At 39.7% G+C, this 72,089-nt stretch overlaps 2 protein-coding genes and 2 pseudogenes across 2 annotated transcripts in view; all 4 read left to right on the top strand.

The window, feature by feature from the left end:
* Positions 1-20,852: 20,852 nt before the first annotated feature.
* On the top strand, positions 20,853-23,152 carry LOC139457662 (uncharacterized). Its single transcript, XM_071239018.1, has 3 exons — positions 20,853-21,156; positions 21,849-21,983; positions 22,893-23,152. The coding sequence occupies exons 1-3, from the start codon at positions 20,853-20,855 to the stop codon at positions 23,150-23,152; spliced, it is 699 nt and encodes a 232-aa protein (XP_071095119.1).
* A 17,661-nt stretch (positions 23,153-40,813) lies between these two features.
* LOC139457660 (uncharacterized) lies at positions 40,814-42,702 on the top strand (annotated as a pseudogene).
* Positions 42,703-57,129: 14,427 nt separating this feature from the next.
* Positions 57,130-58,933, top strand: LOC139457189 (putative nuclease HARBI1; annotated as a pseudogene).
* A 12,656-nt stretch (positions 58,934-71,589) lies between these two features.
* LOC139457188 (uncharacterized) overlaps positions 71,590-72,089 on the top strand; it is a 17,028-nt gene continuing 16,528 nt past the window's right edge. The window contains exon 1 of the mRNA XM_071238608.1: positions 71,590-71,773. Coding sequence (XP_071094709.1) covers positions 71,590-71,773 — 184 coding nt within the window. The remainder of the gene's footprint in view (positions 71,774-72,089) is intronic.

The raw sequence follows: 72,089 nt of genomic DNA, 5'->3' as shown, positions 1-72,089 counted from the left end.
GAGATTCGCTGTGCAGAGTTGCGCCCCTTCGGCACGCAAGAAACCTATGATTGTGGGTTCCAATTCCGGTTCACCCCGATTATGTTTCTAGGTTTGTCAGCACCATACCCGGGTTCGTGGGGTTCACCGAAGTGGTAAACGTCTGAGACCTGCATCACTTCGGGCTTTCCTCCCACGTTAAGCTGACACGCCGCCAATTGGAATACTGTTAAAAGCGGCGTTACACCAAACTCACTCACTCACTTTGCCGAGACGGTTCATAGATTATTTTATAGATTCGGGCAATCTATTCAAAACGTTGACATAATGGTCACAATTCATAGTTGTTCCCCAAGGTTAATAACGGATGTGTATTATGCTCTTGGTCTCATAAAAGAATTTCTTTGTGGATCTGGTTGCTTTAAACTTCTTCTTTTAACGTCGACACGAAATGTTTTTTCTTCCCGGGATTCTTCTTTAGTCTTGGAATTATACAGATGGATCCAGGTTACATTGCCTGTCACTTGCCTAAAATGAAAACCTCAGGAGATGCGATTATGGTTTGTCTGTTTTAGATTTGGAGACCCGTTTAGCCTTCTTTCCAATCCATAGCATTCTAGGAACCCATGAACACACCATTGTATTTAGAAAGTGGTCAAGTTTAACAAATGTCCTTTTGGGGATAACACTTTCTGATTAAAGTACAGATTCTCGTACTTTTTGGGGTTGCGTCCCGTCCGGGATTCGAACCCACACTGCCAGAGTGAGGCACCTAATCGCCAGTACACAAAGTCAGCAATCTGACCCACTCAGCCATCGAGGCTTCCACAAAAATGAAAGTCCGACAACTGGTAGTCAAGATCACGTACTTTGAGTACCCCTCTGGCAAGTGTAAATTGCCACGGCTCCCATGGCCAGACTCAGCCACCGACGTGTGGGTCCGGGGCGGGACTCAACCAAAAAAGTTCGAGAATCTGTACTTTACTCAGAAAGTGTTATCTCGAATATAACATTTGTTATATTCTATGAAATCATCTATAAACCAGAAGCAGGGATCCAAATGGCATCGAAAATATACTAGGCTTGTGGTCCCACGAGAGATAGAGAACCCTGTTCAACAAACAATTTATGTATCAAAGTAGTGGTAGCGTAGGTCCTTCTACACGATGTTCACACACAATGCATGAGTGTCTGTTCTTGGTAACGCTTGAGTGTTTCAGAGCTATCATGGCGGTCTATCAACCATTAAACCCAGACAAGCTAAACCAGTCATTGAGAAACATTCATCCAGGTAATGCATAGGCTTAGGATCGAATTCTTTTCAGAAATCCAATAACTGAAACAGTGGCCACAGATGCATGAAACTCAACTCATCCTGGAGGTAATACATTACCTGTGAGGTTACGACAACCACTGCCGTCGTTGTCGAATCCGATATCACAGCGACAGGAGCCTTGGTGACAGTGGGAGTCTGCAAGGGAGGCACAGTCTACATCGACGTCACAGAAAGACCCGGGCACGGACAGTGCTGAAAAACACATGGTAGAGACAATTTATATACATATGTATCACAGTAAACTACGGTTATAACGAACTCGAAAGGACTACTAATTTTAGTTCGCAATAACCGTAGTTCGTTATAAGCACATATACAGCATTTATGCAACACATGGTAGGGACTAAACAAAACGTCCGTTATATCGGTCAGTTCGTTATAAGCGTGTTCGTTATAACCGTAGTTTACTGTACATATGTTTGTGTTTGTATATCGGTACATAATCCAGCATGGAACTTATTATCCATTTATTGACATCATGAGCATCGGCACACACACAATTGGGATACGATGACATGCAATCATTCAGTTCAACTGTCAGCTAAACAGTCAACCCGGTTCATTTTGTCGCCGCGTACGACAAGCACATGCCATTAGGGACTTCTTAGCCGAAATTCCTAAGCGTCCTCGGAGGGAGTTTATTGTGATTTGATACCTCTGATTGACCAATCAAAATCGAGTAATTTCCAAAACATGGTAGAATACATGTTTAACTATATTAATAGTAATAGTATCATAGTTGATGACTAGAGTGAATGAATTAATGTCTTTTAACACTAGAGTCAGCATCATGCCAATGACATTCGACGGTTGGGCCAGACAGATCAGTGTAAGGATGAGCAACGATATAAACCTTCGAGGAATGATGCTTTGTTCATGTAAAGATCAGGTAAACATACGTGTATGAAAGTCCTACTAAACCGTGCGCATCTTAACATGTTGATAAGGCATATTCATGATAAACTAAAAAAACAAAACATGTTCATGATAAGTCCCACTATCGTCCGTACCACATTTATGCAGTCGGCACCTTGAGTGGTCATATGCATTCCTGATAGTGTAAACAAAAACTAGCGTAACGGCACTGTAGCTCACTTAAATATGTAGCCACGTAACAAATATTTTCCACATAAATACTCATGACTTTATAAAAAAACATTTAAACCCTACTGTCTTGAACAAAGTTTGATGTCATTGCAAGGAGAAACATAGATGCTACAGTTTAGCTTCTAAAGTCTGCCCATTTTAGAATGAGAGGAGACGAACATGCATTCTGAGAGAATTCAAGAGCGTTGTCAAAATGACTAAACATAAAATACTGCGAAAAACAGAATATATGTGTTGAGTGCAACTAAATAATCATTTGCCGCTTTTCACTTCTTTGTAAACAAAACTGTCTAGGTTCTGTTTATTTATTTGCTCAAATATATACTTTACCTCAAAAGAAACGTCAGCACGGATAGATATATGAGAAACCTTTTTTGTCCAAACACTGTAAACATACTTTGAGACATATTAAAAAGATGAAACTTGGCAAGACTGATCATCAAGGTTTAAATTAAAGTGTCAAATGTTCTTAAAGTGAAACACAAAACTGGTCTCTGACAAAATGGCATCACAAGTCAGTATCTCGTGTGTCCACCATGTGCATTGATTACTGCCATGCAAGGTCGATACATGGAATGGATAAGGCGGTTGATGAAGGCCATAGGCTCTTGAGCCGACACTCTGAGGAACGCCTCAAGACTTGATCCATGAAACGAGCTGCTGTGACACCATTGCCTCTCTCTGGACCGATGTTCTGGAAGACCACAGGACCGACTCTCTGTGCAAGACCAATTCCACCCCACACCATGATGCTCGGTGTCTTCACTAATGTGTCGCTGGTGTGTCCCCATGGTCTGTCGAGCAGTTTCCACAGCAGTAACAAAGCGATCTTGAAAATGATGTCGCACAATCTGACGAACCTGACGTCGGGTTGTGACCCTTGGTCTTCCATTACATGGGCGGTCGTCTGTAGTGGTCTGGCGCCGTTGCTGAAACATGTATATGGTCCGTACGTGGACTTGAAATGCATTGGCTACTTGCCGGGTGGTTTGTCCAGCTTGGCCAAGTGCTTGGTGTCGCTGATTTCATGTCAATCGTGGCATGTGGTAGCAATTCAATGACGAATTAATGTTAACCGATCTGGGTGGATTTTTATAGAGCAAGAGATGGGGGAACGCATGTATATTTCAATTTGCACGGAACTCGCGTGCATCGGGTAGCCATGGCCGTTGCCGTGATGCGTTTGGGCGATCGGTTTTATTGTCATCTGCTCTATTTTTTATCCTTAAATTTCATTTTTCCGGACAAAGTTAAATGTTAGAAACTTTGACAGAAATTACCCAGATAACTTTTCATGCAATGTTACTTGGGGTGACGTTTCTTTTGCGGTTCAGTATAACATTTACATTCGATAAATAAATATAGAACAAATTAAGACAATATATACACACGTTGTATATGTAAATTAACCTCAGGATTTAGGTTTATAAACCTTTTATTAGGACATTTGATAATGGCCATAGATCAACGATAACAGTGTCTTTCAAATACCTGCAGAAATAGAAGCAGACCCAGATGTACCATACCACCAAGCATTCCGAGTTTAATACTATTACTCTCGTGTTGACAAGATGCATGGCTACCACAAACTTATACAAAATTAAACTACCCTGCCACAAGATAACATAATGAGGAGCCTTAAGGCATTCTACTGCAATGCAACAATGTCATTTTAAGGACTTCATTTTCCTTCCAGTGGCGGTCGTGTAGCCTAGTGGTTAAAGCGTTTGCTCGTCACGCCTAAGACCCGGGTTCGATTCCCGACATGGGTACAATGTGTGAAGCCCATTTCTGGTGTCCCCCGCCGTATTATTGCTGGAATATTGTTAAAAGCGGCGAAAAACCAAACTCACTCACTCACTCATTTTCCTCCCAGGGGATACCTTTTCGGCGGATATTCGAGACGGATTATACCATGTCAGATTAGAAAATATATATGTCTAATTTATACAACTTTAATACAGACGGTCTTATGCTTCCAGCTACCGTGAGAGTAATTTCACACACTTCCGGTTGAATCATTATATGACTTGCGGCTGGGGAAAGTACTCGTCGCATGGTGTGTGACAGTTACCATACAAATGATATGAATGATATTGTATCCCTGAGATGTCCAAACATAAAGAAATTTAAAACATAGAGAAGCGGTGATGTCATATTCAGATAAAACGTTAAAGCACTCCCATTCAAAAGGGGCTGCATAATTAGATATTAAACCGGAAAGAGAGTTCAAAGGCAGGCAATAATGAACACTGGATTCGACACATCATCAACACCGTCTGAGGTTATCATGGGCTGTAAAATGTTAGCTTTACTGCGTCTGTGGTTTTTCATGATGTGGTGTTTAACTGTATTTGGGGAGCAAGGTAAGAACCCAAAGGTCAAATCAATCTCAAAACATATCATATTGCGAAAAACAGAACCAGTGTTGATTTCCAATACTAACTAAACATCCAACAAATGTCATTTCAGTGTGAACCAAAATGGCCGGTTTTTTTCAATATGGCTGCCAAGTGTACAGTGGTTTTCTTCGGTGAAAATGGGTGACAGATGACGCCCGATGTGGCTGCTTGATTTTCGATCAACATCTTCGAGTGAGTGAGTCGGATGATTCCAGTTATATCACGGTTCCAGCTTTATGTGAAAGGAAAGTCCAAAATGATGCAGGCCTCAGACGTAAACTACTTCGGTGAAATCCACGAGCAAGGGGTATATGGTGCTGATAAACCTAGAAACATAATCGGGGGGAACCGGGATTCACACCCACAATAATAGGTTGCTGGTGTGCCCAAAGTTCGCTACTTTGCACAGTAAATTGCGACGCCTTAGACAACCTGAACGTAGAACAACATATGGCGACCACGTTTCAGATCTTTTAGTTTTGAAGAAGAAGATTTTTGGGGGTAATTTTCAATCTTCCTGGCCATGTTCCAATCCCAATTTTGATGTTCAACAAATTTGAATTCCCTTGGAGTAACAAACATTTCAGATGATGGCTTCAAGCGAATTCGAAGAAGAAATCGAAAATGTAAAATGTTTACGTTCACATAAGTGCACAAGTATTTTATTAAGTTAAAATAAGAAATGACGATCGGAGTTAAACTACGAAAATGCAATTTCTTCATCACTCTGGTATTAAATCACATATCATTATTTCAAACATTTTTGTTTTCTTTGACCGTGCATTAACTAGGTGAATTTTGCGTTAATCACTTGTCAGTGATCTCATTTGTCCCTCAGATTATCTTGATAACAGAACAATTTCACAAAAAAACGTTTATTACGAAGTCCGTACCGAAGGCTAATGAATGTAGACTTCAGCCACGTCGACATTGGAAATAATGTTGAATTAACAATGACATATTTACTTACATCAAGACCACTCAATCCGTTTGCCGGACGATGAACGGATATACTTGTGATTTATTCAGTAAGTTCCATTTTGTTTGATCAGAGCTACGTTTACCCATAATAGGTCCATCAACATTTGCAAGAAATAATTAAGTGGACACGTAAAGGGAAATTTATATCGTAATGTTCAAACTACTTTCCAAAACCTGTGACGGAAGGTTCGTGCTGAACGTGCAAATTAAATCAAAGGCGAGTTCAGAAAACTCATTCATTTGAGACTGTCGACAATATGTCCACATGGCTAACGTTAGAAACCACCTTAACGACCTTAATAATAATTGACAAAATACATTTCCATAATAAATCGGTATGATTTCTGTTGGGACATAAATATATAACGCCAACGCCAGAGAAGTATCAGTCTTGATTATCCGCGGAAAATAATTTCATATAGGGGGAAAAAGCAAATAGCGGTGAAATGAATCACTGTTCGCGTAAAGGGTAAGCACATCCTGTCGCACCGGTAGCACCCGCCACTCGCACAATTGGCACTAAAAGGTTTTAACATTTTTTTCACTGTAAATGTAGATGAAAAGTGCGAAGATATAAGCTTAGCATCGATAAGTGACTGTGTCCTTGTTTTGAAAATTGTATGATACTCTTTAAAAAGAAGTTAAACACAAATATACAAAACATCGCCACATAAGGTTACTTACGTTTTTCAACTTGGAACAAGATATAACCTTCTGCATCCAGGACTTCAGAGGTCAGAAAATCCATAAGGCGTCGTCGAAACAGGATACAGCTGTTGTCAGATTGACCATAATGAAAGCTGAGGCAGAACTGCGCCTTGCTGCATTCCAAATGACAAGCTGACTTGCTGAGATTATTGTAGACTTGAAGTTCAATGTCGAATACCCTCATGTCGCTGTATGTGGGGATGAGCCGGGCATAACTTAAGGGGGAACACTCAGTTCCATCGGATGTTGAAAAAAAAGCAGAAATGAGGACAAAAAAACCGAATGACATTGTGGAGCTGGAGGTAAAGTAGAAGTATGCCACTCGTGGGATAAGTAATGACAAAATCAGATTCCTTACTGAGGATTCTTCACTTTAAGCACAGGGACTTGGTAATGAAGACGTACACGATACTGAGCCAAAAGGCCATCACATCCTCACAGCATTCACATATGACACTGAGACAAGACATGTGGTTATTCGTGTTCGTTTTGTTTGATTGCCATTAGGAACGCGTGGAATCGACATTATCATTGATTATCGTCGTATCATGTATACGATATTGACTGATAATAAGTCCACGTTGTTTGTCCGTGCATGGTGTGATTAAAGTTCTTTGTTACAACTATACTCACATGCAAAAGAAACGCAAGCGGTTTTAAGCAAATAGGTAACACACACGGAACCATAAATCTATACGAGTTTTAGCTTGTAGTGAAGCCTGATTGTGTTATCAATATTTTTGGTTGCATTTTGGAAGCCCCGAGTAAAAACGCAACATAAAAAACGAATCGCCAAAACGCACCATTTCAATGAATATGTGGGTATCATGCACCCATTTCTCGCGGAATCGAAAATGCACGAACTGTCACGAACTGTAGTGGGTATAAAACTGTGGCCGATTCTTGGATCTACCACTCCGTGGTCAACAATGCCACGCCTAACTCAAATTCAGAGAAACCAGGCTATCGGACGTTTGGAAGCTGGAGAGTCTGTCCAAGATGTTGCCCGTCATTTCAACGTTAACATAACCACAATTTACCGTCTCCTGCATCGATACAATGCTACACAGACCACAGATGACCTTCCTCGGAGCGGTCGTCTTAGGGTCACCACACCTCGAAAAGATGGGCAGATTACCCGTCAACACCAGCGACATCCGTTGCTAAGTGCATGTGAAAGTGCTCGACAGACCATAGGAACATATAATCGACACATTATCCGGGACACTGTGATCCGACGTCTCCGTTCCAACAACCTCAGCTGTCGCCGACCAGCACGTGGTCCTGTTCTCCAACCACGACATCGACAAGCAGGACTTCAGTGGGCACAGGGTCATCGCCATTGCCGTCATCGGAGGCGTGTCATCTTCTCTGATGAAAGTCGCTTTTGTGTCTCCCATGCAGACGGAAGAGTCAGAATTTGGCGGCGTCGAGGTGATCGTTTCGCTGACTGTAACGCTGTGGAAAGGGATCCATGGGGTGGACCTAGCGTCATGATATGGGCAGGGATTGGACTTAGAGCGAGACTTGGATCCATGTGCTTTCTGAATGTTGGTCAAGGTCGGGGACACGGCGTCACTGCGTCGACCAAGTTGATCACTTGGTCGACGCAGTGTTCAATTTTTTTGCACAACATCAACAACACATTTTCCAGCAGGACAACGCTCGTCCCCATGTTGCCAGAGCTACCATGGCCTTTCTGCAACAACACAACATCCGTGTTCTACCGTGGCCTGCCCTAAGCCCTGATCTGAACGTCATCGAACACTTGTGGGTAGAGGTTCAAAGGCGTCTGCACAATGTGCGCCCAGTCCTAATAACTGCCGATGAACTACGCACAGCTGCTCTGGATGTGTGCAGGAAGATCCATAGCGCCTTCACAAATCGTCTGATCCACTCAATGTACAAGAGATGTGTGGCAGTGATCAATGGTAATGGTGGTCACACCACGTATTGACTGATATTTTGGGTATTGACCCGAAACTGTGTAAGCCCTTAACATTTGAAGAATTTTGTTTTATGTCATCTGCCTTTTAATCCATTAAACTGTCTTCAATCAATTTTTTGTCAATCTTGCCTTATTAGTATTTCTTGTCTCTACTATTGAAAATAAATAACAAGTATACTGCATGCACGACTTGCGTTTCTTTTGCGTGTGAGTATAGTTTTAGAGATCTCTATTTTATCGTCTTCCGAAAGGTGAGGGAAAAAATGGCTTTAACGTCGCGTCCAAGGTTATTGGACTTATATAGCGACGTGCATGTACGTGTGCGTGTTTGTGTGGCTGCTTGTACTAGTCCGGAGTGATGCCAATTTATAGTGCAAGCTCACTGAGATACCATGCCGCAGTTTAACATGAATACCCCACTCAGACCCAGTATACTGATTCCGAGCCGACCAGTCCTTATTTTAGCCCCTTAATGCCGAGCGTCAGACAGGGTAACAACAAGTGCCATCTTTTATCGTCTTTTGGTATGACGCGGCCGGGGATCGAACTCTGGACATGTGCTCGCGTGAAATGTTTGGTTTTCTGAAGAATATTAAGGTGAAAGATTAATTTATTGGTGCGTATCAATACACTTGGACAAACCTGTAAATAGTACACAAAACGTGTGCATGTGTGGAACACAATTCTATCATTTACTACGCAATACACCGTGACGATCCGGGGTATAATAGGTGTTGAGGCTCGTTGACTTTGTTGATGCATGTCATTGTATCCCAATTACGTGGATCTATGCTCATGATGTCAATCACTGGACTGTCTGGTCCAGACTCGATTATTTACAGACCGCTGTCATATAGCTGGAATACTGCTGAGTGCGGCGTTAAACAACAAACCAAACCAAAACCAATACACTGCTGTCATCAGTTTGTGACGAGCATGCTATGGCGTTATGAGTGAGTGAGTTTGGTTTTACGCCGCTTTTAGCAATATTCCAGCAATATCACGGCGGGGGACACCAGAAATGGGCTTCACACATTTTACCCATATCGAGAATCGAACCCGGATCTTCGGCGTGACGAGCGAATGCTTTAACCACTAGGCTACACGACCGCTCTTATGGCGTTATGAATGTTGTATTGACGGACATGTTTATGCAAGCAAAGTGTATTTTCGATTGAAAAAACATACATGGAAAAATACATGACTGACGGGATGTTCATCGTTTTTTTACGTCTGTCGATACTATCGACACAGCAGAGTGATATCGACGTTTACTATTGAAAACTGAACGTTTCATCAAATTTGCCAAGGACAATTTCGTCGTAAAGACAGTTCGATCTGTAGTTTCCCATGAAACACTAATGCACTTTGCATCCCTTACAATTCTTTGTCAATAATAACTCTTCAATGTCGACAATTATAGTTTAAATAGAGGTTAAAAGCTTCGATAAGTTTACCGATATTTCCCTTCTAAACTATTAGTGATCCAGAGTGTCAGCGCGTATGAAAGCGTGCTTGATCAATTTTAATTTGAACAGCTGTTTTGCAACGCTCTTTGTCCGTGGACCTTATTTTAAATACCAGTTAATAAGGTGAGATGAGGTGAATTTATATAGCGATTTGCATGCACGTGTGTGTGTGTGTGTGTGTGTGTGTGTGTGTGTGTGTGTGTGTGTCTGCTTGTACTAGTCCGGACTGATGCCGATTTATAGTGCTAGCACACTGAGATACCATGTCGCAGTTTAACATGAATACTCCACTCAGACACAGTATACTGACTCCGAGCCGACCAGTCCTTGTTTTAACCCCTTAATGCCGAGCGCCAGACAGGGTAACGACTATAGTACCATCTTTTAACGTCTTTTGGTATGACGCGGCCGTGGATTGAACCCCGGACCTTCCGCTCTCCGGGCGGATGCTTATCAGTTAATACAAAGTACAACTAGGCATATAATAGCACACACAATTGATGAGCGGGAAATTCTAAAAGTGTTACCTATTCTATTGCAAGTTTTTTTTTCTGCCAGCTGCGTTAACCCATATGCGTGTATCATTTCAACATGGATATTTTAATGAACAATGACATACAGAGATCATTAGCTGTGTTAGCTTCCATATCGTGATAGAAATAAAAAAATGCGTTCTTACCTTTTATTCATGATATATACTAATAAGAAAAGTAGAGTATCATGACATATAAATGTTAGTAATAAAACGAAGAGTGTTGACGCAGGAACGTTTATGTCTGTATAAAATAAGACCATGACACATCCTGAGGTTTGCCCGAGCCTCAGGCAGTAGCGCCACACACGTGCGTAGGGTGTCAATCCTGATTTTGACACGTTCAAGGAAGGGTCTGCGGGCTATTGACGTGCTTGAAACTGGCAGAGGTCAGTGTGCATTGGCCCAAACGTATAACGTGACATAGTCTGTGACGAGGCATGACCTTGGCATAGGTAGCAACAAACCTAAAATGTTGACGATTGACCCTGTTCAGTGCGACGAGACTACAGGATCGATTTTGAACCAAAACCCGGCTCTGTGAAGTCGAGCTCAAATAGGGAATAAAATTGATGCAAACAGCAGCCAGACGTTGGATCAACGTTGGGCCAACGTTGTAACGACGTTGACCCAACGTTCGGACAACGATGTTCTGCCAACGTTGGCCCAACGTTGGGCCGCCGGTCAAAATGACGTTGGCCCAACGTTGGGCCGCCGGTCAAAATGACGTTGGGCCAACGTGAGATTACGTCTGTTGTATTCCTCAATACCTCCCATTCAGCCTGAAATGTTTGTACCAATCTAGTTGAGACATCAGGTAACAAGCAATACATTCTGCAAGCTGAATTTACTCTGAACTCAATCCATGAAAGAGCGGATCGGACCTTACTGCTCGATGCTCACCTTCGATGGCCACGTGTTGTGCCGCCCCTTACAAATCGTCATGTTGCCAACAGGCGTCAATGGTGTACACAACGTTAAAACTGGGACACTCGTCGGTGATCTTGTGACCTGTTTTCAGATGAGTCCCGGCTCATTTTGTCTGTCCTTGTCGTGTCTTGCAACGTCGAAATGAACGTCAAACCAATGTCAACCTGAGACTTCATGACATATTTGGCAGTGGATCTATGACTACGAATCAGCGAACCCCTCTCCATATTGTGCAATGAAGGGTCACTGGACAGTACTATAGGACAACATACTGACACCCTGTCTTGTCCCGTTTAAAAGGGTCGACGTGTGGTCTTTCATGTCGACAACGCCCGTGCCCACCCTGCACAAATTGCCAATGCTCACCTCAGTAGAACAACTTTCAGAGAATGCCATTGTCATCAATGAGTTCAGACCTTTCCCCATTGAACAATGAGACATGACAGAGAGGCGTGTGCGTCAACGTCGCCGACCACGTTGGCTACACTGCAAGTGGAATGGGACAGACTTCCTCAAATTGCCATTGGGAGACTCACATGCAGTATGCCATGTCGAGTGAACGATCTGTTTGAAATTGGTGGTGGTATTACTTACTACTGATCAACAAAACGTCAAATTTGAAATTTCCCATCTTACCCCTATGGTCCTTCAAGATTGTTAACGGCCAAAACACTTTCTGTCAAACGTCATTGAAAAGTGTTCCCAACGCGTTCATTATTAGAAACTTACCTCTCTGACAATTTTGGAAAGTTGAAGTTTTATAATGTTCTGTTCATGAGCGCATACAACCTTGAAGCTGTGGTATTAAAGATAGACTTGCGGGTATCTCCTTGGAGGCACAAGCCTCTCACTGAATATCTTCCTGTATACAACCTGTTGACAAAGCTTATTTTGTTACCTTTTTAACACCCCGAGCAGCAGTTGAGGTGATATGTAGCAATTCCTGCCAATAGCCCTGTTCAGACTGACCCACCCCCAATTAGACAGATCAATTCAAGTGAGTGAGTGAGTTGGGTTTAACGCCGCTTTTAACAGTATTCCAGTTATATCACGGCGTGTCAGCCAAACGTGGGAGGAAAGCCTGAAGTGATGCAGGACTCAGACGTTTACCACTTCGGTGAAACCCACGAGCACAGGTATGGTGCTGACAAACCTAGAAACATAATCGGGGCGAAGCGGGATTCACACCCACAATCATAGGTTTCTGGCGTGCCAAAGGGACGCAACTCTGCACAGCGAATCGCCGCGCCTAAGACGACTGGGCCACCCGTGCCCCCAGATCAGTTTGAAGAAATGGTTGGTGTATGGTAATAGCTAGACTGACGTGGAAATAAAGTTATCTTATTTAATAATATATATCTTCAAAATAGTAAATCAAAATGGAGCCCAGAAGCCCGAGGCAATCTACACTTGCCAAGTCATCCTAGAATTGAGTTGGATTATCATTTATAGAAGTCGCTGTTGCCACTGTGTTTGATAGTCCCGGGAACTACTGATCCTAGTAAATCCAGTGACAATAAGGATTTCTCCCAGTGACTGTGGTGAGGTCAATACAATTGTACATCTAAATACTTCGTGATTCTTACTGGTCTGCACGGAAGAGTTGTATAAAGCTTGGATATAATTGCATGGACATTGGGTACTAAAGTTCATCTAATGCCTGTTTTTTCCAGTACTCTGAGTATCTGAGCAGTAGCTTGTAATATCGACAGTGTGTGTCCTAAACAAGCGTTCGTCACACATTTGTCATTCTCTCGCCACACATGAAGCTCTGTAATCTTTGACATCACTGGATTGATTAAAAGCTCGATTTCTTATCGTTGTCAATTATTGATGCCTACAGTCTCTTGAACCCTGTTTACAACGATCTTTCACTTGGAATTGACGACCTTGTCTTTCTTGTGTGACATTCAGTTGAATGATTACAAATTTTGTCGGAAACGACATGTTGGCAGCGGAGCTGGAACTCGCGTCGGGTGGTTTGAGGGCGTGTTACATCAACCACGCCCACACATACGATGTTGTGACATCAACTATTAAATATGTTCTATTATGTTTATAATCCTTATGTGCTTACAAAATAGTGTGTGCGATACAGCATTACATTATTTTACCTAAATGAATGACATGTTAAAGTAATTAGATAATTCAACTCGGTAATATATTACTTGTGAGATGAGGACAAAAATAACAGACGGTGGTGATATCACAGCGACAATAGCCTTGGTTATGCAGATGGGAGCCGTGCCTGCTAGACTGCACAGGTAGATGTGTGCTCTAAGTGAGGGAGTGAGTTGGGTTTAACGCCTCTTTAACAGTAATCCAGTTATATCGCGGCGTGTCAGCCAAACGTGGGAGGAAAGCCCGAAGTGATGCAGGTCTCGGAGGTTTACCACTTCGGTGAAATCCACGAGCACAGGTATGGTGCTGACACACCTAGAAACATAATCTGGACGAACCGGGATTCGAACCAACAATCTTAGGTTTCTGGTGTGCCCAAGGGACGGAACTCTGCACAGCGAATCTCGGCGCCTTAGACGACTGGGCCACCCGTGTCTAAGAGTAATCCAAATACATGATATATAGTGAAACTAAGTAGTAATGCTATCTTTGGTGGATTCATTTGAATTGCGGGGATTCAGGTGAGTGAGCGATTGAATGTTTCTTTAAAGCTGCTGTTAAATCAAAAACAGCGAGATCAGTAACACCAGCAGGATGAGCAGCTACAAACACAATTAGCGATCTATGATTCACCGGTGAGCCTGGACACTCGACCATCTTCATTCGGCTCTTGCATGGTCAATGAAAATATGATTTTCGAGGAATTCCGGTGTCTAGATTTTGTTTGTCTGTTTGTTGTTCAAGGCCGCTATCAGCGGTATTCCGGCCATGTGACCGCGGTCGAGTCTGGACCAGACAATCCAGTGATTGACATCATGAGCATCGATCCACGCAATAGGGATACGAAGACATGCATCAACCAGGTCAGCGAGCCTGACCATATTATACCTCGGGTCATCACAGTGTATTGCGTAGTAAATGATAGAATTGTATTCCACACATGCACACGTTTTGTGTACTATTTACAGATTTGTCCAAGTGTATTGTATTACTAACGCACCAATAAATTAATCTTTCACCTTAATATTCTTCAGAAAACCAACGTGCTTAAGTTAGTCAAGTTAATGATGCCTTTATGATTTGAACATGTCTGATAATAATACCAACACGATAAGGTTTTCCTATACTTAATAAAGTCACATTTATAGTGGACCAAACCGGTGCTTATTGTATCCGTTGCTGTTGGCATTAGGTTTCCTGCAATCACCCTATTGGAACCCGGGTTAGAAAAGGCACCCATCGTTTTCTAGCGTGTCGCAAGAGGCAAGTTGAACTACATTGTTAGTCGGGTCAAGCTCAGTTGTCCGGCTCGGTGAATTGGTTAACTACCGTATTTCCTCTATTAGACGCCCGGGCTTCTATTTATTTCGGACAAGCCTTTGACCCGGCGTCAATTAGAGGACCCGGGGTCTATTGGAGGCCCGGCTTCTATTAATACCCTGGACGAGAAAAGGAGTCTTCATTATGTAATTTAGGTCCCAAAAAGGGATCATTAATTGTATCAATTGATCGACCCGGCGTCTATTAGAGGCCAGCTTCTATTTTTTGCGCTGAACAATTGACCCAGCTTCTATTAGAGGCCGGCGTCCATTAAAGGTCCGGCATCTAATAGAGGAAATACGGTACTTAACTTTTTGATATCGTGCCCCAACGTTGCTCAATAAGACGTTTATCAATCATTGGTATATGTTCCAATTTGCAGGCCGTCGTTAAGGAGCTGTAATATTCTTGCCGCTGCGCAATTAAAAACAAACACACATATTCTCCCATATCTCTGATCTTCATTGATTTTTTTGTAGATGGGCCATAGAAATGGCCGTATTGATGCTATCTGAATGCATCGGTTTACAGTCACGTATAACACGTTTCTTAAGTAAATGTGTCTGATGATCAATAAATTCATGATGAAGTGTCTTTGCCGTGTTACAATGGCGTGGTTTTTTTCAAAATACTTCAAGGGCGTTGACGCCTTGTTCATCGTGATGTTGGTAACACTGAAAGATGCCAGAAGGTTCTTAAGTTCTTTTAGATTACCTCTTTTCTATATTATTGACGAAGTTAATGTCGAACAAATATTAGAATAGATATGAGCACATCGGAAATTCATGGTTACATTCATTTAGAATATTGAATTTAACATTTAAACAAGCATCACTGTACTGTCACATTGATCGCTAGAATATTTTAAGGCATTGGTGTTTATAGAGACATTAAGGATTTTTTTATCTCAACAAGAATACGGTGCTTTTCCTTTTTCTGCACAGTTTGAAATGTACGGTTCAACGTCATTTCAGGAAAGTAAAACATAAGGATCCCGGGTAAGAATAGACGAACCCATGCTTGTCGTAATAGGAGACTAAAGGGATCGGTAGTCAGGCTCGCTAACTTGGTTGATGTATGCCATCGTATATCAAATTCGTAGATCGATGCTCATGATGTCAATGACAGTATTGTCTAGTGCAGACCCGAATTTGTCGGGATATAGCTGGAATATTGCTGCGTGTGGTTCTAAACAACAAACAAACATTTCAGGAAAGTAAACCGACCAATATTTACTGAAGCGTACGTAATGGTTCTTGTAAGAATTGGCTGTGATGGACAAAAATGCATTACCCTCTGCTTGTCATTGTGGGAAACTGTTTTATACACATGCCTGAATTCAACGTACCTTTAGAAAACTACTAAATATTTTTCGTGACTATACTCATTGATACAACACATTTCCCGCTAAACCAAAAATAAAAACACACTTTGAACAAATTGATAATTGAATGAATTTCCCATTCGAGTAACCAGAAGTCCATTTACCAAAAATGATCATCGTCAAAGAACGTGATTGATTATTGTGGTGTTGAAAGCGGCAGTGAAATGGCCTCAACATACCGCATGTGACATGTACCATGGTTTATAACGATATAAAGATGGCTTTTTGCTGACGACAACATTATAGACAGTAGGGTAGTGTTCGGTTCTTTCAAAAAGGCACCAGTTTACCACTAGGCCTGTCTTTGTGTCAAGTTTGGTGAATAAATATTCTACGGTTTTCAAGATCTGCTCTAGAAGGCAGCACTACCGCCATTTTCAGTCTAAGTCAAAGTCGTTGCTATGATAACTGGAGAGATAATCTTTTCAAAATCCCAAACTATCAAAAGGCACCAGTTTACCACTTGACCTATCCATGTTGGTTAAGATATCTCTCATGTATTTTTACTTCTGTTCGGGAAACAAAACGTGACAGGCGGAGAGCACCCGTTCCTATACCTCCTTCAACTTCGCGGCGGTGGGTAATTAAACAGGTGCAGTCATTGGTGTGTCAGGAGATAAACGGACTGTGTTTTTATTTCAGAGCAAGGTTACCTGTTCATTTATCCGTTATGAATTTAAACGTGCAGCATGAAATACTATGACAAAATTCAATGCAAACTGTTTTAGGTCCGCAAAGATACCGAGTGAAGCGGCATGGATTAAGTGCATTGTTTGAATGGGTTGTCGATTTTAAAGCAGGAAACACCACTAATAACCTTTCGTCAAACATTGGTGCTTTATGCTTGAAAGCACAGTAAACAAGCTTCGCAAGGTTTAGTTCTACTGCGCTCGTCACTATGATGACCTCACGCCGATCGTTGTGACGCGGAAAATATGGCGTCATAATCGGCTATAGAAAAACGCCAAATTTCAATTCCCTGATGTCTCTAATACCCTGTTCACATGCCAAAATATACACACTTGAGTATCTTTACATAAGGAGTAAATTTGCACATATAAGCAAAAGTAAAAATACTTTGTGTTCACATGAAGAAAGTGCTCTGTGTGCAATATATAATTTATTTGCTGATGTAAGTTTCAGAGAGGTTCAGTCTCTGCAACTCATTCACTCACTCGCTCTTAAAACCAAGATGAACAGGCTACTTTTTGTGAACAGAAGACGAGATTTTCCTATATATCTATGCACTGGTTTAGTACTGGGTCTTACTCATGATAGAAAAGTGTGGGTAAAACAGAAGTCCAGAGCCTGGTGTAATGACATCGTGAAAGGAAAGCTTGACAAAGGAAACATTTTACTTCCTTTGTCAGGAACCGCAGGAATCCCTGTCCAATGGGTCTGGACCAGTTAGGAAACGTTTGGACATTGGCCATAAAGTAGCTCACAATACTTGTGTCCGACCAGGAGATGAGGGCCCTTATGGGTGAAAATCACATTTAGATTTCCCATTATATTTTGAAAAACACATTATATTGGGAACACTAAAATACAATTCACAAATTTCAATTCATATTTATTACAGAGTTACATGGCATCAATTATGAAGACTCATTTTCAGATTTACAACTGTTTATGTATTAATTGCAGTTTTTAGATATTATGTCGGATAAATTGAATGTAGACATGAATGCGGAAATGTTTTGAATAATGTTTCTATTAAATTCTTTTGTACAGTCCACACGCGATTTTTACTGAAGTAAGTTGACCTCAAACGTCTTTCGTAATGACGTCCCAGCACAAATGTATCCTAGCACCCATAAGGCCCATTTCTTTCTGCTGTGTCGCAATGATGGTAATGTGAAAGAAGTCCTGGTCACAAGGGACGGGTACACTGTCATCGATTCTGGTTACTAGACTAATTGCGGGCTTTTATTTATGAATCTCTGATAGTTTGAATATTTGTTTCACTCTACCATTGCCTTTAATAAGAGGCGATAACAAAAGGAGTAGAAGTGTTACATGATTGAGACCGATCTCCCGTGTATAGTTTTACAATAACGATAACGTAAGAGGTTACCAGAATAAAAGATATCATCATTCCTGTTGTGAAGTGTGATAGTCACTTGAACTAGTGAAACTATTTTTATCAGTTTCCTGAGATGACCTATGGTGATGGGGTGGGGTGACTGCATCTGATCAAACTGACACATACTTCCTGTGTAATTCTAGCCGGCACAGGCACATTTACAAATTTAGCCTCTGGTGCTGAACGACTGTGCAGATGTATTCAGCGCAAGTTTTCGTTATTCATGTCTGCGTCATCTGAATAATCCCTAAAGCCTAGACACTACAATATATAGGACCATAGACGTTTTTTCTGTAGCAACTATCACTAAAGTATTTATTAAACTCCTCTCATCCGAAGCATGACAAATAACCTGTCAGAATACTACAGAGACCACAATTGTTACTTTGTTAACATCATCAGTCTTGTTGACGCCAATAAAAGGGTCGGGTTCTGATTGTGATGCAAACAGATGATGGTGTAAATGGACACTGTGAATAATTCATTATATTGGAAGTAATATAAGCATTAGTTCAGTCATTTCGATTTTCATTTTGAATGTAGAGTTCATTAAAGAACAAAGGCTAGAACAGACAAACCAGCCTCAAAGCATGCGGAACGACACGGCAATCAGTGAACCTTATCAGGATCATACGTAGTCATCTCTGGCAACGTCCTGGAGCGTATTCTTCTTTGGAATCTGCAGGGAGTCTATGTTTACTTGGCTTGGTTATTAAACTTCGAGATATCCGGACATTCGGGTTAAACGGGTATGACGGTGTTTGTCTCAAACAGGAACGAACCCCCTGACATGCACAGAATCCTGGATGACAAGAACTCAATTATAATTAACTCTGAACATCGTTTAAGACAATGTCCCAGGACCTTTGTACATGTACACCTGTCTACCGTCATACTGATATTTGTGACATCGAAATAGTGTGTCTCGCCCACATTCCTCAATACTGATAAATCAAGCTAGTTTGACCTGACTGAAAATATATGATGACCCTAGCAGGCAAGGTGAAACATCAGTCATTATGTTATGGTTCAGGAACCTCTGGCCTCAAAACCTTTTTATTTGAAGGGGCTGACGTGTCTTCTGTACGGCGATCGTGTCCAATCATATGTATAATTTATCATGCTGAAACCAATATAAGCACCCAAAGGACGAAACAATATGTTGAGCAGTCCTGGTCATACGGAAACTGTGTCTGCACGTTTGCGGGTTGTGAGAAGGGGATGAAGGGGGTACATCCTGTTATTTGGTGGCAGCCGACTTAATTGGCGGTCCGTATCTTCCTAATTGGCAAAGTGTTGTTTTAGCTACCTTCCTTTTATAGCTGTAATACAGTTGTTTGTCTAAAACGTGGTTGTATATTATGACACCCCTGATCATTGGAGCACAGCCCTGTGACATCAAGAAACCTTATTCTACCATGACAAACGTTCAAGTCTATGTTCAGTACACCCACAAATCTCAGGACAGTGAAAACTTGGTTCACGAAGGTCATAGATTTAGAGTTAAGACGACAAATGCAGATCGAGTTTACAGGAGATGCTTCATCAAAGATTGTCCAGCTACTTTAAACGTCCACTGTGGACTTATCACCAAGTATACCCGGATCGACAACTATGCTGCTGACCCACATAAGATGGCTGTTGACAATTTTTTCATTGCTTTGAAAACTAAAATCAGTGAGGATATAACCTGTTTTTGCAATATACCAGGAGGAATTAAAAGGTACAGATTTGAAAAATAATATCTATAGTCAAATTTCGGTATGATCACCTAGAAACGGACTATGGCCTCGCTGACCCTGTTGTTGCCACAAGACTGACTATGTATATAACCTCTATACTCGTATACTCAATACCTAGAAACGGACTATAGCCAGACCCTGTTGTTGTCACAAGACTGACTATTTAAAGAAGCCGACGTTATTTATCTACAAACACCTGGAGTCATCACTAACTTTTCCGTGAGCCACTGAGACTAATATGCCTCAAAGCTTTTACGTCCAATATTTCGGCAAATGATCGAGACTTGTTCTCGGAGGTTAGCGTTTGAAATTTATAGGACTAATTCCTCAAGTACATAAGATTCCTGATTCCACGAAAATCCTCCTCTGACTGCTGTCGGCGAACATTTTGTAAAAGTCTGTCACCAATAGCTACGTCATACATAAACGGTGTGAAGGTCGCTTGAATAAGTAAAAACAATCGTTCTACAATGTTGTTGACGGTGTCAATATTTGTGAAGAATTTACATCTATTTTTCGTTCAATCAAATACATGATGGATATATACTACTGTTGAATACATAGTCTACCATAGTCCACAAAATACACGAATTTTTTATCTAACGTCTCCTTTTAGAACATGAAATGTCAATGTGTTAAACTCAAGTGGGCACACATTTCCTTTGGGAAAGTCAGCGACCTGACAAAAGTAAGATTCCAACATCAATCGATAATCGATTATTTATGCATATGCGTGCGTGTTTAGCCTGCTTACTGTTCGACCAACTATCATTTGAACTTACGGTGTAGGTGCTTACACAAGAACTGATGATGACAGGAGCGTTCCTAATTCTGCTTTTTGCAACCCTTGCCGCTTCTGAAACATGTGAATCTCTCCATGCAAAGAAAGTTGATGCATATCATGACAAGAGAATTTCCCAGTCAGTAATGTGGACGTTTAACAATCTGACCAAGGCTGAATGTATGAAGGAGTGTCAAAGGGAAAAGTATTGCGTCAGTTTCCACTTCAGTCCATCGGAACCAGTTTGTGTGGCATTACGGGAACGGTTTGAAGGATCCAGCGTTCTCTCCGCCGAGGCCCTTGGCTATCAACTCTTTCAAACCAATAAACGTAAGTTCACACAACGCGAATGTTTTAAGAATATGGAATATAAGGTGACTTAATTGCAGTTTAAGAGCAGATTTGGAAAAGAATAATGCCATGACAACACAAAGACACATGTGTCGTACAGATCTAGTTAACCAACAACACTTTGCTGTGTTATTATTTCGTTGATCATGATATGTACTATGAAGGGAAATGATATGCCGAATGAGGCAGTTCGGATGTGATACTCTGCTTGTTAACCGTTGTCTGGGCACACTCTAGGATGCTATATTCTCACTACAAAAGAAATACTGGTTAAATCATTGAAGTACTGTTATCCTTTATAATTTCTATGTTGTATGAGAGTTAAGATATCCCTTGGCTCTAGGCCTTAAATGTCTCGTTATTAAATGTATCGTAACGATATGGTAGAAATATTGCGGATGTGACGTCAAACTTTAACTCTCTCACTCACTATGGTAGTCAGCCTCTGGTATGTTACAAAATAAATCGATTTTGCATGGACAATTTTCAGAGGTTATCCTTCAATTATGAATCTTAGGTTTAACTGTAACCCTTGAATGATTGTGTGTCATTATGGCCTGTCTCTTTGGACGTCGACTTAAATAAGCAGCATATATAACGTTTGTAACAGTGAGTCAAAAACAATGTGCCAGATATATTATGTGTATGAATGTGTATTGCTTAAATTTTAGCTTTGGCCATAGTAGGGTCAGAATGTGAGCTGGACGTGGACTGTGCTTCCCTCACTAACTCCCACTGTAACGAAGGTGTCTGCAGGTGTGACGCGGGCTACGGGCCGGACGGAGACACCTGCCGCATCCTCACAGGTACTTAGAATGAAAGGGGGATCTGTTGTTTTATCGCTCCCCTGTACATGAGTGTATAACGTGAATCAGTGGGTGGATGGTTTAGTTAGTAACGTGAATCAGTGGGTGGATGGTTTAGTTAGTAACGTGAATCAGTGTGTGGATGGTTTAGTTAGTAACGTGAATGTGTGGGTTGATGACTGAGTGTCGTGACGTGAATCAGTGTAAGGATGTTTAGTTAGTAACGTGAATCAGTTTGTGGGTGGTTTAGTTGGTAACGTGAATCAGTGTGTGGATGGTTTAGTTAGTAACGTGAATCAGTGTGTGGATGGTTTAGTTAGTAACGTGAATACGTTGGTTGAGGATTGAGTGACGTGAATCAGTGTGTGGATGGTTTAGTTAGTAACGTGAATCGGTGTTTTGGGTGGTTTAGTTTGTAACGTGAATCAGTGTGTGGATGATTTAGTTAGTAACGTGAATCAGTGTGTGGATGGTTTAGTTAGTAACGTGAATCAGTGGGTTGAGGATTGAGTGATGTAACGTGAATCAGTGTGTGGATGGTTTAGTTAGTAATGTGAATCAATGGGTTGGGGATTGTGTGTCGTGACTTGAATCAGTGTGTGGATGGTTTAGTTAGTAACGTGTATCAGTGTGTGGATGGTTTAGTTAGTAACGTGTATCAGTGTGTGGATGGTTTAGTTAGAAACGTGCATCAGTGTGGTGATGAGTGACAGCAATTTCAATGAACCTTAGAAATCAGAATTAAGCTATCTCTTGCTGGGGAACATGTACGATGAGTTAAATGTAGATTGTATTCTCATTCCAAATACACGTCTAAAAATTGCATCATTTCGGGTTTCCCTCCTACATTAAGTGTCAACTCAGCTTTATCTTTATCGTGGATTAAATGTATTGTGTTTCATATTTCAGAATGCTCTACCTTCAGCGATAACTTTACCCTGTACAGATCGTTTGTCATCCTGGGCTACGACGTCTTCAGCCAAGGAGCATCTACCTACGAATCCTGCCCCGCGCTCTGCATCAGCAACAACAGATGTAAGTCGGCTGACTTAGACTTTGTTGGTAAAATCTGCTACCTGAATACGCACACATGGCTGGGAGTGGCTGCATCGACGCTGGTTAAGGACAGCCCAATATTTGATTTCTTCCAGCGAGAGTGCCTTTGGTAACTCACCTGAAGTTCATTAATGAAATACTCCATAGCGGAGTTTTTGAATATGATAAAAGATGTAATATTATCCCGAAAATAATGTAATTTCCTCAGTGTTTCCAAAAGGTATTGTTCGTTTAAAATACAGAATCCCTTGAAAACGATGTTTTGTGAAATGAAAACGATTGTTCAAAAATGAATTGTCCAAAAAAGTTTCAAACAAAACTCCAAAGCATATGGTCGGTGATTTGTTCTTCACATAAATATTAAAAGTAGAGCTAATTATATTGTGTGAATATGAAAGACAAATACAGTCAAAACCTACTGTAGACAATTACTCGGGATTAGATTGGTTTGATTTATCGGGTGTCTGATACATCCGACTCAACATTTATCAATCCAAGTAATGAAACAACAACTGCAAAACGCAAACTTTCTGAATCTTGCATGCTAGGTGAATGACTGTTGTATAATAGGTAATTAAGGAGAACAAACTGGCATATCTACACCAATGTGTATATATCCATTTATTCAACTTACACAAATGCTAACTTATCTGAGTAGATTATTAGAAACTTTTTCTCTGGGAAATTTACACCGACACTTGACACATCTGTGCTGGGAGTTTGTCTTGACGGTGAGGTTTGTTTGTCCAAACCGTTATCCAAAGCCATCGAAATTGGTTTAGGAAGAGACTGAAGTCTAACAGATTTAAATCAGGAATATAAGTAGTTCAAAGCAACACTCATGGATTGTAGCCATTGAAACGACTGGTTTATGCACTGGGGCACTGTCCTGACGGAAGAGCACAACCTTTCGCAGCTTCTCACGTCTATTAATCTTTATTTCATCCTGCAATTGTCTCACAATTGATTCTTCGAAATACCAGAACACGAATGCATACTGTTCTCAGCTGATGGGACAGTCTTTGCCATTTCTGGTAGTGGAGATGTCAAATGCTTCTACTGTGTTGATTTTTCTGTCGTCATCCATTATCACAATACGTTGCAATAACCTTTCTGGGTCAGCTTCAAACAGAACTGAATTATCTGCATTGTTACATATTTGTTACACTACTATACATTGATGTTTCATGGTTACCACCCAACTACAATGATTCATGATCGTTACATCCTATTGAAGTGATACTTAAAAGTAATACATATTATTAACAATGGGAAATTGGATAACATTTTACCAACATTTTATCACGTTACATGCTACAAAAGAAATATTACACAACAACGTACCATTTTCCAGTATCTTAAACTAGCCAATGGTCAAATTGATAACACACATCATACATGATCCATGACCAGTATCTCTTATTGTGCTGGTCAGACAGAGTAAGACAAAGGCACTTAAGGACTAGACACCATTATCTGTAAGTACGGCTTTGTTTATCATCCACCGTTTTAAAATCACAGGTATCAGGTATTCAAAGAGTACCATACCAGCTGGGCAGCTATTCTTCTTCAAACTAAACTTCATTCATAAACACAGTTATCATCAATGCCTTACTCAAACTAAATTATGTCTTTCCCTCGAGAAAGCGTCACCAAAGTTCGCAATAGCAACAATATCGCCATTTTACCCAGAAAATATCATTATCTGTAGTAGCTAAAACAGGTATAAATTACGGACGACAGTCGGTCACACATCACTCTGTGGCTGTCACTGTTTAAAATAAATATTAAACTAGCTGTTTTTTAACTGTTTTTTTCACTCAAGGAAGAAACGTTGCTAGCTTGTACTATGTTAAATCGTAGCTATATTCTATTACCCTTGGCAGTACCTGTAGGTGGTTGGTAATTGGAACATGTCCCACTTTGTATAGTTTAGACATTATCTTTGCTGTTGCTGTGAGTAGAGTATGTCAGTTCTGTTTAACCCTCTTGTGTTGTGTACCTTTGAATATGTATGGAAACATATGTATTGTCTTGTGTGAATGTGCACTCGGGTAATATGTTATTCCACCATATGCACATTGTTGTAAGTTGAATAATAATGATGCTACTATGTATCAATCCGTGTCCATCCTTCAACATCATATTCATCTTGTGTGTTAGTATATGCTTAGTACACTCTTCAAAAAAAGAAACGCACAGGTAGATTTTTAGTAAAGTTATTGTACCTAATAAAGTCGATATAGTTAATGTAATATAATAGATACAAAAAATGAAATTTTGGAGCTCGATAGTCACATGTTGTCGTTGTACAAAGGCACTTAAAACTGTTCAGGCCATAAGGTAACGCTGAACTCAGTATCTCATGTGACTGCCCCAGGCAGCAATCACGGCCCTGCATCTCCTCTGCATCTCCTCGGTACACTTGTACGAATTCTGTCCTGCGAAATTCTGCGCCAATGCGTCGGCCAGTTATGGGAGTGTCTACGGTGTGTTCTGACGTAGGCGTACACGTCGATCGAGTTCATCCCACGAGCTGTGTGTAATGGAGCGTTGTCCTGTTGAAACAACTCCCTCTGGCGGTCAGTGATTGAAAGAAGGTGAGGTTGAAGAATTTGATTCATGTAGCAATAAGCTGTCAAATTTCCCTGAACCACAACCAAGTTAGATCTCGTGGTGTAGGATATGGCCCCCCAAACCATGACACGACCGCCACCGAAATTGTCGACTTCACGTACACAATGTGGAGCAAAACGTTCATTTCGACGACGGTATACTCGTTGTCTTCCATCTCTCTGGTGAAGAAGAAATCGTGATTCATCGCTAAACGTCACTCGTCTCCAGTTTCTCAAATTCCAAGGCTGTAAGGTATGGCAACAACGCAATCGTTGCTGTCGATGGATCTGTTGCAAAACAGTGTCGATAATTTGTTCTCTTGGTCGGATTCCAGCCTCATGAAGATGGTTCCTGACAGTCTGGTCCAATATCCTCATCGAACCAGGGATGCGTTCTGCAGTTCCCGTACCTGTGGCATTACGATGACGTAGGTAGAACAGTCGAATGTACCGATTCTGTGCATGGGTGGTAACTCTTGGTCGGTCGGTTCTCAGGCGGTCTGTAGTGGAATTGAACTATGTGTATCGGTCACAAAGGCGGCAAATAGTGCTGTGATGGACGCTGAAGTGGCGTGCATCAGAAAACTGTGATTGGATACGTCCTATGGCGATGTTCCTATCGGCAGCGCTGAGTCTATGGTGGACGTTGAAGTTGAGCGATCAGTATCGACATTTTCGAACTTGAAAAATATTGATAATTGAATGACACAATATTGGCTTATGCTTGTATTTTTATAATCAATATCAGGCCACAATATTATCCAATAACATATATCCATTTTATTCAAACTACATTCTACCTGTGCCATTCTTTTTTTGAAGAATGTATACTAGTAATTGATTATATCTTATATAATAATTGATATGACTCTGTGTCTGACTAATAAACTCACTGTTCAGTCACTCAGGTTTCGTGTTCATGTGTGGGTTGGTCGTGTGTAGCGGTACGTCTGTAAAGCGGCTTGATCCCCTGACTGGCGCGTAAGTAATATTACGAGTGACCGTCACCACCCTTTATGATCCATGGCTGCCAAAAGAGTTGCTCGTGGTGAGCAGTCCTATTTACAAAATATTTGAACCCATTGAACAATTCCGATCTGCAATTATGTTCAACATGATCCCGATGATGTACTCGTGGACATGAGCCTACTAGAACAACCATTGCCAACGGATACACCCTAAAGTATGGCGATCACCATTGCAAACACTCTTCATTTTTTGTGACCGATGATTATGTGGCCCTGACACAATGGTTAGTATGCGTTTTACTTAATTGTGTGTGTTCTGAAATGTTTGATAAGCTGTTGTTTTGATGTCTAACGTACACAATATTTTAGTGGATAATAGGCAGCCATTGTTAAAAGGATCGACGTTTTCATACCCACAGCTTGATTTAAAAAAGGTATCATTAAGAAAAAAGGTCATGATCAAGCAATCTTCAATGTCATGGTAGAATAATTCTTCATCTTACCACTAGTTATAATGGGGTGTCTGTAAAGTTACATAATATTATGTTCCGAATATTTGACGACGTAAATGCGTGACGAAAGCATGCTTGATTAATGCTATTTTGCGCGATATATACGTTACACACCATCACTTGCTACTGTCTTATTACATCCCGTGTCTCTCGGGTGGGGTGTTTTCGTTGGCGATTGACAGTACTAACTTACCATGCAGAATGTAAACATACACCCGCCTCTGTACGACAGGTAGACGCTTTATCTATTCATAATTTGAACAGAGTTTAGTGTACAATGGGCACAAGTTGCGTTACAGGTAGAATATGTCAAGACAATTAAACTCTCTATGCATGCCTCAGTATTCACAGGAGTCTGGAACTAACTATAGGCTTAATCGCTATTGTTGCAGAGATTATCTCGGTCTGATGATCGTTTTTATGAGACAAATACCAGCCGGCAAAGTGAAACATATACACCCGCCTCTGTACGAATCTCACCACAAATGAATACATCATTATACATCTATATTTAGAGTTTATTGATTATGTCTGGCCTAAATTGTTAATGGTGAAGCCATTGTATATTGCTGTATTGGTACAGCTACATTAAGTTGGTGGGGATTCCGGGATAGAACAGGCCCCAAGTGACCTCAGCTTGTGGTAAGAGGGGATTATGTGGTTCCATTGGTTGAGCTATTTGACCTGGTTTGAATGTGTGTCATCAACATGACTGGGTGGGGTTGTGGAGTGGGGTGTCGGGGGTGGGGTGCCAGGGTAGGGAGCCGGGTGTTTGGTGCCGGGGGTGGGTGGTGGGCATATAATTTGTCACTAGTGTGTCTGGTCCAGAGTGGATTTTTATCATATAGCTGGAATACTGAAGCACCAACCAGCCAACACGCACACAAACATTATTGACTGCCGTTGTGTTATTCCCGTACTTATCAGGAATGGCGCTGGCAAGGGCAAGACAATAAACAAAAGAGTTCCGATCTTCTTTTACCAGTGGCGATTTATGACGCAAAGCGGGCACATCGGTTTTTACTTTTATGCCTCCGTAAACGGAAACAAATATTGAAGTCAATTCTTATAAAGTGAACAGTTATAATATCCCTGACTACTTATTTAATTAACAGAAAATTATTGTAGACAGCGACACGAAATCAGTGACATCGATCCAAACAATAAGCCAAAGCAAGCCACGCCCTCTCTATTATCAGCTTCTCGGGAAGCAGTAGTTCGTCAATGCGCGTGGCCCATTATGTTATAGGTTTTGGGAACATGACATCACTTGAAATGTTTTTTATGAGGAGTTGAATGGTTACAGAAGCTGACGACACGGAACATCACCTGAATTGGTGATCGGATGAGAGGAGGCCTTTTGTGCATTCATACGCTTTGTTTGTTGTTTAACGCCGCATTCAGGGTTATTCAAGCTGTATGTCGGCAGTCTGTAAATAATCGATCCTTCACCAGTCAATCCAGTGATTGATATAATAAGCATCGATCCACGCAATTGGGATCGATTACATGCACAAACCAAGTCGGCGAGCCTGACCACCCGAGCCCGCGAGTCGCCTCTTACGATAAGCATAGTCGCCTTTTACGGCACACATGGGATGCTGAAGACCTATTCTACCTCGTATCTTCAAGCATTCATGCGCAACATCCCAAGGGTAAATTAACTTCGCCACATACAATGAATTAGAATTCAAAATAAAAATTAACATATCAATAACTTAACGTGCGGTTTATTCCAAATCCCATCGGTATTTCAGTTTGTTAACACCTGATGACTTGCATCGACCAAGTCAGCGAGCCTAACCACCCGATCCTGTTAGTCACCTCTTACGACAAGAATAGTCGTCTTTTACGGCAAGCATGGGTTGCTCAAGACCATATATGGGTTTCAGGTCTTTGAAAGGTATTTAGAAGTGAAACACATAAGGAAGAGAATATATGGATGTCAACTTCTTTATTATGAGGAACACAACGTTTCGGAGTATATGCTTACACCTTCATCAGGTGAATGAATGCAATGCAATAGTTGGGAGATTTTACGAGCGCTTCAACCTCTGGCTATTTCGCACTCGGTGAATGAATGCCATGAGGCAGAGAGCATATATATGCACATGTGAGGGCAACAAAATGAATAAGATAACAAAAGGTGGAATATAACAAAGGGTACAAGCTAACAAAGGAAGCCAACAGATGATTGGTGCTGATAGGTGATTAGCAATAGACAATGAAAGCCAACACTTAAGTTAAGTAATTGTTAGGTTCCCTGGTCATGGTTCATGGCTAGCTGGTGTCTCTTGACGTCTATGGCTTCTTGTTGTTTCCGTTGTCGCCAATTGTTGTTGTTGGTAGACATTAAACTACATTCCTTTCGGACACACATTGTTTGTTAGCTTTTACCCTTTGTTATTTTCCACCTTTTGTTCTCTTATTCATTTTTTTGTCCGAAAGGAATGCAGTTTATTTTTTATTGTTTGTAATCATCAAATTATCACAATTAACATATCAATAACTTAACGTGCGGTTTACTCCCAATCCCATCGGTATTTCAGTTTATTGACGCCTGCAATACTTTGATCTCAACAACCAAATTCCCTTGCACCCACAGACTGTCCGAAACACGAGCTTCGTTTCCCCTGACTGCATAATCAACCACGGTGCGACAGTCCGTGTCTTTTGTTATGTTTCCATGTTTGCCATCCCTTTGTATTTGATTACTTATCTACAAAAACAAGACAAAAGGCTTGTAACGTGGAAGCAGAACCCCATGACTCTTTGCTCCTTTGGGTATTGCCACAAATACATAATCCCTTCACCTTCATCTATCAGATTCCAAACGATGCCCAGCATCACATCAATAACTGGTGATACTGTACAGTCATGTACAGTCAATGGCTCTATGCGTTAAAGCGTAAACAATCGTTTTTCAAATTACTGTTCAGACGCCCATTTTGACACCTTGTTAAAGGGTTGAATTAAGTATTTTCGTCAGTGAGTGTAACTTCTAGTTACCAAAGGTAGTACAATACTAACAGGCAAGGCAGATGTGGCTATTCGTCACTTCTTCTCCCTGTCCATTAAACAAATTACAAATAGTTTTCTTCTGATTCTATATCATTTTGGAAAAGTCTGCTCCTCAAAATAAATATTTGAGGTGGATGATTTATATTGAGAACATATCCTAACACATGAAAAATAATTTCAATTTGGCTATATATTTTTTATTTACATTAGCTGTACGGTTCAACGTACTGACATCAAAAACATCAAACATCAATACTGTTATTTTATATACAGTGAGTGAGTATGGTTTAACGCCGCTTTTAGCAATATTCCAGTAATATTTCGGCGGGGGACACCAAAATTGGAACCCGAAATATCGGGAATCGAACCCGGGACCTTGGCGTGACGAGCGAACGCTTGTATCACCTTTTTATACATGTCCATACAAAAACTGTCATATTCTTCACTGTATCAGTTGTAGTAGCATAGATTAATAATTATGCACACCAATCCGTAAATTTCAACAATACCGGACTACTATAGTATCACAACAAACGCTTTGGTTTACAAAACAAAAGTCCAGTCATGTTACATTGCTAGAAGGTAAAATACATCCCCAAAACAAAATAATTCGAATTATTTTTTATCTAATTGATACATGGATTTATTGCGAAAAAAAGTGAATTCTATTTTATGTGCGGGATGTCACTTATTATATAGGTAAACATAACATGACGGCATATGGGTGAGGTGAGGTGAAATTGGGTTTTACGTCACGGACTGATGATGATTATTAATCAAAACTATGACAGCTACTTTTGCATTGATACTGGTCTTTGTTCTTTATCTTGTTTCTATTCCTTCAAGTGTAGAACTGTATGGTTCGATCCTTTGGTCCCATCACACGAAAAGACGTTAAGAATTGTACTTGTTACCCAGCCTGGCAGTCGGCATTAAGGGAATAAAACCCGGACTGATCGTCTATACTGTGTCTGAGTGGCGGTTTTATGTTAAGCTGCGGCGTGGTATATCAGTGGGCTAGCATTATAAATCCGGCAACATTCCGTACAAGTACAAGCAGCCACTCTCGCAAAAGTGAAACGGTTCTTCTCCATTTGTCAGACACCCAAGACAAGTCATCAAGGAAAGGGTGTGATGAACAGGTTACCCAGTCTAAACAAAGGATCAGCCCACATCACACAATGGCTAAATAAGTCAGATAGAAACGGAAAAGTTAAAATGTTTATCAGTTAGTTCCTGTTGTCATCCCAAATTTAACGTTACCACAAGATCAACAGGTATATTTAACAAAGACTTGTTCTGATAAGAAATTAAGACGACTCTCTGAAGGAAACTAAATATAGTTTATTTTGATATGGAATTTAAAAGACTCACTGAGACAATACAAATAGGAAATTTATTATTTAAATAAATTGATACAGTTGATAGGTTGTTGTGAAAGAGCTCAGGATTATTTAGCAGAGGGCAAGAGAAGAACCTATCAATTCTATTCCAGCTCTATGCAACGATGTTTGAGTTATTCTCTTGAATTGGAAAGATATCAACCCATGGATTAGTAATCCACTCAATCATGACCTATAAGCTGGCTGACAAGTGGGGTATTTGAGAAATGGGGAGATACCGTGAAAAAACAACCTTTCACCTCACTGCCGTTCCCTCAATTAATTCCATTATCAAAGTCCTCGGATCCTGTCTTCCCAAGGTCCTTCATTAAAAGGACCACAGCCTCCCGGCACACATCACTCCTGCTTTCTTCCAACAGTAAGAGGTAACATTTTGGAAAGTTAATAAATATATCTCACATTTTAGTTGATTATTTTTATCATAACGTTTTCCATTTTTATTTTCCATTTGAAACGTTTCACACTGGCATTTGCGTGACGTATACAATGAACAGGATACTAACATATCCTGCTAATTTTCACAAACATCATGGACTTTTTCTACAGCTTGATGGTCAATGGCACATGCATATTGACAGTATTACTGCCAATGGTCAACTGTTTAAAAAGCTTGAAATGCCTTCTTCAAGAGAATAGTGACCAAACTTTATATAACTCAGTCACTTTACCAATATTTGACGACGATGATTACATCTGGAATATTTGTAATAAGAACCAAAGAATGTTATCAGAAAAACAATTAATTTAGATACATCAGGAACCATATGTGGATCTGTCAACAGTGTGCCTCATTCCAATATATAATTATAAGGGCTATTCATCTCAAGTGTACATCGCTTAACTCATAAAATATGTGTCTTTCATAAACTGTTTTATAAAAGAACGCCCGATTCGCTTTCAGATCTAATCCCTGTAAATATGTCCGGGGGTTACACGTATGGTAAAATATCTTCCAACATACTCCACATTCACCGAAACGTATGCAAAGTCGGTTTTACCATCTGTTGTACACGATTGGAATATGTTGGATGACACTCCACGATGTGTAGACCCTTTGTCGTTATTTACAAACGCTTATGATAAAGAAACCCATATATATCAGTGAGTAAGTTGAGTTGAACGCCACTTTTCACATTATTCCAGTTATATCACGGTGTGTCAGCTTAATGTGTGAGGAAAACCTGAAGTGATGCAAGTCTCAGACGTTTACCACTTCGGTGAAACCAACGAGCATGGGTATAGGGCGGACAAACCTAGAAACATAATTGGGGCAAACCGGGATTCGAACACAACTACTTAACAAACAACGTACTCTGAATTTCTTATTCTCTGATGCTATTTGTCACTGTCGTCATTAGTAGACCTAACCATTGTTCCTATGCATTCTCTCTCTAGAAGGAGCAACAATTAAGAAATGGTACTTAATTATTGTAAACAATTGATTTCGTGATACTAATAAGTTGATATGTGAAAAGTACATATTGATTATTATGGTGTTGAAAGCGGCAGTAAAATGGCTTCAACAAAAATGGCTAAACCAAAAATATATACACACTTTAAACAAATTAATAATTTAATGTATTTCCCATTCGAGTTACCAGAAGTCCATTTACCACAAATGATCATCGTCAAGGAACATGATGCGTTAAAATCATTATAATATTTGTGTTCTCTCGTTGGAAGGAGAAACATATCAAGAAGAGGTTCCCTAATTATTTACCTATGTAAACAATTGATTTCGTGGTACTATTACGTTACAATTGGTATGTGAAAAGTACATATTGATTGTTATTGTGTTGAAAGTGGCAGTAAAATGGCCTCAACATACCGCTTGTGACATGTACAGTACCATGGTTTTCTTATAACGATATAAAGATGGCTTTTTGCTGACGACAACATTATAGACAGTAGGGTAGTGTTCGGTTCTCGACAATATGCAGGCAAAACATTCAAGAGAGGAGAGCACCCGTTCCTATACCTTCTTTCACTTCGCGGTGGTGGGTAATAACCTGGTGCAGTCATAAGTGTGTTAGGAGATAAACGGATTGTGTTTTCATTTCAGAGCAAGGGTGTCTGTTCGTTTATCCGTTCTGAATTTAAACGAGGAGCATGAAACAACTATGACAAAATTTAATGCAAACTGTTTAGGGTCAGCGAAGATACTGAGCGAAGCGGCACGGATTTAGTGCATTGTTCAATTCAGGAAACACCACAAATAACCTTTCCTCAAACATGGGCACTTTATGTTTGAAAGTACAGTAAACAAGCTTTTCACGGTTTAGTTCTACAACGCACGTCACTATGATGACCTCACGCAAATTGTTGTGACTCATAAAATATGGCTTTATAGTCGGCTATAGAAAAACGCCAAATTTCAATTCCCTGATGTCTCTAAGACGTAAAATTTACTCCAAGTCAATTTCTGTGGCTGATTTGAAACTTAATGCAGTTTCTATCTCGGCGTCTTTAGGCAAAGACTTCTTCCTTTCATATACTTGTGTCCGACCAGGAGATAAGGGTCCTTATGGGTGAAAAAACACATTTTGATTTCCCATTATATTTTACAAACACATCATATTGGGAACACTAAAGTACAATTCACAAATTTCAATTCATATTTATTACAGAGATACATGACTCATTTTCAGATCTAAAACTGTTTATGTATTAATTGCACTTTTTAGATACGATGTCTGATGAATTGAATTGAACTTTAAAGCCAAATAACAATGTTTAAATGCAAACAAATACCAAATTAACTAACACAACTAACTAAACTAGCTTAACTTATCCTATCTTACTTCTTTTACAAATGTCCTACTACTAACAATACTAACATCTACTACTAATACCTTATTACTAACAATACAAATATCTACTACTAACAATACTAGCATCTACTACTAATACCTTATTACTAACAATACAAATATCTACTACTAACAATACTAGCATCTACTACTAATACCTTATTACTAACAATACAAATATCTACTACTAACAATACTAGCATCTACTACTAATACCTTATTACTAACAATACAAATATCTACTACTAACAATACTAGCATCTACTACTAATTCCTTATTACTAACAATACAAATATCTACTACTAACAATACTAGCATCTACTACTAATACCTTATTACTAACAATACAAATATCTACTACTAACAATACTAGCATCTACTACTAATACCTTATTACTAACAATACAAATATCTACTACTAACAATACTAGCATCTACTACTAATTCCTTATTACTAACAATACAAATATCTACTACTAACAATACTAGCATCTACTACTAATTCCTTATTACTAACAATACAAATATCTACTACTAACAATACTAGCATCTACTACTAATTCCTTATTACTAACAATACAAATATCTACTACTAACAATACAAATATCTACTACTAACAATCCTAACATCTACTACTAATTCCTTATTACTAACAATACAAATATCTACTACTAACAATACAAATATCTACTACTAACAATCCTAACATCTACTACTAATTCCTTATTACTAACAATACAAATATCTACTACTAACAATACAAATATCTACTACTAACAATCCTAACATCTACTACTAATTCCTTATTACTAACAATACAAATATCTACTACTAACAATACAAATATCTACTACTAACAATCCTAACATCTACTACTAATTCCTTATTACTAACAATACAAATATCTACTACTAACAATACAAATATCTACTACTAACAATCCTAACATCTACTACTAATTCCTTATTACTAACAATACAAATATCTACTACTAACAATACTAGCATCTACTACTAATTCCTTATTACTAACAACACAAATATCTACTACTAACAATACAAATATCTACTACTAACAATCCTAACATCTACTACTAATTCCTTATTACTAACAATACAAATATCTACTACTAACAATACAAATATCTACTACTAACAATCCTAACATCTACTACTAATTCCTTATTACTAACAATACAAATATCTACTACTAACAATACAAATATCTACTACTAACAATCCTAACATCTACTACTAATTCCTTATTACTAACAATACAAATATCTACTACTAACAATACAAATATCTACTACTAACAATCCTAATATCTACTACTAATTCCTTATTACTAACAATACAAATATCTACTACTAATTCCTTATTACTAACAATACAAATATCTACTACTAATTCCTTATTACTAACAATACAAATATCTACTACTAACAATCCTAACATCTACTACTAATTCCTTATTACTAACAATACAAATATCTACTACTAATTCCTTATTACTAACAATACAAATATCTACTACTAATTCCTTATTACTAACAATACAAATATCTACTACTAATTCCTTATTACTAACAATACAAATATCTACTACTAACAATACAAATATCTACTACTAACAATACAAATATCTACTACTAACAATCCTAACATCTACTACTAATTCCTTATTACTAACAATCCTAACATCTACTACTAATTCCTTATTACTAACAATACAAATATCTACTACTAACAATACAAATATCTACTACTAACAATACAAATATCTACTACTAACAATACAACTATCACGATGCTACTATCCTAATACTAATAGTCTACTTCTAACAATACTAACACAACACTAATACAATTGCTCTAAAAATAACACAACTAATACACATTAATAACTTCCTGGGTGTACATATATACAACCAAAAAACACACACCCAAAAATAAAAACAAAGCCACTCCACTGTCACTGTCACATCAGCTGTATACAGAAAACTCAAGAATCTCTGATGTCACTGATCAGTTCACACAAGGATACTTCCTCGTAATATAGAATGGTGATCTTTACACCCAGGCGATGTTTTGCCCACGGAGTTAAGGGTGCCTGTGTTACTTGGATGCCACGGCTGTGTTTATCCTATGATGTGCACTGCAACGGAGATTCTTCTCTCCTTACGTAATGTTGGAGGTTCGTCCTTCCTCCTACCTACTATCGAATGTACTTCTTTCCTCCTACGTGGGGCGGTCGGGTAGCCTAGTGGTTAAAGCGTTCGCTCGTCACGCCGAAGACCCAGGTTCGATTCCCGACATGGGTACAATGTGTGAAGCCCATTTCTGGTGTCCCCCGCCGTGATATTGCTGGAATATTGCTAAAAGCGGCGTAAAACCATACTCACTCACTCACTCCTCCTACGTACTTGACTTTAAGGATAACCGGCCAGTTCCGGGACACTACAATAAAATATAAGCAACTATAGTTACTGAGGTATGTGTCACCACCTAAAAATACATACAACAATGCACAAATACTCCGATTTATATTTTACTGAGTGGAACTGTTTATACTTTGATCATGTTGTTGTTATTGTTATTGTTACAGTAGCTTTACGTTACAACACTCTATATGTGTATATAATAACATTTGAAAACAATGCAGAACTCAAAATTCTATCCTCCAAAATACAATTCTACGTGAAACAAATAAATGGAAAAACTTACGCGAACGTAGAAATCTCCCACAATGTTAGACCATGCCTTAAATAAACATACTGATTCTGGCTGACTGTACAAATTATTACCCTGCCCCGCTATTTAAACTGACCCCAACGACCCAGCTACCCCTGACCTCCCTGGTGTTACACCAGTTAACTCCCCAGCTATCAGCCGTACCCAGTCACGCTTCCCTGAACCTAACCTGTTCCCATAGTATTACCTGACAATATCTAAAAACAACCCGCTAAGTTTAGTATACCAATGTAACCATACATTAATGCATCTATCTAAAGTACCAACATGTAATTGATATAAAGAAGAATATCTGTGATCTTGACAAATGGTTTGAATGATGTTTCTATTACATTCTTTTGTAGAGTCCACACGCGATTTTTACTGAAGTAAGTTGACCTCAAACGTCTTTCGCAATGTCGTCCCAGGACCCAGTTATCAGCCGTACCCAGTCACGCTTCCCTGAACCTAACCTGTTCCCATAGTATTACCTGACAATATCTAAAAACAACCCGCTAAGTTTAGTATACCAATGTAACCATACAATAATGCATCTATCTAAAGTACCAACATATAATTGATATAAACAAGAATATCTGTGATCTTGACAAATGTTTTGAATAATGTTTCTATTACATTCTTTTGTAGAGTAAGTTGACCTCAAACGTCTTTCGTAATGACGTCCCAGGACAATTGTATCCTAGCACCCATAAGGCCCATTTCCTTCTGCTGTGAGTAAGTGAGTGAGTAAGTTGGGTTTAACGCCGCTTTTAACAGTATTCCACTTATATCGCGGCGTGTCAGCTTAATGTGGGAGGAAAGCCCGAAGTGATGCAGGTCTCAGACGTTTACCACTTCGGTGAAACCCACGAGCACGGGTATGGTGCTGACAAACCTAGAAACATAATCTGGGCGAACCGGGATTCGAACCCACAATCATAGGTTCCTGGCGTGCCCAAGGGACGCAACTCTGCATAGCGAATCGCGGCTCCTTAGACGACTGGGCCACCCGTGCCCCCCCCCCCCTTCTGCTGTGTCGCAATGATGGCAATGTGAAAGAAGTCCGGGTCACAAGGGACGGGTTTAATAATTAGAGGAATAAATCTTTCGATGTCCATTGTAAGACTAAAGAGATCGTTCGGTACACTGTCATCGATTCTGGTTACTCGGCTCATTGCGGCTTTTATTTATTAATCTCTGATAGTTTGAATATTTGTTTCATTCTGTCTATCGTTGCCTTTGATAAGAAACGATAACAAAAGGAGTAGAAGTGTTACGTGATTGAGACCGATCTCCCGTGTATAGTTTTTTCAATATGAGGTTACTAGAATAAAAGATATCCAAGTTTTTTTATCATCATTCCTGTTTTGAAGTGTGATAGTCACGTGAACTAGTGAAACTGTTTTTATCAGTTTCCTGAGATGACCTATGGTGATGACGTGGAGCGACTGCATCTGATCAAACTGACACATACTTCTTGTGTAATTGTAACTGGCACAGGCACATTCACAAATTTAGCTTCTGGGCTGAAATACTGTGCAGATGTATTCAGCGCAGGTTTTCGTTATTCATGTCTGCGTCATCTGAATAATCCCAAAAGCTTAGACACTACAATGTATAGGACCATAGAATGTTTTCTCTAGCAACTATCACTAAAGTATTTTTAAACTCCTCTCATCCGAAGCATGACAAATAACCTGTCAGAATACTACAGAGACCACAATTGTTACTTTGTTAACATTATTAGTCTCGTTGATGCCACAAATATGGTCGGGTTCTGATTGTGATGCAAACAGATGAAGGTAAAAATGGACATTGTGAATAATTCATTATATCCGAAGTAATATAAGCATTGGTTCAATCATTTCGATTTTCATTTTGAATGTAGAGTTCATTAAAGAACAAAGGCTAGAACAGACAAACCAGCCTCAAAGCATGCGGAACGACATGGCAATCAGGGAACCTGACATCAGGATCATACGTAGTCGTCTCTGACAACGTCTTGGAGCGTATTATTCGCTGGAATCTCCAGGGAGTCTATGTTTACTGGGCTTCATTATTAAATTTTGAGATATCCGGACATTCAGGTTAAACCGGTATGACGGTGTTTGAACAGGAACGAACCCCCGAACCCCCGTGACATACACAGAAACCTGGATGACACGAACTCAAGGGGCTGATATGTCTTCAACATGACGACTGTCTCCAGTCATACGTATAATTTATCATACAACGTGGTTGTATATTTGCGCTGATAGAATTAATTTGTGGTCTGAGCGAGCGCATATTGGATTTATTTTTAACCTGGGAACCTATTACCACGTTTTCATTATCACTTTATTCTTATTTTGTGACACCCCTCATCATTGGATCACAGCCCTGTGGCATCAAGAAACCTTATTCCACTATGACAAACGTTCAAGTCCATGTTCAGTATACCCCCAAGTCGCAGGACAGTGAAAACTTGGTTCACGAAGGTCATAGATTTAGAGTTAAGACAACAAATGCAGATTGAGTTTACTGGAGATGCTTCATCAAAGATTGTCCAGCTACCTTAAACGTCCACTGTGGACTTATCACCAAGTATACCCGGATCGACAACTATGCTGCTAACCCACAGAAGATGGCAGTTGACACTTTTTTCAGAGCTTTGAAAACTAAAATATAACCTGTTTGTGTCATATACCAGGAGGAATTAGACGGTACAGGTTTGGAAAATATCTATAGTCAAATTTCGTGAATTTTCGGTATGATCATATTGTTATGATAATAATTAAAATACATGATAATAATGCTATTTTCAAAAAGAATAACCGAACACAAATTACCACAAAGAGTCTTTGACATGTTTATTATTTCAGCTCTGCGCTCTGATAACGAAGCATTGGTGATGACAAGCCAGGTGTCTCCTCTCTACAGATGTGTTTCATCAATGTACCAGATCCGAGCCACGACCATTCCTTCAGTTTCTTATTCTTACATGGTAACATGAACTGTGGATCAAAATCCTGTAAGTAACCTCTATACGCAATACCTAGAAACGGACTATAGCCTGACCCTGTTGTTGTCATAAGACTGACTCTTTAAAGAAGCCGACGGTATTTATCTGCAAACCCCTGGAGTCATCACTAACTTTTCCGTGATCCGCTGAGACTATTATGCCTCAAAGCTTTTACGTCCAATATTTCGGCAAATAATTGTTCTCGGAGGTTAGCGTTTGAAATTCATAGGATTAATGCATCAAGTACATAAGATTCCTGATTCCACGAAAATCCTCCTCTGACTGCTGTCGGCGAACATTTTGTAAAAGTCTGTCACCAATAGCTACGCCATGCATAAACGGTGTGAAGGTCGTGTGATTAAGTAAAAACAATCGTTCTACCATGTTGTTGATGGTGTCAATATTTGTGAAGAATTTACATCTATTTTTCGTTCAATCAAAAACATGATGGATATATACTACTGTTGAATACATAGTGTACCACGGTCCACAAAATACACGAAATTTAAGGTCTCCTTTTAGAACATGAAATGTCAATGTGTTAAACTACAGCCAGCACACATTTCCTTTGGGAAAGTCAGCGATTGGACAAAAGTTTCCAACATCAATCGATAATCGATTATTCATGCATATGCGTGCGTGTTTAAACTGCTTACTGGTCGATCTTATATCATTTGAACCTACGGTGAAGGGTGCTTACACAAGAACTGATGATGACAGGAGCGTTCCTGATTCTGCTCTTTGCAACCCTTGCCGCTTCTGAAACATGTGAATCTCTCCATGCAAAGAAAGTTGATGCATATCATGACAAGAGAATTTCCCAGTCAGTAATGTGGACGTTTAACAATCTGACCAAGGCTGAATGTATGAAGGAGTGTCAAAGGGAAAAGTATTGCGTCAGTTTCCACTTCAGTCCATCGGAACCAGTTTGTGTGGCATTACGGGAACGGTTTGAAGGATCCAGCGTTCTCTCCGCCGAGGCCCTTGGCTATCAACTCTTTCAAACCAATAAACGTAAGTTTACACAACGCGAATGTTTAAGAATATGGAATATAAGGTGACTTGATTGCAGTTTAAGAGCAGATTGGGAAAAGAATAATGCCGTGACAACACGGAGACACATTTTTCGTACAGATCTAGTTAACCAACAACACTTTGCTGTGTTATTGTTTCGTTGATCATGATCTGTACTATGAAGGGAAATGATATGCCGAATGAGGCAGTTCGGATGTGAAACTCTGCTTGTTATCCGTTGTCTGCGTTGGGCACACTCTAGGATGCTATATTCTCACTACAAAAGAAATACTGGTTAAATCATTGAAGTACTGTTATCCTTTATAATTTCTATGTTGCATGAGAGTTAAGATATTCCTATGCTCTAGGCCTTAAATGTCTCGTTATTAAATGTATCGTCACGATATGGTAGAAATATTGCCGATGTGACGTCAAACTTTAACTCTCTCACTCACTCTGATAGTCAGCCTCTGGTATGTTACAAAATAAATCGATTTTGCATGGACAATTTTCAGAGGTTATCCTTCAATTATGAATCTTAGGTTTAACTGTAACTCTTGAATGATTGTGTGTCCTTATGGCCTGTCTCTTTGGACGTCGACTTAAATAAGCAGCATATATAACGTTTGTAACAGTGAGTCAAAAACAATGTGCCAGATATATTATGTGTATGAATGTGTATTGCTTAAATTTTAGCTTTGGCCATAGTAGGGTCAGAATGTGAGCTGGACGTGGACTGTGCTTCCCTCACTAACTCCCACTGTAACGAAGGTGTCTGCAGGTGTGACGCGGGCTACGGGCCGGACGGAGACACCTGCCGCATCCTCACAGGTACTTAGAATGAAAGGGAGATCTGTTGTTTTATCGCTCCCCTGTACATGAGTGTATAACGTGAATCAGTGGGTGGATGGTTTAGTTAGTAACGTGAATCAGTTTGTGGGTGGTTTAGTTAGTAACGTGAATGAGTGGGTTGATGATTGAGTGACGTGACGTGCATCAGTGTGAGGATGAGTGACAACAATTTCCATCAACCTTAGTAAACGGAATTAAGCTATCGCCTGCTGGGGAACATGTACTTGATAACGAGGCTCTTCAAAGCATTGTGGTTTATCGGATTTTTTCTGGTCTTATTCTTCACTCGCTAGGCTAACATTTGTTGTTTGAAATGACATCATTCATCAGATTTTCGAAAGTTAGCATTGCAATGAGCTGAATGCAGATTTGGTTCTCATTCCAAATACATGTCTAAAAATTGCATCACTTCGGGTTTCCCTCCAACATTAAGTTAACAGTCAGCTTTATCTTTATCGTGAATTAAGTGTAATGTGTTTCTTATTTCAGCGATAACTTTACCCGGTACAGGTTGTTTTTCATATCGGGCCAAGACTTCCTCAGCCAAGGAGCATCTACCAACGAATCCTGCCCCGCGTTCTGTATCAGCGACAACAGGTGTAAGTCGGCTGACTTGGACTTTGTTGCTAAAATCTGCTACCTTAATACGCACACATGGCTAGGAGCGCTTGCATCCTCGCGCATAAAGGACAGCCAAGAATTTGATTTCTTCCAGCGAGAGTGCCTTTGGTAAATCACCTGAGAAATGCAATTAAATATTCCAAACCGGAGTGTTTGAATATGTTGAAAGATGTAATATTATCCCGAAAAAACGTAATTTCCTCAGTGTTTGCAAAAAGTATTGTTCCTTAAATTACAGGAACTCTTGAAAACGATGTTTTGTGAAATGAAAACGATTGTTCAAAAATGTATTTACGAAAGAGCCTGAAACAAAATTCCAAAGCATATGGTCGGTGCTTTGTTCTTCACATAAATATTAAAAATAGAGCAAATTATATTGTGTGAATATGAAAAACAAAAACAGTACTAGTCAAAACCTATTGTAGAAAATTACTCGGGATCAGATACATGGTTTGATTTATCGGGTGTCTGATACATCCGACTCAACATTTATCAATCCAAGTAATGAAACAACAACTGCAAAACGCAAACTTTCTGAATCTTGCATGCTAGGTGAATGACTGTTGTATAATAAGTAATTAAGGAGAACAAACTGGCATATCGACACCAATGCGTATATATGCATTTATTCAACTTACACAAATTCTAACTTATCTGAGTAGGATTTTAGTAACTTTGACTCTGGGTACTTAACCACCGATATTTGACACATCTGTGTTAGGAGTTTGTCCTTGAGGGTGAGGTTTGTATGTCCAATTGGTTCTGGCCAGAAGTTTTTTTTAAGCTTGGGAACAGACTGAAGACTAACGGATTCAAATCAGGAAAATAAGGTGGGTGTTGAAGTATTTCAAATCAGCACTCGTTGATTGTGCTCTGGGTCATTGTCCTGACGGAAGAGCAAAACATAGCGCAGCTTCTCAGGTCTATCAATCTGTAATTGTCTCAAAGGGGCGGTCGGGTAGCCTAGTGGTTAAAGCGTTCGCTCGTCACGCCGAAGATCCGGGTTCAATTCCCGACATGGGTACAATGTGTGAAGCCCGTTTCTGATGTGCCCCGCCGTGATATTGCTGGAATATTGACAAAAGCTGCGTAAAACCAAACTCACTCACTCACTCACTCACAAATTGTCTCAACATTGCAGCGTGATATTACTCGTCTGCACACCAGCACACGAAGGCCATAACCTTTTCTTCTGTTGTCATCCTTTGTCACAAATCGTTGCAAGAACCTTTCTGGGCCAGCTTCAAACAGAGCTTGATTGTCACGAGACATGTGTCTCCTGCGTTTTTCATTAGATGTCAAAAGCTTAACTGTTTTTTTTTACTCAAGTTAGGGACGTTGCTAGATTGTACTATGTTAAATCGTAACTATATTCTCTTCCCCTTGGCAGTACCTGTAGGTTTGTGGTAATTGGAACATGTCCCACTTTGTATAGTTTAGACGTTCTTGTTGTGATGCTGCTGTTGCTCTGAGAAGAGTATGTCGATTCTGTTTAACTCTCTTATGTTGAGTACCTTTGAATATGTATGATAACATATGTGTTGTCTTGTGTGAATGCCCACTCGGGTAATGTATTAGTTCGATCCTTCTACATCATATTCATCTGGTGTGTAAGTACATGTACACACTTCATAAAAAGAATCGCACAGGTAGATTTTTAATGAATTTATTGTACCCAATAAAGTCGATATATTTAATGTGATATCATAGATACAAAAAATTAAATTTCACATGTTGTCGTTGTACAAAAGCATTAATGTAATGTCACGTAAGGCCACAGGATGCGCTGAACTCGTGTATTTTGTGTGACAGCCCCAGCCAGTAATCACAGCTCTGCATTTCCTCGGCACTGTGTACGAATACTGCCCTGCGGAATTCTGCGCCATTTTGCTTCTAACGCGTTGGCCAGTTGTGGCAGTGTCTCCGGCGTGTTCTGACGTAGAGGTACACGTCGATCGAGGTTCATCTCTGAAGTGTTCAACTGGGTTTAGATATGGAGATCTCGAAGGCCAGGGCAAGCCGTTGATGTTGGCATTATGAAGGTAATCTACCGTGACACGGTGCGGTGGAGCGTTGTCCTATTGAAACAGCTCCCTCTGGCGGTCAATTTATTTGAAGAAGGTGAGGTTGAAGAATTTGATTCATGTAGCGATTAGCTGTCAAATGTCGCTGACCCACAACCAAGTTAGATCTCGTGGTGTAGGATATGGCCCCCTAAACCATGAAACTACCGCCACTGGAAGTGTCGAATTCAAGTACACAATGTGGGGCAAAAACGCTCATTTCGACGATGATTGACACGTTGTCTTCCATCTCGCTGGTGAAGAAGAAATCGTGATTCAGCGCTAAACCAAACTCGCCTCCAGTTTCTCAAATTCCAAGGCTGTAAGGTGGCACCAACGCATGCGTCGCTGTCGATGAATCTGTTGCAAACGATAACTGGACGATAACTGGTCTTCAAGGTCGGGTTCCACCACCTGACAGTCTGGTCCAATATGCTCCTCGAACCAGGGATGCGTCCTGCAGTCTCAGTAGCTCTGGCATTGCGATGACCTAGGTAGAACAGTCGACTGTAGCGATCCTGTGCAGGGGTGGTAACTTTTGGTCGGCCAGTTCTCGGACGGTCTGCCGTGGAATTGAACTGTGAGTATTGGTCACAAAGGCGGCACATAGTGCTGTGATGGACGTTGAAGTGGCTTGCATCAGAAGACTGATTGCGATTGCCCTCTTTGAATATATACATCTTGTGGTGATGGTCCTATCGGCCTATTGCCTTTTTATAGCCACTGCCACGACTTACGCTTGCCATAACTTACATTTTGCTTTACTGTTTTCCTCCATGGTATTTATGAACAAGTGTGAAAGCAATGCCGTTTTAGACATTGTAAATCGACAATGGCTGCGTTTTGACGCACCGTTTATCGAATATCAAGACACCAACATTTTCCAAAAACATATGTCCAATTTATAGACCGATTTCTTTGTGTAGTCTGTGCACTACCTGTGCGTTTCTTTTTTGGAAGAGTGTATACTAGTAATTGATTGTAAATTTATCTAATCATTTATATGACTCTGGGCCTGACTAATAAACTCACTGTTCAGTCACTCATGTCTCGTGTCCATGTGTGGGTTGGTCGTGTGCAGCGGTACGTCTGTAAGGCGGCTTGATCCCCCGACTGGCGTGTGAGTAATATTACGAGTGACCGTCACCACTCTATATAATCCATGGCTGCCAAAAGAGTTGCTCGTGGTGAGCAGTCCTATTTACAAAATGTATGAATCCAGTGAACAATCCCGATATGCAATTATGTTCAACATGCTCCCTATGATGTACTCGAACAACCATTGCCAACGAGAACACCCTAAAGTATGGCGATCATCGTTGCAAACATTTTAGTGACCGATGATTTTGTGGGGTCTCCTCACTTTGCCACCACCCAATGTTTGGAATAGGTGATGCAGTCATGTGTAGTGATTGGTAGAACAATAAGAGTCACCAGGGCTCATCTCAACATATTTTTGCACATTAGTAGATAACTACACATGTTATACTGCATGTTATACAGATTGTTTTAAGAATTCATACATTCATACATTGCACAGCAAATAATCTGATGTGTCTACATGTCATTTTCAATTATTAATACATGTTTTAATACATACACAACACAACACATAATCAAATTCAAAATTACAAATTCAAGTCCTACAAGATGTGCAACAGAATCTGGATATTGTACAGGTGTATTTACATGTGCCAGGGGCGGTCGGGTAGCCTAGTGGTTAAAGTGTTCACTCGTCATGCCGAAGACCCGGGTTCGAATCCCGACATGGGTACAATGTGTGAAGCCCATTTCTGCTGTCACCCGCCGTGATATTGCTGACTGAGATTTAACGTGCGCTTTCCGACTGATGCGTATTTCGCACACGGGCCCGGCCAGGCCATTTAATGTGTTTCCGAAAGGGGCGAAAGTGGTCTGTGCAACCCAATAGGGGGGTTTAGGGGATGCTCATATAGAATTTGGGAATTTTGAGATTTGGAATAGATGCCGATGGGGTTGGGGAGGAGAACTAAGGGAGCTGGGTATGGTGGATGTTTGTTTGTTTATGTGATTTTGATTTGGTAGGTTATTGTGTTTTTAGATGCGTTTTATTAGTTCCGTTTTTATTAAGAATACGCCTAAGGCCTTGAAGATTTCTAGTTTATTTTGTGGGTTTAGTATTGCTTCTAGAGTGAGAGCCTTGTTTAGATTGAGGGTGGTTTGTAATGCGGTTCGATGTGTTATAATTAGGTAGTGTACATGTGTGCAGTGGTTGATTATGCAGTCTGGGGAAACGAAGCTCATGTTTCAGACAGTCTGTGGGTGCAAGGAAATTTGGTTGTTGAGATCAAAGTATTGCAGGCGTCAATAAACTGAAATACCGATGGGATTGGGAGTAAACCGCACGTTAAGTTAGTGATATGTTTATTGTGATATTTACAAACAATAAACAATAAACTACATTCCTTCCGGACACGCCGTTATACTCAAGCGTCTGCGTGCCAATGATTCGAATCTATTGAGTGTGACAGCATGTGAAACACGAAGTTAATTTTCCCTTGGGATGTTGCATATGAATGTGTGAAGTTACGAGGTAGAATAGGTCTTTAGCATCCCATGTGTACAGTAAAAGGCGAGTATGCTTGTCGTAAGAGGCGGCTCACGGGATCGGGTGGTCAGGCTCGCTGACTTGGTTTTTGCATGTCATCGATCCCAATTGCGTGGATCGATGCTCATGATATCCATCACTGGATTGTCTAGTCCAGACTCGACTATTTACAGACCGCCGTCATATAGCTGGAATATTGCTGACTGCTGGGTTAAACATAAAGCAAACCTAGTCGCCTTTTAGGGCAAACATGGGTTGCTGAAGACCTATTCTACCCCGAACTTTCACGGGTCTAATTAAATAAGAAGTCAGGGATATTGTAACTTTTCACTTTATAAGAATTGACTTAAATATTTTGTTCTGTTTACGGAGGCATAAAAGTAAAAACCGATGTGCACGCTCTGCGTCATAAATCGCCACTGGTTAGGGAGTGAATGAGTGAGTTTGGTTTTACGCCGCTTTTAGCAATATTCCAGCAATATCACGGCGGGACTGTTTAAAGACGATCGGAACTCTTTTGTTTATTGTCTTGCCCTTGCCAGCGACATTCCTAAGTACGAGAATAACGCAATGGCAGTCAACAATGTTTGTGTGCATGTTGTTTGGATGGTGCTGCAGTATTCAGGTATATGACAAATAATCCACTCTGGGCCAGACCACCCACCCCCGACACCCCACTCCACAACCCCACCAAGTCATGTTCGATGACACACATTCAAATCAGGTCAACTAGCCTAACCACTGGAACTACATAATCACCTCTTACCACAAGCTGAGGTCACTTGGGGCCTGTTCTATCCCGGGATCCCCACCACTGAGTTCAGACTTAATGTAGCTGTACCAATACAGCAATATACAATAGCTTCACCATTAACAATTTAGGCCAGACATAATCAATAAACTCTAAAGTTGCACAATGACGTATTCATTTGTGGTGAGATTCGTACTGAGGCGGGTGTATATGTTTACATGGGGTGTTCTCACTTTGAATTAGGAATAGATAAAGCGTCGACCTGAGCATTTGCCACTTTGCAAAGACACTTACTGGGTGGTCATGAAAAGTATTTATATAATATTGTAATTTATGATAAAAATGGATATCAATTTATGATGAAATAAATGATAGGTGAACACAGTTCACTCACTCCTTATTGCCAAGGCTTGGCTGGATCACACTGTTCATCCTGGAACAGACTATAGCTTTGAAATGCCCGAACCGTTTGTTTTAAATCTCCAAGTCGGCCTGCAAAGTGAGAACAAACCGTTTACATTCTGTGTGATAACTTAGTACTGACAATCGCCAACGAAACCACCACACCCCCAGGGACACGGGTTATAATAAGACAGTAGGAAGTGATGGTTTGGCAACGTATATATCGCGCAAAATAGCATTAATCAAGCATGCTTTCGTCACGCGTTTACGTCGTCAAATATTTTTTGAACATAATATTATGTAATTTTTTTTTAAACTTTACAGACACCCCATTATAACTAGTGGTAAGATTAAGAATTATTCTTCAGGACATTGAAGACTGCTTGATTATGATTGGTTAAAAAGAGGTATCCTTTTTTTCTTAATGATACTTCTTTTAAAAAAAAGCCGTGGGTATGAAAACACCGATGTTTCTAACAATGGCTGCCTATTATCCACTGAAATATTGTGTACGTTATACATCAAACATTGCAGAACACATACCACTGTGTCAGGGCAACAAAATCGGCTTATCCTCACTTTGCCACCAGGCTGGTGGGAATTAACAGTGCTGGTGTTTTCACAAGGAAAGGGAGCTTGTCCAAAGGTGGCAGGTGAACTGATCTCACATAGACAATCAACAGCTAGAGGTCCCTAACAGTGAACACGGTTAACCTCATGAGCCAGCAGGTTGATGGTAGTAGTATTCACTATATGAAAGTATTAAATCATTTAGAAAACATTTTGAATTTGGAGTGATTAACAATGATTTGCATAGTGGTAAGTTAAGTGAGTAATCAGAAATCACTGACATAATGGGAGCATATAAATATGGTCCTAACGTCTCAGCAATAGAAAGAACTCACCGAATAAAAAACAAAAACTAAAAACTAAATCACCTATCACCCGAACCCAATAATGGAAGGACTAAATATTTTTCAGTGGAACGCCAACGGACTCACCTCCCACGGCCATGAACTAAAAACAAAATTTAAACTAAATAAAGGCCCTCACATTGCTTGTATACAGGAAACTAAATTCTCAAAAAAATTCAAATTCACACTACCTAACTACAACTCAGTTAGAACTGACAGAGCTAAACCGAAAACAAGAAGAGCCGCGGGAGGACTAATCATATTTATCAGAGAAGATATAAATTACGAAGAAATAAAAATAGACACGCCAAACCTAGAAGCCAACGGCATTAAAATCACATTAAATAACCGAAACATAAACATCATAAATATTTACTACTGGGCGGAACAAAAAGTCCAACCTGAGGATCTAAACAAACTACTCCAAATAAGCGATAAATCTACTATATTCCTAGGAGACTATAACGCTCACCATCCTACATGGAGCATAGATGATAAAATAGATCATCATGGCAAATTAATCTCCGAATGGATAGAAACAAACGACCTAGTACTCCTTAATAGCAACCAACCCCCGAGGTAAGATAAGATAAACCAAAAATTGTCGGCTATCGACCTAACCATATGCACCGCAGATCTAGCCCAAAGTACTCAGTGGGAAGTGCACGACGTCCCGCTAGGTAGTGACCACTTCCCCATAAACATAACCATAGGAAATACAAACGTACCAATCCAAACAGAAAAACAAGAACCAAAATTCCATTACACTAAAGCTAACTGGGACCAATTCAAAGATATCTGCAACGAAGCTAACTTAAACGAAATAGAAAATAATGATCCAGAAACCTATTGTTAAAACCTAACAGACTATATAATATACGCAGACAAAACCTCCATCCCCTTCAAAACATCTAAGACAGGCAAACCGACGGTACCATGGTGGAATGAGGAAATAGAACAGAATAGACGAAAACGTAAATCAGCCTTCAATAAAGCAAAACGCGACTACAAATATTTGAACATAGCCCACGAACTAAACCACCAGGTTCAAAAACTAGTCCAAATAGCCAAAAGTAGAGACTGGAAAAAATTCTACCAAGGTATAAATAACCGTACAGATGCCAGAATGGTCTGGCGCAAAATCCACGCCATCAGAGGCTTAAAACGACATAAAAAAAAAACTAACTTTGACAACTCAACCAACCCCGCCCAAAAAGCAATTAATCTCGCCAACCAATTTTCGGCCGTTAGCAGTAACACCAACTTCATTAAAAAATTCCAAGATAAATTTAAAACAGAAAACAAACCCACAAAAGAACCAAACAATAACAATCTAGAAATAAATCAACCCTGCATAATGGAGGAGCTCCTCTACGTAATCCAAAACAGGAAAAAGGGCACAGCCCCAGGATTAGACCCAACTTCTTACCAAATAATTAAAAAACTCCCCCTAAAACTACTCCAGGCACTACTCAAACTATACAATCTCATCTACCTAAACGGACAGGTTCCTACTCCCTGGAAACAGGCCCTAGTCATACCAATCCCTAAACCTAATAAACCAGCTAATCAAGCTAACTCATATAGACCAATATCAATAACTTCTAACTTATGTAAAGTAATGGAATCAATGGCTAAAAATAGATTACAACATTACTTAACCCAAAATAACATCATAAACCCAGATCAAAGCGGTTTCACTCCTGGCAGCAACCCTAGATAACCTCGCCCGACTAGAACAAAATGCCGGTTTTGGAGACGCCTATTCGATCAGGTATATTTCAAACTCAGCTGCTGTACATGCATCCTTGAATTCCTCATGGATGGATGAATGGTCTTTGTCACGAATGCAAATTATCTAGATGAAATCATCCGACATAAATTAAGTATGGAAACGAAAACTTTGCTCGGAAAACTTTACTAGCTGAAATGTAAACAAAGCAAAATTCAGGTACTTTAGACTAATTGTTGCATACATTGGCTCCATCAAGCGTTTGAGAATATTCATGGGAAGAGTATCGTTGCACTAAATATGGAATTACACATACATACATTACAATGATAAATTCAACAGGAGCCGTAAAAGTTTCCGTCCTGTGTGACGCCATGACTGACGCTAGATCACGCACAACGATGACGGCAGTTGTCTGCATTTCTGACTAATTCTCTTTGTTACATTGGAAAACATGGTAAACAAATAACAGTACGCAGATTGTAAGAATGTTTCTGATTACTTACGAGACACATTTATGTGTATACGATCCCTCAATCAACGAAAACCTCCTCTGGAAATTCCGCGAACTGTTGTCAGTGAACACGCCATTTTGTAAAAGTCGGTCACCGGTAGTGATGTCATACGGAAGTAAACATTGTTATACATATTTGGTAATTTCTTTGAAGTGTAAACTTTCAACTTGGCACACAGCGTGTTCTTTGTCTTGGTCTAGTTTGCATTTTCATCATCGCCTTCATAATCCACATATATGACGGAAACCTTTTTGTGTAGGATCACATTAATTATGAGTAGTAAGCAGCACAAATGATGACGTCACTTATGACAGAGGTGTTATGTATTAATGCGTTACTGAAATCATGAGAATAGACAAAATTCATCGGTTCGATGCTAGAAAGGTGCGATTTTAGGGTGTGTAAGAAACAGATTACAGTACTCGTGCCTGTCAGATACCATTCATCTTACAACTCGTTGTTACAAAGCGTATCTAACTCGCTTTCGCTCGTTAGATACGTTTTGAAACAACTCGTTGTAAGATCAATGGTATCTGATAGACACTCGTGTAGTAATCTCTATGTCCACTGCAATTGAAGATATGGAAGGACATGTCCGAAGTAATCTCACCCCTACGTAAACTGCTGGAAGAGACTGTAGAATGGCCATGGGATGAACCACAAGAAACAAGTTTTCAGCGGCTGAAAGAAATGAAACTAAACGCTCCAGTATTGTCATACTATGATGGATCTTAAGAGCTCACAAAGAATGTAGATGCAAGTTCAAAAGACCTTGGTGCAGTGTTGCTACAGAAGTCCAAGCCAATATCCTACGCTTCACGAGCGTTGACAGCAGCACAACAGTTGTACGCCCAGATTAAAAGAGACATTAGCGATAGTATTTGGGTGTACCAAGTCGCATCACTATGTGTTTGGGAGATCACTACAAGTCGAGACTGATCACAAACGGCTGGAGTCAATATTCAAGAAACCACTCCTTGACGCACCAGCACGACTACAACGACATCTAATGGCATTGCAGAAATACAGCATAAATACAAGCCGGGTTAAGAAATGAAGATTTCAGACATGTTGAGCAGGTTAAATCTACATGAGACAACAGAGAATCTAGTTCCAGAAGTTGACGTGAATGCAGTCACATTGTTTCACCTGAACTGAATACATACTGGACCTACACAGATTTAATCTCCATTATAAATGGTCTGTTGTTCAAGGTACACAAGCTCATCTTTCCGAAGTGAATGAAGCGAGACATGCTTCATATTATCCATGAACCACACCTGGGTATTGTGAAAAGTAAAAGCAGAGCGAGAGATGCGTTATATTGGCTAGGTATGTCCACTGCAATTGAAGATATGGTGTCAAAATGTGAAACCTGTGCAATCCATCAGAAATCAAACACCAGTGAACCTCTCATACCAGCTGAGTTACTTGATAGACCATGGTCCAAGATTGCTACAGATATGTTTGAACACAAAGGTTATAATTACTTTTTGACAATGGACTAGATCTCAAAATGGGCAGAAATTGCTAAATTGTACAATGAGACAAGTTCAAATGTGATCAGCCATCTGAAAAGTCCATGTCAAGGTATGGAATACCTGATGAAGTTATAAGGACAATGGTCTGCAGTATTCAAGCAGTGAATTTGACAAGTTCGCTAAACAGTATGGATTCAAGCTAACAACTAGCAGCCCACACTATCCCCAATCGAACTGGGGAAAGTTGTGTACAAACCAGATCAAGAAGGCAAGCGATCCATATCTTGCCTAACTTGATTATCAGACAGCATTGGTCTATCGCCAGCACAATTATTCATTGGAAGGAGGCTGAAAACAACGCTCCCGACCGCAGCGCCATTGCTGAAACAAGACTTTCCCACAAACATCAAACACATGCTGAAGAATAGACAAGTTAAACAGAAGTTTTACCAAGACAGGTAAAAGTGAATTACCTCCCCTTGATAGGAGTGAGACAATTGTTGTGTTGAACAAAGGTAAATGGGTACCAGCAACAATAACTGCGAAACATTCAACACTAAGATCCTACATCGTAGAAACCAATGATGGAAGAAAATATCGCAGAAATCGCAACCAGCGTTATCCAACAAAAACAGCATTCCACAAGTACAACTTTTATGTCACCAGCTACAGAGCAAGTACACCTGTACACCCGAAACCATCTTCAAGCAAGATTGAAGAAAGTCCAAAACACAACCCCTCACCTAGTAAACCTATAGAAAGTCCAACTCCTGCAGAACTGCAAGAGCAGGGCACAACAGATTCTTCCAGAACAACCTGCTCTGGAAGAACGGTGAAGAGTCCGGAAAGATTCAGTGACTTTGTTAAGTATTAAATTTCATTATTCTATAAATGATTCTTAAGTTAATGTGTTCAAAATTTCATATGTGGAATGTGTTATAAAGATTGACATATGTGATTTGCATTGTGAAATGTGAAGTGTGTATTTTCAAGCAATTTCTTTGAAATGAAAAGTACGATATTGCACACTGTACTACGTAGCAATCGGTCGGGTTGTTTTACGTAATTGCTTTCGCTTGTGAACTCAGTGTTTAAAAATACCCTAAAAAAGAAACACAATACAGATATTTTTGGCCATAAAGCAAGATTAGCGGACCAAGAGGTGCAAAATGAAGAGTGTCAGTGACACATTTCCCGGATCAAAATCATCACAAGAACGTGGAAACAATTAGGTTGGAAACACGAACGGTCCGGAAAACGCACTCGGTGCATCACCAAATGGGCTATGGAGCTACACGTACTGCACGTGCGGCAGCACTATGAACTGTCTCAAACCGAGGGTTTGTGATTGCCTGGCATCTGCGACAATTGAACAGTGACAGTTCAACAACATGCCAATATTAACAGACGTGCAAAGAAACAACGTCATAGGCCACTTGCAGGCAGGGGAATCCCTATCATCTGTAGTCAGGGTTTTCAATGTAGCAACCAACACCATCACACGGCTATGGGATCGGTTTCAACACGTGATCAGCCAAAGTCGGGACGATAAAGAGTAACCACCCCCGCCCAAGGTCTACATCCGACTGCGCCACCTTCGTAAAAGGACGACCACAATCACCTCAGCCGCATCATATATACCTCGACTGCGCAGAATAACCGACCATACAGTATGAAGCCGTTTAAGAGCAGCAGGTCCACAAGCAAGACGTCCTGTTCGACACGTCATATAGAGTCGACAACATCGTCAACAACAACTGCATAGGTGTAGTCAGCACAGGGTATGGCCTCAACTGTGACGGAGAGATGTCTGGTTCTGCGAATCAAGATTTCTCCTCCGTCGAGAGGATGGAAGAGCACGGGTCTACAGACGTCGGGGAGGACGTTACGCTGGAAACTGTGTACAGGTTTTGTGGGCCCAGGGGTAGGGTTATGATGTGTGTCTCTCGTCGTGGCAGGACAAGTTTGGTCCATATCCAGGGCAATCTTATGGCTATACGATACACCACCCCGGATTTCAATCCAAAAGAACACCTTTGGGATGAATTGGATAGACGGCTAGGCCGACGTCAACCACAACCTCAGACGTTGCAGCAGTTGGCTTTTGCGTTGCAGACCGAGTGGGCTGCCATTCCCCTGGATGTGATTCACATACTCGTCTCTTCAATGGGCAGATGTCAGGCCTCTATCGATTCTAACAGGGGGCACACACGTTATTGATGGTAGCTGACCTACACCTTGGACTTTGCCTATGTACTGATAACTATTTGGCTCAATACCTCGTGTGGTTCCTCGTTAGGGATTATGAAAATATATGGGAATATTTTCCTATCCATCATCCCTAACGGATTTGGTTCAGTATATGCGTGCTCGGTGCTCGGTGCTCGTGTGATATGCCGTTAATAAAGTTAGTCCAATTATAAATGTGCTCAGAAGTTTGAAAACCTCAGAACTATGTACTGAACACATCAATTATATTGACTGTGGGATTAACTGGATAGACGGCTATGTCGACGTCAACCACAACCCAAGACGTTGCAGCAATTGGCTTTTGTGTTGCAGACCGAGTGGGCTACCGTCCCCCCGGTTGTTTGACTGCAGCTCTCCTATCTTGACAGAACTTGACATACATCACGGTTACTCACACCTCGCAGCTGTCAATGTCTGGCAATCTTGTGTTTACGTTCTCCGTTGCCAGTTAAATGAAGCAAAATGACAACCCTGATCTATGATGTGGTTCAACATTAACCTGTAGATTTACTGGGAATGATCGAGCCTGCTGGTACAATATGATTACCAATGGAACTGAGTATGACTGAACAGCCGCTTTTCAGCCTGCAGATGAGCCGGACATTTTAACAGGAGGTAGGGCCGATCTCAGTATCTGCATGGTGTGACCTGTCAATTTCAAGGTTTCATGGATTCAAAGCCAGAGTCTGAATGGAATGAGACATACGAGGCCAAGAAATAGTGGGTCGTGTATGATTTTCATATTTGTGCCTGTTCTGAAATGAATTTCATCAAGTTTAACTTCAATGACGTCGGGACATTGTTTTCGTGGCTTTTCAAATGGATGAGTGTTTTTTGAGTGATGGACTTTCAAAACCATTTCTGCCAAATCCTTACGATGGTGGTTGATGGAGATGGCAACAAATATCGATCACAAAAAGGTTTGTAAACAACATGTCATGAATAAAGTTTTTCCAACCAATCTTTCAAATGTTATATTTTACTTTCATTTTCCGGTTGTTTCAATGAGGAAATAGCTTAAATTGTTCCGATTCTGGTCACCATAGAAAATTTCAAAGTTTCAAAAACATTTCATTTGTATGCAAAAGATATGCCTCCATTAAATCTTTAAATGTCATCATCGAAGCAGTCAGGGTTGCGGCCTAGACTGCCCAAAACATCCTATATCAAACTACTGTATTTCCTCTATTTGAAGCTATGATAAAACAGATTGTATTCGTACATGTTGTATGTGATACAACATACAACCATAAAGATATACGTTATTGCTACATAGATTAACGTATATCACCACTGATCTTACTGACTGTTTAATGTGCAAAAACAAAATGTGAATACGTTCTAAATCACCTGGGTGCCGTTTCACAAAAGCCTCTTAGCCCTACGACCTCCTAAACCACGTCGTAAACCATGTCAAAACCTTTAAGGCCGTTTCACAAAGACCTCTTAGTTTACACTACGTAAAATCACCCTAAATCTACGACAGCCCTAGGGCTCTCCTAATGTAGTTACGACCTCGCAAATTCAAACCATCATGGCGACACATGCATCCCTTTTAGACATTTTTAACAGAAATGGTATCGGGAGAGAATGTGTTTTCAGGGACAGAAGTCGGCATTAGATGTTTTGGATGATATTGATTTGATTTCGCGATATTGATTCCCGAGACATGTGATCATTGAACTGGTGAATCGAGTTGATGAACAGCTGTCTCGACCAACTCAGCGTCCACGTGCACTATCTACTGAGGTCCAAGTGTTGTGTACCTTGAGATACTTTGCTAAAGGGGGCCTTTACAGTGAGATCGGCTACATAAACGGAGTTAGCGAGTACTTGTCGATACCATGTCCGCCATTCTCCGTACCGTCCTACTGATACATTTTCCAGCACTGACCAAGCACAGACAACTTATGGAAGAATTCCACCAAATCTGTGGTTTCCCAAAGGTTCTTGGATGTATTGACTGCACTCTCATCCCTATACAGAGGCCTAAAGTAGACGAGGTCGCCTATGTATCACGAAAAGGATACCACGCTGTCAATGTTCAGGCAGTGTGCGACGCGAAACTTCGGTAACTATGAATAACACGTCCTTGACCCCTTTACCGGAAATGTTGTTCATAAACTTGCCAACACTTTATGAAGTAATAATTGGCGGTGCTCGATAATAGAGTTTAACTACTGAATGTAATACATGACTTATGAACTTTGGTAATAAATTTATATTGTTTTACTCTATAATCATGTTAATGTTTAAAGAAATAATGTATCTACTAATTCTGAATTATTATTTTTCAACAATTATTAATTAACATGAATAATATGTTCTTTTTTTAAAATAGTAACAAAGGAAGGGATTTCTTATCTCGATAAAGCTTATTATAAGCAAACAGTAGCTAGAGATAATTGTTAAATTTGTTTTCCAGTTTCACCAATGTTGTTGTCTTGTGGCCAGGGGCAACCCATGATGCCCACATCTACAACAACTGTTCACTTAAGAGAGCTTTGGAGGAAGAAAAACCAGATGGATGGCTGCTTGGTGATTCAGGGTTGATATTCAACATGAGTTCCTTTGCCTATATATCGATAATGACTTGTCTGTATCAAAGTAAGCAATCCATAAATCTGATTCCTTACATATTATCTCACTCTGAAACCTTTCCAATCAACCATTTTACTTATATAGTTGATCAAATTGAATTATTTGTAGAACATATGTGAGTGGTGACTGCAAAAGAAAACAGGAAAAAAATAAAGATGTTAAATAATTACTACCATTCCCCTGTATATGTTTACAATGACATGTAAGAAGTAAAACAATGGTTCTGAATAGGTTTGTTTTATGCAAATTAAACATGCTCTGAAAATAAATAATACATCATACTGTTACAGATGTGCATGTAAACCGCATCTACTGACCCCAGTACTGATCCAGCCAACTCCAGTGAGGAGAGGGACAATAGGGCCCACATTGGTACCCGCAACACCATAGAGAGGGCCTTTGGAGTATGCAAATCAAGATTTAGGTAAGTATATACATGTTCTTTTGGGGTTCTATAAGAAAGTATTCTTGAATGACTAATGTTAATTTACAGTAATTACTAATGTAGCCAGTAATGTCGGATTCTGAGACACAACTTATTTTACAGGTGCTTACACAAATCCTCGGGGTGCCTGTTATTTGAACCCGAAAAATGCATAGCTGTCATAACTGCATGCATGCAGCTTCACAACCTTGCAGTAAGCCTAAGACTTCCGGTTCCCAACGACACACCTGACACTGGTATAGGAGGTGATGAGAACCACACAGGTCATCAGCAGGCCCCTAGTGATGATGGAAATCAAATCAGGAGACTTCTCATCCAGTCTAGATTTTCAAGTATGACAAAAAACGATCTATTTACAATGATTAAAGCTGCTTTTATTTCAATAATTATTAAGGTTCATATATTTAAAACTTTATGATTGAAGACAGCAAGCTGTTACTGTCCATGGTTTGCAGGAACTGAATTTTTTCTCTTTTCAAGTTGAGCCTCTCCTGCTGAATCCCTCCGAGGGACCTAAGCTCACACAGAATGCCCTCAAGGAGCTGCCCTTTCCTGTCTTCATACCCGGACAGCGTCTTCATGTAGTCATCCCCTTTATCTGACAAACAAAGATTATTTATTCCATTCAGTGTGACAACTTTGTTAATTGGGCCATGCACTCTTGAACACCATAAAGCTATGTCTTAAGGATATTTTATATCAAAATTTAAAGAATTATTCAAAATTATAATTGTTAAGTGAAGGTTAATGTTATTATTTACCTTGAATTGATTGTGATAATCTCTTCCTTATATTTCCACCAGTAGCTCTATGGGATGGGGTAGCTTGATTGTTTGATGCTGCTGTAACATAATTATACATTATGTGTATATACATTGAAAGGATGACTGAAAGAGGGGGCTGTTCACAAAACACAACTTTCTGTTACTGATTACTGTGAATGAATATTTTCGCATTTTAACATGACTGGTAAATGGTCTATGAACTGATTAATAGTTGGGATAACAGTAATCGCTGAGCCATTTAACAATTGCTGTATTACAATAAAAGCTGGTTCCGGAAGACAGCTCTATGCCTCTGTAAGATATATTGGAGGGGCTTACATGTAATTCAGTACATTTTAAAATATAGTGAGGATGTCTGGATTGATGTTAGCATAGGAATATTTCGTTAATGATATTAAATTTGTTTGTTCTAAAAATTTTAGTCATGGAAACATTTATAGGAATCTGAGCTCACTCCTACCCCATTCTCTAAATTTCCTACTTGACAGAGCTCTGACATTTATTGTCACTAAAAAAAATTCTATGTTAGTTTCATGTTAATGTGTACATCTAGAATAAACAACAAGTTCTTTTTAAGTTTTTTTTATTATTTATAAATTTAACCTGAGTTTTGGCTGTCATTTTCGAAGGCATCAGCAGCCATACAAGACACATATCTATTTCTGAAATAGAGATTCAATTGTTATTAATTCAGGATGTAAATAATGCAACAGAGATAATATACATTTAAGAAACATGCTTTATTTATTATGTTTTCAGTATGTTCAGTGAAGAAAAGCTATTGTTACCTTTATTCCACTGTGTAAATGAAAAAATATCAAGTGAAAATTTAAAATTTTCAGGTGAATGATTTATTTTACCTATTTCTTCGGCCTGTGTCCCTGAGCCAAAAGTACAGTTGGATTCCTCCCTTAAATCTGGAACTGAAACAATTGCAGGATATATTATTGATTGGAAATAGTATCAATATGTGTGAAATATTTGAAGAAAACACATTTATGTTCAGTTAATATTTTTTTCTTCTTCAACCACATTGACTTTAGCTCAGTAATATGATTTGTAATTCCTATGTATTGTATGAAAATAAATATTTTGTTTCTTTATGTAAATGTTAAAAATGTGATACTTGTGAATGCACATATCAGGGGACCCGTGAAGATCTTGGTGAGATATCAGGAAAAATCAATTTCAATTTGAATATACAATATTACCTGGTGATTCAATGCCTCCAGGAATCCCCACTGCACATCGAGGAATCAACTGTAGGATCTAGAATAAAAGCAAATGAGTATTTATTTCTAAGAAAATTATGTCTTGTGTGTGATTTAATGATAGTACATATCATTATGTACTGAAAAAAGTGTATCACTGAAATATTTTATTTACCCTTTTTTTCCATTGAGGAGAGTTCATCAGTTTTTGCTATTGGTTGATGCGTCCATAATATGCTAAATTTTCTCGCTGGACAAGATTGACGTCTGCTTTGCCGAAAGGGGGAGTAACTCTAATCATGCTTCATTCTTATTTTCAAGGAAGAAGAGTTAAAGAGATTACACTTGAATTGTCTTCAAATAATCTCCGGAATATTGATCTTTTATTCTGGAAATATATGATTACGACCAATTTCTGAATAGTAGTATGCTTTCAGGTCATGCTTACCTTTTAAATCTCCGGATCGGGAACTGTCTCAATGTGAAAAGGATACCGATCGATCATCAGCCGATCAAATTGACAGGTGCCCTTTCACTTCCGGGTCCCGTTGCTATGTTAAATACCATGTCGTAAGGTCTTGCGACGTCCTAGTGTAAGATTGACTTTACGATGTTGTTAAGATGCTTACGTGAAACGGTCGTAAGGAGATCCTAAAGAGGGTCGTAAACCTCTTAGGAGGTCGTAGCGCTAAGAGGCTTTGGTGAAACGGCACCCTATTTCGATTTGGCAACGTGATAGTTCGTGTGACGACACCTTTATTCACGAGTCTGTTCCACAAAACTACTTCTTGTGGCATAATGGCTTAAATTCGCCCTGTATGGCTACAAAATAGCATCGTCTCTATCTAAATGCATTGTTTATTCCTACATAGCCGTAACACGACGTACTATAACTTCTGTCACTGGTGGAATGCAATTTCCCCGCGTTGCACCAACCGTATCCTGGAGCCGAGAGACTACTTCCGGTATGACGTCACTTTGTCGACAGTTTTACCATATGTAAGGAAAATCTCAGGCTGGAGAGAGAGATTGCGAGAGATGTGATCCACGTATATAAATATATGCTCTCTGATGTGTGGCTGTTGCCAGTGCTTTTGAAAAAACATGTATGCATTTCATTTACAATTATAAACTTTGTCAGACAATGCTTTTTTTAAATTTAATGAAAAAAATAAACTATATAACTGTAGATATATAGAGGTTATCACGCGAGTGTGTTTGGGGATGGTAAATATCCTGCATTAGGAATAAACATTGTATTTAGCAAGCCTTGGCGAGCGAAATACATAGTGTTTATTCCTAATACAGGATATTTACCATCCCTAAACACACAAGCGTGATAACCTCTTTATCATATAATGTCATTCTTCAATTCTGTGCTTGAAAATCGCTTCCCCTCACTCACAAACATTACCTAAACATTGCGAGTTTTCCTGGAATGCGCGCATTGATATTTATTACGTCACAGGGTAGGTGATGTGTCAATCGGACAGTGACAGTAGCCAATATAGTTCAAACTGAAATCTGTTTCTTATACAGTGGCGAAGCAACATATACGCAAAACAACAATTGTTTTTACTTGCCTTTCGCGACAATCCATCGGTCTGTCCGCTAGAGTAACTGCCCTTTGTCAAAGGGAAGCTACTCTAACCCTAGTCCATGAGACATCACGGCCAGTGATTGTTCACAGTCGGCCTGTTCTGTCATAACGTTAAGAAGTGTAGTCGGATCTATACACAGCGCCAAAACGAAACAAGGTAACAATTCATACATATTTCGCCTAAACCCAACTATTTTTATTTGTGGAAAAGGTTTCAAGCCGCAGAGGTCTACAAGCACAGATATGGCTTCTGATCCCGCTTGGCTAGGCCTAGTGCCCTCGCAAAATTGTTTCGAAATTTATATCTCCAAAGCTGCCCAAACTTATAAAATTCCTTAGTTACGTCGCAGTTCGACACTGACTTTCAGTATATAACACTGGTTTTTTTTAAATAATTGTAGCAATTATCCCTGTAATTTATCCAGATTCACGATGGTTAATTCTGACTCGATCGCCGAATGACAAGTGCGACGCCATGTTTGTTTATAAACACTGAAAGTAGTCCCTACTTGACCTTTGATATTTGCATCTCTATCCGCATATGACCCCAACGGATATCGTTTTTATCCGTTGGCTTTATCCTGCCGAGAAACCTACCCATTATATGATAAAACAAGAAATTCAAATGGATTGAAATTTTGTTTTTATATAACCTATATTTGACAAGCGAGGTCTCTGGGTGATATAATGTACAGCGACTTAACATTTGCCAGATTACCGGGAGACCCTAGTTTTCACGACCTTTCTAACTAGGTTAACGGAATGCAAGGAGCAGTTACATGAAAGTAAGCCAATTTTGTGTGGATACCTAGATAAATGTATCCAACACGAAATACTAAATGTATGAATCTCAAAACGAATTTATGTCCATCGCTAAGCAATGCGTTTTGTGTAAACTCAATGACGATTTGTAGTTGTGATTTGTGTGTCTTCTGGGGTGAGGGTGGGAGGGACTGTTTGTTGATATTAAGAAGGGATGTACATGATGTGATGACCAGGCTATTTAGATGCACTTAGTGAGTGGGAGCAACCATTATTCTGATGTGCTGGAGAGCTATGGACTTAACCAAGGACTGCAATGGTTTCATGTCTACAAACAAAGTAAATCTGAACAAATTATAATGTTTCATCTGAAAAATTTCATTAATGAAACGAAATCCTCACAGATATAGGTACATATCGTCAAAGATTCAGAACCAATTGTCAAACATGAAAGTATATGTCATCGCATGTGCACCGAGATAACATCATGTGAAATGCTGGACGGTATGTGAAATCTGGGGATAAGACATCTTTGCAAGATGCAAGAAGTTGGCATCCCCATGAGCACCAATTATGCTCCTCTTCTGGCTGATCTGTTTCTAATGCATGTTAATAGCACTGTCTACTGGGTTTCCCAAAATTAAAACAAAGTAAATTGCCCAAGAAGTTTAACTTAAGTTTCAGGTGATATCGATGACCAGATATCGCTCAATAGCGGTCAAACAGTCAATTCCCAGCCCCGATTTACCCACTGAACTGGAAATAAAAGAGACCAGTGAAACTGCCTCATCTGTTTCAAACTAGGATAATTGTATAAAGATTGTCAGAAAATATCTGTCCATTAGACTATGACAAGAGGGGTGACTCCAACTTTCCAATAGTACAGTTTACTTTATGTCGAGCAATATTCCTGCAGCTCCAGCCTATTGAGGTATAATAGGCCAGGCCCTTTCCACGAATGTTGAAAAAGCCTCACATGACTCTTACTTAAAAAATATATTTGATCTGTGTTACAACCTTCAAGGCCTCTGTAGAGCTATCAAACGGTGGTAGACGTATGGAGGACATTTTCAAATTTGAAGCATCAGTGACCAAATTCGCTGTATTGACAGAGAGCAATTGACTTGCCTTTGTACGTGTTTGTGACGCGTGTTGCTGTGGAGGAGGATAAGCTCACCTCGAAAATATCTGGTATTTGATAGTGATTCATGACCACGTAGTAATGATTATTTTGTAAATGTAATTTTGCCACTTTTATATTTATCATGATATATATGAATGTGTTAGGGAAATATATTGTTTGACAATTGTCGAGCATAAAGATGAAAAGTAAAAATATAATATTGATTATATTTTTGTCTAAAACCTACATTTTTGACGGGTCTAGCACGGTTTTCTAAAAGAAATAAAGCCATCTGGAGCTGCCTGGTGTTCTGGTGATGACAGTAGTGTCGACGACCCTTCTCCCCAGGTATCAATGCCAGATGCACAGTACATAGTGTCTGTTTCACAACTTGACTACGTTAGTTATTCACCGAAACAATTAATATTTTACATGAACAGTAAACTAGGGCTATAACGAACTCAAAGGGACCACTAATGTTTGTTCATTATAACCAAAGTTCGTTAGTTATGAGCATATATACAACCTATATACAGCAAACGGACGGAACAACACGGGGCAGGAAATCAAAAGTGTAGTAAATTCTAGGCGCTGATAACTTTCGAGAAAACCATGTGTGATTATATTTGTTTGAATGTTAACCTGTAATCACAATAAGGACATTTAGTATAATATGTCACATTGGGTCACTTGGGAAGAATGGTGTTTTTATACAAAGTGAGAGTCCCACCAATCCATTTTTCTGTTTTACTTTCTTATGGTCTTACAACATCACGCAGTAAAGCAATAGCGTCAGCTTGTAATGGCTTCCAAGCTTAAGTTCAGTATATGTATAAACCTGAATAAACTATAGGTTCTCTGATGTGTGGCTGTTACCAGTGCTTTGGACAAACCATGTATGCATTTCATTTACAATGATCAACTTTGTGATATAATGCTTTTCTAAAATATAATGCAAATAATAAACTATATAACTGTATATAACACAAGGAATTCAAATGAATTGAAATTTTGTTATTAAAAGAACTATATTTGACAAGCGAGGTCTCTGGGTGATTGATAAACAGCGACTTAACATCTGCCAGGTTACCGGGAGACCCTAGTTTTCACGACCCTTCTAACTAGGTTAACGGAATGCAAGGAGCAGTTACATGAAAGTAAGCCAATTTTGTGTGGATAAATGTGTCCAACACGAAATACTTAATGTATGAATCTCAAAACGAATTTATGTCCATCACTAAGCAATGCGTTTTGTGTAAACTCAATGACGATTTGTAGTTGTGATTTGTGTGTCTTCTGGGTTGAGGGTGGGAGGGACTGTTTGTTGATATTAAGAAGGGATGTACATGATGTGATGACCAGGCTATTTAGCTGCACTTAGTGAGTGGGAGCAACCATTATTCTGATGTGCTGGAAAGCTATGGACTTAATCAAGGACTGCAATGGTTTCATGTCTACGAACAAAGTTAATGTAAATCTGAACAAATCATATATTTTCATCTGAATAATTTCATTAATGAAAGTATATGTCATCGCATGTGCACCGAGATAACATCATGTGAAATACTGGACAGTATGTGGAATCTGGGGATAAGACATCTTTGCAAGAAGTTGGCATCCCCATGGGCACCAATTATGCTCTTCTTCTGGCTGATCTGTTTCTACTGCATATTAATAGGACTGTCTGCTCAGATTCCCAAAATCAAAACAAAGTAAATTGCCCAAGAAGTTTAATTTAAGTTTCAGGTTATATCGATGATCTGATTTCGTTCAATAACGGTTAAACAGCAAATTCCAGCGCCTGATTTACCATCTGAAATGGAAATAAAAGAGACCACGGAAACTGTCTCATCTGTTTCAAACTAGGATCATTGTATAACGATTCACTGACTGAAAATATCTATCCATTAGACTATGACAAGAGGGGTGACTCCAACTTTCCCTTAGAACACTTTTCGAGCAATATTCCTGCAGCTCCAGCCTATTGAGGTATAATAGGGCATGCTCTTTCAACGAATGTTCAAAGAGAGTCATATGACTCTTACTTAAAACAAATGTTTGATCAGGGTTACAACCTTCAAGGCTTCAGTAGAACTTTCAAACGGTTTTGTGGTAGAGGACATTTCCAAATTTGACGCACCTGTGACCAAATTCGCTGTATTGACAGAGAGCAACTGACTTGCCTTTGTACGTGTTTGTGACACGTCTTGCTGGTGGAGGAGGATAAGCTCACCTCGCGAATATGTGGTATTGGATAGTGAATCATGATTACATAATATTCATGTAGTAAACGTATTTTTGCCACTTTTCTTTTTATCATAATATATGTGTATGTGTATACATTCACATTTACAATATTTTTTATCTGTCCAAAAAATACACATTATTTGGAAATATAATATTTGACAATTGCCGAGGATACATATGAAAATTGACTTCATAATATTTATAATATTTTCTCTAAAACCTACATTTACAACGGGTCAGGCACGGTTTCCATACGAGAAATAAAGCCATATGAAGTTGGCTGGTGTTCTGGTGATGACAGTAGTTTTTGACGACCCTTCCCCCCAGGTATCAATGCCAGATGCACAGCACATGCCGTCCATTTCACAACTCGACTACATCAGTTAGTCACTGAAACCATGAATACTTTACATGTAGATTAAACTACGGTTATAACGATCTCAAAGGGACCACATATTTGAGTTCGTTATAACCGAGGTTCGTTATAAGAATATATAAAACAGAAATACAGCAAACTGACGGGAGCCCCTTAAACGGTTTGTTCAGTTCGTTTTTAGCGTGTTCGTTATATACGTAGTTTACAAAGCATCAAAACGAATTCTTATGATTCCCTATTTAAATATGGCCATGTAAACAGTGACAAGAGGTCACAGTTTGCGAGTCTACCGAAAAGCAATGGATCGGGCTTTAATGGTTGTGATATACAGTACAGTGCAGTATTAACAAATACTTTTACATGTAATACTTGCTACAGTGATGTTCATTGCTAACTTCAGCTAGTGTTGGACGAAACACTTTGTCACGATTCTGCTACACATGAAATTATCAACCGACATGTCAATAACTCCTGTGTAAAGACTGTGTTCGAATCCAGTTGTCTTGAATCCAGTTGTCTTGTCGATTATTGGTTAGGCGTGTCCCTCCACTCCTAGGATGGTCCCTGACTGCATTCGTCTGTTGTCAACGTTGCCGCAAACACCAAATGGTGTGTCTGTGGACGTTAAATTGTCTTGCAACATCACGTTGACTCGATCCTGCTTCAAGCACACCAATGGCTCGCAGACACTCATTTTCGGACAGGCGCGGCATTTCGTAATGTTGAATAATTGCGTAATTTTGTTGTTTTGGTTGTTGTCTGCACGATGCTGAACAATGCATATGGAATCCATATGTTTTTATACCCATTCTTGGGTAGTGAAATGCACGCGCCTTGCATAAAAGTCAACTTTTGCATCGAATACATACTTTTCTGTAGCAGTTGCGTTTTTATGACATGATTCCATACATGTACTACAATATTGAACACCAAAAATATTGGTGTCACAGGAACTTTTGTTGTTGAGTATAGAAATTAGACTTCAAGACCAGTTTTATACAGGGATGGCACAACGATCAATAGGGAACTTTTACTCTTGTATCACACGAGAATTTGGCCTTGAACCCTCTATTTATAAAAATATAATATAAGACTGTTACTATTGACTAAGTTTAGAACCATCAATCACTCTCTACCTGTTGAGAGGGGACGATGGATAGACTTACCCAACGTTGATGGGACTGTTCACTTTGTAATATTACTGTCCGTGACGAGTTTCACTACTTGTTTGAGTGTACACATTTTGAAACTGATCGTGAGCGCTTTCTTAAAACGTTCTATTATGTCAAGCCTAATTACCATAAAGTACAACAACTATGTTGTACTCCTAAGGTCCCAGTTTTAAGAAAGCAGCAGATTTATCTCCCGTTTCCTTAAAAACTTCTAATGTATACTCTCATAATCATACTTATGCGAGTGTCATCTGTTAATCAAACGACTGGCTTGCATTAATGTCAATGTACTTCTGTGAGTGGTTAGTTATGGAAATAAACTGTGTCTATATCTATAGCAAACCCCATTGTGTATCAACAACCAGTTATATTCCTTTTATTGTTCTAAATTTTAGTTCAATACATAGAGAAGCAGGATGTTAAGCATCAGGGGTTTGACACTCAAATCAAGCAGACCTCTCACCCACGGCCACGAGAGTTGTACCGATCCTCTGTTGCACCCTCAGCTGCATGTTGTTCATGATACACTGTTCTTGTAAATAAAATTGTAATTAGTCTCATGTGACTAATTCCCCACGAAAACCAGCTGGCCATTTGGAAGGTTTTGAGTGAGTGAGTATGGTTTTACGCCGCTTTTAGCAATATTCCAGCAATATCACGGCGGCGGTACACCAGAAATGGGCTTCACACATTGTACCCATGTCGGGAATCGAACCCGGGTCTTCGGCGTGACGAGCCAACGCTTTAACCACTAGGCTACCCGATCGCCCCTGGAAGGTTTTGAACATCAAACACAGAACCATAATAGTATCATGAGCATGTGTTTATGAATCACTGTCTAATAGCAATATATTCGCAGTATAAGGATTTTGTTGGGATGGAATCGGATGGTAAGTTGTCAAAGTTATAATAGTCTTAATATAGTCCTAATAAAAGAAAACTGATTTTATAAGAAAAGCAAATATTCTTGGGATCATCACATACCCTAACTTGTGAACATTAAAGATTACATTTTCGATAATACAGTAAACTACGTATATGACGAACACGCGTATAACGAACTGACGGATAAAACGAACCGTTTTAGGGGGTCCCGTCCATTTGCTGTATATATGGTGTTTATATGCTCATAACGAACTACGGTTATAACGAACTAAAAGTACTGGTCTCTTTGAGTTTGTTATAAGTTAGAATCGTAGTTTACTGTATCATCGACAGGATCGGGTGGTCAGGCTCGTTGACTTGGTTGATGCATGCCATCGATCCGAATGGCGTGGATCGATGCTCATGTTGTCAATCACTTGATTGTCTGGTCCAGCTTCGATTATTTACAGACCGCCGTCATATAGCTGCAATACTGCTGAGTGCGGCGTTAAACATCAAACTCACTTACACTCACTCACTGTATCATCCTTGTTCTACATGCAAACTGAGCCGCTTAAAATTTAGGAATACGTTTCACATAAAAATGACGGGCGATGAGGCGGGGCGGATGCTGGTGTGATAGCGCAGGGGTAATGACGGTAGGTACTGAGGCGAATTGTATGCTGATGTGATGGTTGTTGGTGGTGGTGATGTTTCAGGTTGAACATGGTAAAAGTTCCTCGGTATATCAATCATTTTAACCTTACCTGTATTTGAAAGTAAACGAGATTCTAGTTCAGAAAAGGTCGCCATGACATCATGTTTCACGTAAGGCCAAAATGAAAGTGTCGCCGGGTGTGATGCTCTGATTGGGGCTCATCTTACCTCAATGGAGTAGACAGATGCTCACGATTTGACACTTCTCAATATTGCTGACGCGTTAAGCAACATTCAGCTTAATGTGAGGCATATTAGATATAATAATTTACTTTACATTAATCTACAATATATATAAAAAAAAACATGGTATGTGAAAAAACGTTTATCTTTTGAACACATCATGAGGCTGACGTCTGTAGAACCAGTCACTGTTTTGAAAAGATGACAAGGGATAAACAAACAGCTCGCACCGGTATAAAAAACATTAAATTGAGATGGACCTGGATAATGCACAGATATTGCCGACGTGGTATACCCTGAGTACTAGACGAGCTGACATTAAAATAAGATTACCTGGCTAATATGCAAATATAACTCCCTTACATAAATATTGATTAACTTTTGCTTTAAGGCCACACCTAAACGTTTCAACAAATATTTCGTAATGTAAAAAAAGTGTGTTTAGATTCACAACAGTCGTGCAATATTTCCATGCTCAATCCTCATGTGACGTACAGCAAGGGGAAAGGTCCATTAGAAAAATATGTACAAATAAGGTTTTTGCGAACACCTGGAGTCATCACTTATTTTCAGTGATCCATTCATATAATTTGTACTGCCATTTTGCATTTTACGCCCCTTGGAATCTGTTTGAGCGGATAACGAGACTGGTCATTCTCTTGCATTGACATTTTATGGTTGCGCACCAATCTGGTATACTGGGAGACTGGGAGATGGATAACGTGTAAAAGCAAATTCCATTTTCTTGAGCTGCTCCTGCTCCTGAATGAGTGAGTGAAAGATACTTAGCCAGGCACGGCCTCTCTGCCAACAGTATGACATACAGTTGCATTCGCCCGAAAGTGCATCAAGGCAACAATAAAAGTAAGTACAAGTATATGTTTGTTAAAACAGCAAAATGGCAGTGCCGGTGTATCGAGAAGGGAACTCAGAAGGGCCTTCTTGCCTTTCCTCAAGTGCAAAACGGGACATACTTTCAAATTTCAATCACTTGTTATGCCCAGACTTTTAGTTGGAATTGTATACAAGTGTGCAGAAACTACCGCTAAACTATCCCGAAGCCTCATTGATATTCGTGTGGTATTCCTTAAAACGAACAAATTCCTTGATTTAATTTGCCATAGGCTTGCTTTATTTCCGTGCCACACTCAAGTATGGCCATTAGTTTTCTGTTCATATGACTGTTATCTGGTGAGCGTCACCAGCTGATCCTGTTCATATGACTGTCATCTAGTCAGAGTTATCAGATGATCCTGTTCATATGACTGTTATCTAGAGAGAGTCACCAGCTGATCCTGTTCATATGACTGTTATCTAGAGAGAGTCACCAGCTGATCCTGTTCATATGACTTATATCTAGTCAGAGTTATCAGATGATCCTGTTCATATGACTGTTATCTAGAGAGAGTCACCAGCTGATCCTGTTCATATGACTGTTATCTAGCCAGAGTCACCAGCTGATCCTGTTCATATGACTTATATCTAGTCAGAGTCATCAGCTGATCCTGTTCATATGACTGTTATCGTGTGAGAGTCACAAGCTGATTCTGTTCATATGGCTGTTATCTAGTTAGAGTCACCAGCTGATCCCTTTCATATGATTGTTATCTAGTCAGAGTCACCAGTTGATTCTGTTCATATGACTTTTATCTAGTGAGAGTCACCAGCTGATCCTGTTTATATGACTGATATCTAGTAAGTGTCACCAGCTGATCCTGTTTATATGACTGCTATCTAGTTAGTGTCACTGGCTTATCCTGTTTTTATGACTGCTATCTAGAGAGAGTCACCAGCTGATCCTGTTCATATGACTGTTACCTAGTAAGTGTCACCAGCTGATCTTTTTCATATGACTGTTTTGAGGTCATGCCACACTGAATCATCACAAAACAGGACAAACAAATTTATGACTCCTTTTATAATTATCTGCGTTTATGTCTCGACTGTTCATGGTAATCTGATTTACACTAACGATTGTATCATGTCTTTTGACCAATTCAAAATGTATGTCAAAACCTGAACCTTAGCATCTGTTTCAATTCGCAAAAATATGCTGCGGTATGCACAAATCTTTATCAAAATCAATCACGTACAGCGTGGTATATATTACCACGTGGATGACGCACCTGGACGCGTGACAGGTATCTACTGGTCCACGAGAATTTTAAATGCCTATAATAACTCTTAAGGGTGAGGCGAAAAGTCAATCGGAATCAACATGACGATGTTTGTCAACGGTCTCTTCATTGTCCTCCTCGCTGTCCTTGCGCCATCACTGGGATCTCAGCCTGGACCAAATGAGCTCCCCGACAAGTTCGCTGGCATCTTGACTCAACTAGAAAATGCTAAGGCTGAATTCCAAAGTATCTTTGATGTTACAAACGAACAGTGTCCATGTCAGAGTAAGTAAATTACATTTGTAAAAGAATAGAACAACAACAGCATAAGTCATGGCCGAATTAATCAATCAGCATCCCAGTTGGCAAACGTTTCTACTGTCACTCGTTAACAGTCAGTCGTGATTAAGTTAGACTATTGCCTTTTGGAAATGGAAGTTTTGTTAAATCGGTTAGTTGCTCAATACTCCCTCCGTACGTGTAGCTGTATCCCTCACTCTTTCTTCCATTTATCTAAAGGGAAATATGTGCTTTCAATAGGCTACATCAGATTTTAAAAGTTTTGTTTTAAGGTTTCAATGGTCTTGTAACCATTGTTGTT

Source organism: Haliotis cracherodii, unplaced genomic scaffold (genome assembly GCF_022045235.1).
Source record: "Haliotis cracherodii isolate W230 unplaced genomic scaffold, xgHalCrac1.p SCAF_12, whole genome shotgun sequence".
Taxonomy (NCBI): domain Eukaryota; kingdom Metazoa; phylum Mollusca; class Gastropoda; order Lepetellida; family Haliotidae; genus Haliotis; species Haliotis cracherodii.
This window is presented reverse-complemented; position numbering and strand designations above follow the sequence as displayed.

What these genes read in the sequence shown, in the direction of transcription:
- LOC139457662 (XM_071239018.1), top strand. Translation starts at nt 20,853, where the DNA reads ATGATGACAGGAGCGTTCCTAATTCTGCTTTTTGCAACCCTTGCCGCT. An exon ending in ACTCTTTCAAACCAATAAAC is followed by an intron (nt 21,157 to 21,848) that starts GTAAGTTCACAC and finishes CTTAAATTTTAG; the next exon opens with CTTTGGCCATAGTAGGGTCA. An exon ending in CACCTGCCGCATCCTCACAG is followed by an intron (nt 21,984 to 22,892) that starts GTACTTAGAATG and finishes TTCATATTTCAG; the next exon opens with AATGCTCTACCTTCAGCGAT.